The 63552-nt window shown below is 41.1% G+C and overlaps 1 protein-coding gene across 10 annotated transcripts; it reads right to left on the bottom strand.

The window, feature by feature from the left end:
- Positions 1 to 6330: 6330 nt before the first annotated feature.
- PHAF1 (phagophore assembly factor 1) lies at positions 6331 to 56003 on the bottom strand. 10 transcript variants are annotated; one of them, XR_012154459.1, is made up of 19 exons: positions 55714 to 55906; positions 55231 to 55339; positions 54192 to 54323; positions 48167 to 48249; positions 43157 to 43240; positions 36693 to 36736; positions 34221 to 34300; positions 29779 to 29873; positions 26308 to 26405; positions 24362 to 24474; positions 21536 to 21669; positions 20245 to 20328; positions 19384 to 19466; positions 18059 to 18102; positions 15481 to 15524; positions 13883 to 13941; positions 12080 to 12152; positions 11106 to 11550; positions 6331 to 9723 (listed from the first exon to the last, which is right to left on the bottom strand). XR_012154459.1 is itself a non-coding variant. In XM_073307500.1 (18 exons), the coding sequence occupies exons 3-18, from the start codon at positions 54253 to 54255 to the stop codon at positions 11461 to 11463; spliced, it is 1272 nt and encodes a 423-aa protein (XP_073163601.1). In that variant the 5' UTR covers positions 54256 to 54323; positions 55231 to 55339; positions 55714 to 55906; the 3' UTR covers positions 10667 to 11460. The 10 variants fall into 10 exon arrangements, 8 of the variants coding, with proteins under 8 accessions (XP_073163601.1, XP_073163602.1, XP_073163596.1 ...); XR_012154458.1 differs by lacking the exon at positions 6331 to 9723 and having other exon boundaries at positions 10667 to 11213; positions 11375 to 11550; XM_073307500.1 differs by lacking the exon at positions 6331 to 9723 and having other exon boundaries at positions 10667 to 11550.
- Positions 56004 to 63552: the final 7549 nt, after the last annotated feature.

Here is a 63552-nt window from a genome sequence, read left to right as displayed (position 1 = left end):
TAAGGTGAGTTCAGAGATGTTCAGCAACTTCCAAAAGAAAATGGCCTCCTTTAGGTGCCTAAATATAGATTTAAGGTGCTTAACTTCAGGCACACAATTTTGAACGTTTTGACCGTACGTTTCCAGTGAAGCCAGTTTCTTTCTGGTGTTCTCCTGAAGTGCTGGAGCCCTAACCGCCTCCCCCACAAGGTGCACAAGAATCAGAAACTGACCCTTCCACTTTCCCTCTCCAAGCAAAACAAACTGCAGAGTAAATTACACACACACAAACACACACACACACGATGAAAGACAACAAACTTTTTCAAAACACCATCCAAAATTAGACTTTCAACATGGCTTTGTTTTACTAAAAGCCACTTGGGCCTCTGAAAATGGACTGAATGCACCAGGGGGGCTTTGGCTAACAAAGCCTTTCCCCACGCGTTTGAAGACGGGCATGACTCCTGGCAAGGGATGAAGAATACGGTGAAAGGTGAGTTCTAACACTAGCAAGAGACGAAAGCTGACTTCCATGAGACCAAGGCAAACACCTGAAGTTAATATAGTACAAAGGGTTTTATTGAGTCTCAGGAACCCACACGCAGACCAACCCTTTTCACACTATACGTAAGTATCCAGGCTGGGCTTGTTTAGTGAGCGGACTGGGGTTGGACTCCACATTCAGCATCTCTAAGTCTGCCTGTCTCCAGGGCTGTAAACTGGGTGTGGAGGCGCATGCCAAGACCTAACTCTGGGCTGGGTTGATTGTTGCTTAGATGTCATACAAAAGAAAGCCAGAAAAGTTTCTGAAGCGAGCTGGTGTTATAATTCTCTGCCTTGTGTCTATTGCCTATTTTCTAACTGCTGGTCTGTCTCAAGCAGACAGAACAGAGCAGCCTCTGGAGAGTATGAAAAGGACAATCAGCTTTTAAAAAAATCATTTAAACATAAAACCCATGTGGCCCAATTCTCAGAGGAGCTGAGCACCTCAACTGGCATCTGCTTCAGGTTTTGAAAACCAGCCCAGCAAGCTTCCTTCGGTAGGTTACTAACACTACATCATTCAACAATAAAAACAGTAGGACTTGTAAAATCTAACCGTCTTTTCACTACTTCTGCTGTTTATGTCCATTGTGCAAGCTGAATGCAATGCAAATATAAGTCAGTCTCAGGCACTAGCGAAGTGCTGCTGGGTGTAGACAGCAAACAGTAAAGGGAACTGAGGAAATACAAACAAGAACTGTTTCAGAGTAGAAACCGTGTTAGTCTATATTCGCAAAAAGAAAAGGAGGACTTGTGGCACCTTAGAGACTAACCAATTTATTTGAGCATAAGCATCCGATGAAGTGAGCTGTAGCTCATGAAAGCTTATGCTCAAATAAATTGGTTAGTCTCTAAGGTGCCACAAGTACTCCTTTTCTTTCTGCAAACAAGAACTGCTTTCACTGGAGTCCTTTGAAGAACAACGCTCACTCATAGCTTCTCCTTCGGCTCTATACTGCCTAACCCGTCCCTTCAACTCACCCCCACTAGGCTTATGGATTGTGTCTAACAGCTCCTTCCTGTCCCCCTTTGGCAAGGTCAGCCACCAGGCCAATAGAAGAACCAAGTTGATGCACGTCCCAGGGGATGTCCAGACCCTAGGGAGCCTGCCAGTGTCCAGGTAAGCCACTCCCACGCCCCTCTTTAAGACAGGAGGGCAGCATGGACCTGGTGGCAGTAAGATCCCAAAGGACAGTAGGGTAGAAGTGGCTTAGAGTGGCCACAGCAAGAACTGCTTAGGAAACAAGGGAGTGACATAGGAAGGGACAGTGGAAGTGGGGCTGGAATGGAGACTACCAGTAGCCTCAGAGACTCTCACGTGAGAGAAGGGGGGAAAACCCTGCTGGGTATGGGGCATAAGTAACTTTGGGCCTAGCACAATGTGGCTCCAGTCCTGACACAGACAAAAGTGGGAGTGGGTTAAAGCAACCAAGGGTTGGCTTGGGGTGGGCTTGTTCCACCAGTCTAAATTGATTTTATTACACCCGTACAAACTCCCATTATAGAACCCTTAAACGGATTTAAAAAAAACCCACTTAAACCTGTTTAAATTTGGTAATTTATTGAATTAAGCTAACCTGGTATAGTGCCTCTACATTAGGAGTTCGCACTTGTGTAGTGAAAGCTGTTTAGTCACATCAGCACAGGTGTCAGATGTCTACACTGAGGAGGGGTGTGAGTCTCAGCTCCCGTAGACATACTTACGTTAGCTCTGATCCAGTTTGCATAGGAAAACCAGTGTAGCTGTGATGGGACGAGCAATAGCAGGGGCTAGCCACCCAGAGGACATACCACCCAAGATGCTAAGTATGCACTCAGAGCAGCGAGCCCCTTCTGCCACACCAGCTACGTTGTATTTTTAGCACACTAGCTCCATCCCAGCTAGTGCAGGCATGTCTCCTGTGCTGGGAATGACACCCTCAGCTTGAAACCCTGAGAAAGCCAAGTCCTGAGGTTAATTTAGAAGCAGGGAAACCATCCGTTCAGCAGTATCAAGCTCCACTTTGATAAGCTGGTGTCTCATCCCGAACATCCATAACTAAGGCTAAGTTTTTGCCAGGATATTTTTTAGTAAAAGTCATGGACAGGTCACGGGCAATAAACAAAAATTCACGGAAGCTGATGACCTGTCCTTGACTTTCACTAAAATTATCCCTGACAAAAGGGGTAGGTGGGTTCAGCATCCACTGCTGCTGGGGCTCACGGGTCCCCCACCACAGTGTCAGGGCAGCTGTGGGGTCCCCCCACCAAGGCGGGGGCTGGGAGCTCCAGCCTGGGGCAGAAAATGTCACGGAGGTCAAGGGATTCCATGACTTCTGTCACATAATCGTAGCCTTACCCAAAACATTTGGGATGCCTTTAAAAAAAAAAAAAAAAAAAGGAAAATTCTCTGTGAAGTGCGTTTACCGTGGAATAAGACTGACCATACTGATCCATTCGAAAAATTACAATCTAGATTGGAATTTTTAGAACCCTTACAGTAGATTCCAAGACTTTAATCATACATAGTGCTTTAAAATGGTTAAACTGAGTGTGCGTATATACATGTAAATAGAACTGGGGGGAAAAGATGAATTAAATTTAGGGCACACGTTTTGACCGAAAAGCAGAGGTTTAACGTTTTAACCCCACTTTCAAAAGGTTGTTCTGTAAGGGAAATGCCACCTTACCTTTAAAATAGTGCAGTCCATGAGCTGGGAGGAAATGGCTGTGACCCATCAAGAGAAATAGTTTGCTGCTAAATAAAGGATAGATTAGTGTCAACTGGGGATGTGGAACCAGGTTAACAGCTGGGAAGCAGCTTTACATTCCTTGTGGCTGAAATTCACTCAGGTACAGCAGAGAATGATGCACCACTTAAGTCACACCTGAGTCCTCAAAACAATACATAGGTTTCCTGCAGGCCACTTGCACAGGTGTACATTTCATCACGTGAATCAGTTATTGCTTGGGACTGATCAAAGTCCCTTTATCTCATCCGCTGTTTGTCCTGTTTCAACACTGAAGACAACTTTTCTACCTTCCTTTTCCCTTTCTTCCTTATTTTAGGTGATTATATTTAACTCTGAGGCATCTTGGAATGTAGTTTGCATGAAGGGAGTGACTTGGAATAGAGTTGTATTGTATTCTATTGCAATTACCTCACTATTTATGCTTCCACCATGTTGGATCATATTAAAGAAGTTCTGTATTACAATCACAAATGAGTTTGATTCCCCAGAGTTTAAATTCCAGGGTATTACTAATTAAGAGGTCTCTTGGTTTTTGGTACTGTTTCTCTCCCTCCATGTGTGAAACTTGCAAGCTGCTAATTGTGTTAGTACATTCTAAGACAGAGTCTGTTCTCAAAGCAATTCACAGAGAGAGAGAGACTCAAAGCAATACTCTAACAACAGAAACAGCACCCAGAGACTCCCCGCCCTTTTGTTGTATTAACAATTGTGATTAAAATAGAGATAGAGGATGTATGTGGATGGATGCTTGGTGTGGATAATAAGTGAATGATCAGGGAGGTGCCAGCCTAAGAATCCAGTGTCCATCGGCTGAAGAAGGCGTCAAGTAGAAATAACCAGAGGACCCCCCGGAGGGCAGACTGGAATCCACCCAACAGCCTCAAGAATGGGAGAACCAAAGAACAAGATAACATCTTGGAGCCGTCAGGAATGTGCTATCTGCTGATTGATTCAGCAACAGCATGATGAAGCAATTCCCATAGACTGGCATAGGAAGAAATTCCTATAAAAATAGACTCTAAAAAGTGAGAATTTTGGGGTCTGATTCTGCAAACCAACTTCCAGGAGCATCACATGAGCATCTGACAAGGCCCTGCTCCCTCCTCATGTCCAGGCCACCTGGCCAGTGGCTTGGCATGAGCAACTCTAAGGCTGGTAACTATGATAACAACCTTGCAGAACCTGTGTGTGTGTGTTTGTATGAATGAATGTGTGAATAAATATGAGATTGAATGGAATGTTATAACTATAACTAACTGCTTACTATGATTCTTTCTGTATTCACAATAAATGTGGTATTTTGCCTTTTTCCCTTTAATAAGATCCTGCTGGTTTTTATTTTATTGGTATAACAACCACACAGAACCATGATATTTTGCTCTGACTTGGCTGAAAAGCCCATGTGATCACACCACAATAAACAAGAAGAGTATTTGTCTCGGTGCATAAGATGCAATGCTGGTGCTTATGAAAAGTGATAACCCTCAATTTCAAGCACGAGACTAAATAGTGTTACGAAGAACAGCTTTTTCAATAAAAGATGAGCAAAAATTCCTCCACTAAAGAGCTGTAAAATGTCACCAATCTGTAAATGCTTTTGCTACATTAAATAGTGTCTTGGAGCTAGTCTTCATATTCTAGAGCAAAAAAACTTTAGATTAAAGTGCACTCTAGGTCAGGTCCAAAGGCAAGACTTCAGATATGCAAGCTTATGCTTGTGCACAGTTCGTGGACTGCTCAGGCAAGCATAAAACCTTGATAAGGAAGGCAGGCTTGGATTTGCAAGGAGCCTAAATGAGTTAGGTGCCCAAATTCCATTGAATTCCAACAGGAGCTGGGAGCTAACATGCATAGGCTCCCTTTGAAAATGCCAGCTGACATCTGTGTCTTTTGAACCAGGCTCTGATAATGATGAATCACCATCTGACCATGATGTTGAGCTGTAGGAAAGATTTATGCAGTTCTGAAATGGGAGCAATCATTAGTGCGTCTATCAGTTAGAACATATGGCCTGAATATTCCATTTCAGCATGAAATCTGTTTAGAACTAGAGGTAAAATGGACCTTGGCAACAGAAAGTTGGGTTTTCCTGATGGGAATCACATGGTTGGAAACAGTGCACAGAGTGCACACAGCTCTATGAACCCTGCTTGTCTGACTCATGTGAGTAGTCTAGTGAAGTCAATGGGTTGCTTGCAGAAGTAAGGAGAGTAGGATTTGGCCCCATATCTGATAAGGAGGACAGGAGGATCAGCTTTATAAAGAGAGGGGGAATTGGGAAAAGATCAGCACTGTGGGAGTTGCTACACACAAGTCAGGCAAAAGGGCTACTCATGAAACAAGGCAGCAACACATGCTGGAGAGGGCTGCACTTGGGAACTGGTTGGATTAGAGAAATAGGATTATATTTCACATTATTTTTCCAAAGAGAAAATATATACAACTAAATAAGATAAGGGGGTAATTTATACCTCTTAAGTGGCAGTGTGCTGTAGGGGCCAGAGAGTGCAAGGTCCGTGTAAAGGCATAAATGTCTCCAGAGACACCAGGGAGAGCACAGCCCGAGATAGACTTGGATACACATTTAAGACGTAGCTGTTTTCTGCAGCACAGCCATCTGGGTGCTGTCCGGCACTCACGGAACACAGACACCACCCCCCCTCGGTGATTCAGAACTGCCAGAAGCCACAAACCCCATATACCTTGCACATCAGAAGACAAATTATGACAAGATGCCACGCCATCTCCTCTAATGCACCTACATTAGGGACAAGCATCTTTTGGCCCAAGACAAACAGCAGCAAATAAAGAAACAGATATTCAAGAAAAAAGGGTTACAACCAGCTACTACAAAGAAAGCTGCTTCATTTTTGGCCTCCCCCACACCATTTTTAAGGCCCCTCTCCCCACATCCAGCCAAACATTCTTAACTCAGCTGATCAACGGCAGGCGCCTGATAAAGCCAAGGAAGACAATTTGCTGTCCCCATCCCCACTCATTTTAACTATTTGGTGTGAGCGTCTCTACAGCGGATCCCTCCGCCTCCAGATCAGGTCATTAAAAGCGCTCCTGATGAACCCATACTGGCCTCTTACTCTTCTTCCTATCTTTCCTTCCCTTCAGCATCGTTTGCAGTGGTGCCTTTAACATTGCCTCCTTGAGAAACTGCCAGCTCTCCTGAACGCCTATTTCCCTTAGATTTTCTTTCCGTGGAACCTTACCTACCAGTTCTCAGAGTCTGTTAAAGTCTGCTTTTTGGTAGTCCATTGTCCCTATTCTGCTAGTCTCACTCCTTCCTTTCCTTAGGATCATGCAATCTGTCATTTCAAGATCACTTTCACCCAAATTGCCTTCCACCTTCAGATTCGCTTCCAATTCCTCCCTGCTGGTCAGAATCAAGTCTAAAATGGCAGTCCACGTGGTTACTTTCTCTATCTTCTGAAACAAAAAGTTGTCCCAAATACATTCCAAGAACTTATTGGAAATTTTGTGTTTTGCCTTATTACTTTTCCAACAGATGCCTGGCAGTTAAAGTCCCCATTACTGCTATGTTGGTATTCTGGGCATTTTTGTTATTTTTTCTAGCAATATCTCATCATCCTCTTTATCCTGATTTGGTGGTCTATAATAGACCCCTGCCAATATTAAGCCCCCCTCCCTTTTTTTTTTTTAGCCCTTTTATCTTTATCAACGACTCTCAAACTGGTTTGCCTCCCACTTCCTTCTGGGCCTCAGACCAAGTGTATATATTCATGTATAATGTAATACCTTCTCCCTCTGCTTCCTAAACAAGCTATACACCCCTATACCAATATTCCAGTCACGAAATTTATCCATTCAAGTTTGTGTGAAGCCAATTAAGTAGCTTATGTACGAATATTTCTAGTTCTTTCTGTTTATTCCTCATACTCCTAAGCATTTGCGTATAGTCATATAAGACGTTAAGCAGTTTCTCCCACTGATTTCCCTGTTGTGGCTTATGACCATTGTGATGGGGATTGTCACCCCCAGGGTGCAGTCTGGGAGCTGTGGGAACCTCTATGCCCTTCTAACCACCCAGCTGGGCTGGCCCTGTTCACACTGCTTTGTCGGAGATAACAGGGCCTGGAAAAGCTGGCTATATCACCCGACAGGTGGTGCAACACGCCCAACTGAGTTACCTGAGTGCTTTACCTAAGCCACTCAAAGACAGGCAGCCAATTTCCCAGCTCCCTGAATATAATAACCCAGAATTATATTGTCTTACACCGCACAGAAATCTCTACAATGTAAGCTCATTAATAAAGTTCGCCTTTCCCTCAATGTGGGAAAGATACGTAACAGCCTTTGCTCACAGAGCTGAGATTTTCCCCAGACACTTCACTTAAAGGCACACCGGTTTAGATAAAGCATACAACAAGTTTATTAACTACAGAAAGACAGATTATAAATGATAGCAAACAGATCAAAGCAGATTACCTAGCAAATAAACAAAACCGCAAACTAAGCCTAAAATACTAGATAGGATTTGAATTAGCAATTTCTCACCCTAACTGATGATACAAGCAGTCCACCAAGTTTCCATACATAGGCTAGAAATCCCTTTAGCCTGGGTCCAGCACTTCCCCCAGTTTAGTCTTTGTTCCTCAGGTTCCAGGAGTTCTTGTGTGGAGAATGAGGCCAAGAGATAATGTCACACCCCACCTTATGTAGCTTTTCCATATGGTGGGAACCCTTTTTTCCAAACTCAGTTTTCAGTCCAGCTTGTGGAAAAATACAGGTACCAAAATGGAGTTCGGTGTCATGTGGTCTGGTCGCATGCCCTGCTGAGTCATAGTAGCCATTACTCACAGGCTGGCTGAAACATTTACAGGAAGGCTAACCAGGTGGGCAATATGCTTCTCCTAAGGCCTACTGTTTCCCCTAATGGCTCATTACCCTGAACAGGCTCTTCACAACCAACTGTCTAGACTGGAAGCACTTTGCCTAGTGGGTGTCACCCAGGTGTAACCACATTTGAAATACAGATACATAGTAAATATTCATAACTTTAGATACAAAAATAATACATGCACACAAATAGGACAATCGTTCAGCAAATCATAACTTTTCCAATGAAACCTCACAAGATGCATCTTGTATCAGATGCATCATACATTATAATCATATCATAACCATACAACTATGATGAATATGGGGTGCAGTGTCACAACCATAGTGTAGTTTTCTGTGCTCCCTTCCCCCTCCCCCAAACATCTAGCCTTCTGTTAAGGTCGGGATTTTTTATGCTTACCTATGGTCTGCTATCACCTTCCCCCTTTTAATCTAGTTTAAAATCCTCCTCACTAGGCTGGCAAGTTGGTGAGCAAAGATGCTTTCCCTCTTTTTAGTCAGGTGGATTCCATCTCTTCCCAGCAGACCTTCTCGGAACAGCATCCCAGGGTCAAGGAAGCAGACATCCTCCTGTTGACACCATCTGTGCAGCCATGCATTCATATCCAGGATGTATGTGTCCCTGCATGGGTCCTTACACTCAACCAGGAGGATGGATCAGAACACAGCCTGTGTCCTCCCCTCCCCCTTGCTCCCAGGGCACCGCAGTCACTGCGGATCTGCTTGGGGTCAAGCTAGGCAACATCTGCTCATGTGGATGAGCAGCATGGGGCAGTGGCTAGACCAACAGATGAGCCTCGGCGAACTTTCTGTAACATCTGGGATGTGGGCTCCAGGCAGGCAGCATGTCTCCTGAGACATGTCGGGCTGGCAGAATGATGCCTCCGTCCCTTTCAGAAGGATGAGCCATGGAAGAGCAAAAGTCTATATTTCTCTATAAGATGGTGAAAATTTTGCTAACCCTCACCCCCAGGACAGAACTCCTAATCTGGAGTCTCATGCAGGTCAATTTTCAAAAGAGATTTAAGAAAATTAACTAATAATTAGCAATCATATTTTTAGCATTATATTTAGGAACAAACATGAATTTATACCACACCTTTTATTCTAATATCTTGAAGTGCTCTATAAATACTTACATTTCAAAACTCTGTGAGGTAGCTACATTCTGAAATAAATGCATTTTCATAAGAGTAAACTAAAGCGCAGATAGTTTAAGTGACTTGTCCAAGTTTACAAAAGCCATTGCTAGAGATTGGAGCAGAACCCTGGGGTCTTTATTTCCAACTCCCCGGTAAAATTAATCTGCATATAATAAGTAAATGATATGAAATAAAGCAAAAGCATTCACCACTTTTTTACAAAAACACCCAGCAACTGTATGCAACACAAAACAGTAACTGAGAGTCGCATTTTATTTGTCTTTCAGTGTACATGCTCATTATGTATTCTGTTTAATTTACAGAAGGTCTATGTAAACCAAAATGAAAATGAGAGAGGAAACAAAGAAATAGATTGAGGTGTAGAATTTTCTCAGCAAGCAATGATCACAGGAAACAGCACAGATTGAGCAGGAATTCAACAGGAGTAACACCTAAGAATAACGAAGGTAAACAGTAACTTTTTCTTTAGATAGATTCTCAATAGGGCTTTTTTGTTTTAGTAAAACACTCTAGAATGTCACAGTATACAGGAAGACTAAATGGCAAAGAATATCATACGCACAAACTCTTACACTCACACACACCAAATCACATTTATCCCTGCTACTGGTCCAGGATCCAAAACACTAGTTAACATTCTATTTCCTACCTCCCATTCACTGATAAACTATACAGGATTACACTGTACATGGCGTTAATTACAAAAATGTCATATTTACAAAATCTGTACACACATTGTAAAACTCACAAAATCGTTGTCTATGTATCACAACTTGCTACACCAAAATATTAAAAATGGGACAAAATTATACATTTCTCTTTCCATTTTTAAAAAGGGTTAATATGTCAAAGAACACACACTACTTTCCCCAATAAGACTGTAAGAGAACTACAAACCCAAAGCATTCCACTTGAGATAAAATGCAGTGAGCAGCATTTCCTGACTAGAGAAAAGCCTATATCCGGTTTCCTGGGGGTGGGGTGTGCAGTTAGATTACATATACAGAGATGGTGAAACTAGACTGAGGATGTCTTTGGCTAAAACTTTGGCATTAAATAAAAGTCATAGTTCAGAAGACATGGGAAGAGGTTGCTTCGTGCTGGAGGAGTTGGGGAATTTTTCTTTCAATCATCTACGTACTCACTACAAATTCTCTTTCCTTTCTCCTTTTCTACAGGAAATAGGGAGCAGCTGGGGGGTTTGGAACAAACATGTTCCAGTACATCGAGAGATGAGGCACCTGCATTTTCTGTTACGGGACGTATTTTTAAAAATTTTTAAGTATGAAGAAAAATGGTATAAAAAAAACCACCCACTTCTTTCAATCATAGGAATAATCTCTTCCAGATTTTTGTTTTTTTTTGGGAAACGGCATAGGAAAAAAAGTTAGCAAACCAGGCATGGCAGAAAACCAATTGCTTCAGCACGTCAAGTAAATATTAGTGCAGGAAGGTGGACTATTCGTTAGTCCACCACATAAATAAGCTTACTGCACAGCGTACATTAAATAACCATCACACCCCGTACACAGATGCTCCTCAGTGAAGATAACGTTTATCAAGTAATTAAAGTGTATGTAGTGCAAATGGTACACAACCAAGTATTATGCACATGCTACTTGCTTGTTCTGAAGTTACACAAAGATGTGGTGCCTGAAATCCTGGACATATATACACCCTTGTCACACTTGGTACCATGTCCTAAGCCACAGAAATATCGACGTGTTTATATGTGTTTAAGAAACACACTTGGTTTCTTAAAATAGGACCACCACATCAATACAGTAACACAAACACAGGCTAATATCAATACCTGTTTCCAGATGCTCCAAGGCTCAGAAAGTTTGTGCTTCTAACTCTTGCAGTCATTAATGTTCCTTCTGCCAGCTCAGGAAGGATAGACAGTCTCTTCAGGTCTGTGCTGCGCAGGAGACGGCCAACCGAGAGGAGTAAAATGACAACACAGGCATCTAGCTGCTTTCCTCCATCACTAGTTCCATGCCTTATGATGAAGGGTTGAGAGAATTTCCCCTCCGCACCACGCATGGAAGGGAGGAATTTTATTTTGAAAAAAAATCATACCATGCTTTCCATATAAGTGGCAGTAAATCAAGGCACGCTGTACTAGTTTTGTAGCATTTAGATTAGCTGATTTTGAAGATGACGCTTCATTGAGGAAGGTCCGACGTTCTCAGCTGGCTGCTGGGCCTTGCTGGGCCATACAAAGTAACAGATGCTATGTGATTATTCTGCATCACCTGCAAGAGGATGGCAGAAAAAAAGAGAAATAAAAAAAAAAAAAAATCCCATATGCCAAAGGGAACTCAGAAAGTTGCAAGTGACTTAGTTACAGTATTTATATGCTTGAATGAAGAGAGATAAAAAAAAATTAAGCAACTGATAGGTGGAATTAAAACACTTAAAAGATCTTTGCCAATTCTGAAAAATTACTATTAAATTTCCAGGCTTCCTTTAGAGTCACACTTGTTGTTTAACACGGGCACTCACCACCGCCCACAAGTATTTTGTGAGAACTAAGCACGTCTCCCAATAGTATGAGACATGTATGACAAGACAGATGCACCAGCCTTAAACACAAGAGATGCATTAAACCTGGGGAGAGGGTTGGCAAATGTCCCACTTGTGCCATGTTCCCTGATATTACAGATGCTCTTGAATGCTGGCTCTCGTAGGTATATAGGAAAGACAAAAAGCTGCATTAAAATCCAGAAGCAAACGCCACACCATCTTCTCCCACCCAAATGAATTTGAAAGTTTTTTCCTAACCTCAAAGATCATTCGCTGCAGTCCAAAACAAAACGTTGATCCAAATGGGTTAGTATTGTTTGGAGAGGATGACCTTAAAAAAGAAAAAAAAAAAAATGGGTGCATAAGAGGTTGGAATTTCTTCATGTGAAATAGCAGCCACCCATTATTATGTGGCAAGTTGCTCACATTTCTCTTATGCCAAGATTATTTAAATTGGGAGGGATTACATTTATCTGTACTATGATGCTATGCTGCTTTTGGATTTCAAATGGGTCACACCTCAGAGTGGTGCTGAAATATGGGGGGACTTAGGAGGACCTAGTGGAACAAAATAAGCAGTTATTAGTGACTGCAGGTGACCGCTCTTATTCAACCAAGGCTGGAGAGGAAAAACGGAACATAAACCAAGTAACACAGAAGAAGGAGCTCAAGAAAACGAGGACTTTTTCAACGAGACCTTTCTGTGCATGCACACACGTGTGCATCTCTCCCCCACTCCTTTTTCAAGTGAAAATTACTAGGAACCCTATTTTTAAAGGTATCTTCTGCACCATGTATATTAATCTAGAGATTTTAATATATTGAATCTCTAGCAAAGTAGTTATTTATGTTTGAAGTGACATGCCTAATTAAATTTAGAGTTACCTTTAGAAAATTAATGCATTTCTTGACTTTCACATATGCTTCATAAACATTTAAGTTATACAAGAACTAAATGCTGTTTTGTTTTTAAGAGAATTGCAGCAGTCAGTGAATATGGGCCCAATCCAAAGCCCCTCTGAAGTCAAAGGAAAGACTCCCACTGACTGCAATGGACTTTAGGTCAGATCCTTAAAACACCTGGAAAATATAAATTTTAAAGACTTGTTTATACTGTAGTTTCAGCGTAGTTAGGACTGATTTCTGGGTATAGTTTTCTTCCAGATATATTCTATTCTTAAGTTCTGGCTTCTTCTACAATTGGAGAATTTCTTTAACTGAATGTGACATAGCAAATGTGCCTTATAAAGCAAGTTTAGTTGAACTATTCTGAACAATCCACATTAAAAATGGAAGAGCTTGATTCAACAGTGCATTACCATAGTTCTATCTTGATGCTGCTCTAGTGATTTTACAGGAGTAAACTGGAGTAATGCAGTGAGGAATCAGGCCCACAATCATTTAAAAACAAACTCAATAGTAATTAGCATAAGCCTGGTGAAAACAGAGCCACGGTTAAGCATTTCTGAAATTTATGAAAGATTTTGAAAAGATTTATGAAAGACCATGACTTTTAGCCTCACACTGCTCTCACTCTTGTACTCGACAAAATTACTCACATTTTGTAAGTGATTTCAGTGCTGGTGAAAGGTGCTAGAAATGACAGCCATGCAAACTTGTGGCCCGTGCTTTATCCACAGAACTGGCATAATACAGGTAGAAGTAGTGCAAATTTCACATACTGCTCCACCCATGTTCTTCAACCCTGCATGGAGGAGCTACCTCCAGAAAGGGTGAGGAAGGAAGTTTTGACTCCAGGCCCATTCAATCCTTTGAGACCAAGTGCTAATAAGGGTGCTAAGTATGTGGATAATTTGCATTGTGGATACCTGCCCATTGGAATTGGGCTGAGATCACCCATGCTTCATATTACAGATTCCTGATTTCCCCAAATGGTAGTGAGCTTTCCTAGCTAGAGGCAGCAGAACTGATGCTTCAGCAGCAAAGAGATGGCATAAATCCTGATGGTAATTACTACCAGACCTATCCTTGCGGTAATCATCTGTCATCAGCTCACTTCCTGCCAGCAATACAGGATAATAAGACAGACAGCATCTTTACCTATGAAGTACCACTGGCTTTTCCACAGGATGTCCGAGAAGATCCTGAATACTATCCCACTGTAATTACATTAAAAGGGTGTTAGAATAAGAGAGTGACAGGAAAGCTTTTCTTTATACAAAGGGGGAGGTTCATGCACATTTTGGTTGTAGCGTTGGTGCAAACCACAAGGCAGCACAGAGTGCCATGAAGCATGAAGGTTATGTTTACAGAGTGTTTTGTGACTGGAGCCAGCTTTACTCAGCAGAACCTGCAGCTAGGAGACTGCTCTGAGTTTAAAACTAGCTTCCATTTTAGATGGAAAGTGGACTTTAATTGAAAACAAACAAAAAAAAGAATGAAATATTATTATAACCTCTGTGGGATTGATGGCAGAAACACAAAGCACAGTGTCCATCATTTTAAGGAGATATTTCAAAGAAGGCAGCATCTGAAATTTCCCACAGGAAGGCACTCTCTTAGAACTTTGCTGAGATCAAGTTAGCATCACTGCCTTTTCTCAGTTACAAAAGCCTTTGGTTGGTTCACTATGCAAGACAGGCATAGTATTTATTTGACTGAGAATTCCCAGTACTATCCACTCCTGTGGCATGACAGCTTATGAAGCTAGCTTTATATTGAAGGGAAGTAACAATGCAGCGAAGGACTGAAGTATATCAAATAATTCAACCAGAAAGCAAAGGAGGATACAGGCCTCCTGCCTTCAGTAAAGCAGTCAATACTCTGCACCGGCATTTAGATATTCCAATTACCATAACACCTGGGTTCACCTCACAAGCCCAGTCTCATTCCCTAGGCTGGCAGGAACTAAAAGTGCTGCAGGGTAGAAGTGTGTGGTGTTTATGCCTACCTGGATGTCGAAGGCATCTCTGCATGTGTAGCGGAAGCTTTTCTACTTAATGCTTCCTTGCTTGGTAAAATACATGATGTATTTAACCAAAAAAATTGATTTACTGTTATCTGGTGGATTTTTTTTTTTACACTATTTTCAGAAGGTTTGAATGATGGGTCATTCATTAAGCAATAGAAACCACTGTCAAAAAGTTCTTTACGAAGTGCAGACAACCCCCAAAGCAAGTGCCAAAAAAAATTCACAGGTGTACTCTGAAAAAAGTACCTGGGTAAATGAAATTCCTAAGAATGCAGAGTTATCTTGTCACTACTCTATAGATATTTAATTAATCTGTAACAGTTACTGTCAATCCATCCATGCAAAATTATTTCTAGCTAAACTTCTGATTTTCACCATTAATATTACATTTCAAAGGTATCTCTAATCTTTCTAACTCTTACCTGCCTTAAAATGGGAAACATAACATAATTTACTGGAAGACAAAGCCCAAGGTTTGACTGCACTATATTTCTGACCGTGTTACGAGTAAAAAGTTTGAACTACAACAATTTCACTGAAGAAATCCAAATCCATAAAAAAATTAAAATTAAATTTTGGTGGGAGGAGAGTAATTTGAACTCCCTTATTTTAAAAACCATCTTTCTATACTGCTATTATTTCTGTGACACATGGTCAGAGTTCTGCACACTCAGCAGCCAAGGAATTTATATTGGCAACTGTTCTCGTTCGTTTTATGAAGACTCACCTTGCTGTACGTTGTGCATGTTTCAGTCTGTGAATCCGAACTATCTGTGGAAGGTAAACAAAAAAGGCTCGTCTGGAAATTAAATTTGAACTGGTACTTTCTTTGAAATGTATCCAATATGAGAGTTTGAAAAATGATTTCAGAGATCAGGGAACATGAAAACATAACACTGGAGCAGTAAAATTTACCGATAACCAAAGCGGTCAAAATAACACAAAACAAAAAAATCCCACTGATTAAACATAAATCCACTAGATTAAGTAATAACTCTGGAGACACAGATTTGCCCATTCACTATTTTAAAAAGTAAGCTTTAAAGCTTAAATGGCTTCTAAGAGAAAAAAGAAAATATAGGAGTGAAAGAAACAAGACATTATTTATCTCTCTGTGCACTGAATTGACTTGTCAAAACTGTACAGTGTCAGGTAATATGCATACCGTAGCAACAAATCAACTCTTGTGGATGAGCTACTTTGCAAAGACTGGTTTCAGAGTAGCAGCTGTGTTAGTCTGTATCCGCAAAAAGAAGAGGACGACTTGTGGCACCTTAGAGACTAACAAGTTTATTTGAGCATAAGCTTTCGTGAGCTACAGCTCACTTCATCAGAGCCGGACTAATAAATTTATTAGTCTCTAAGGTGCCACAAGTCCTCCTTTTCTTTTTGCGAAGACTAAGCACCGTATGCATTTGAGAAGCCAACAAATCCTCAGATTTGACCCAGTCACTCCCAAAGCAAAATGGTTTAAGTGCTCCCTACAAGATAAAAACCGCAAGGCACACCTTGATGGAACACTCCTCCCCACTCCCCCCAAAAACATTATGAATATATGGGCACAAGTTGTGCCAACCTCCTCTGCTTTCCAGACTGGCTCCATTTATATGAGCTGGTAGAACTGAAGTGTACAAGAACTTTGCTCTCTGAAGAGCAGAGAAAGCAAGAATCTTGAGAATCTGAATTTCTTGTTTCTCACAAGAATGAAAAAAGACAGAATGGAGGAACAGCATCACATATGGTTTGCACTTCCAACAAACCAGGCACTCCAAATTCCTTGCTGGCCATTTTTCCAGCCTATGAGTGTTTTCCTTCCATCTCTGGACTTTTTAAAATGGAAAACATCTTCTCTGGGGGCAACCATAAAGTGTTCTTTAATCCAACCGAAGGCTCATTTATATTGTCACTCACCACCAAGCAAGTGGTTTCTAATACAGCTGGGTTCAGTGTTTAAGTAATATGCCCACTGTACACCAATGAACTGTCAGCGATAAAATTGCACTGCACATTGCCAGCCCATGGAAGGGTATACAGACTTTTCAATGGACTTCATACTATCAGTGTTGTTAAGTTTCAGTCTGGTGGGTGCATGTTGGGGAAAGAAAAGGGTGAATAAAATAAATCAAATATATCCATAATAGAGGCACAAAACTACTTAGACTGAATACAAGTATTGAAATGTGAGTGTGAAAAACTGCATAAGAGCCTTAGGGAAACATATTTAAATAGGAAGTGAAGGGAAGTAAGTGCTGGTATTCTCAGGTACATCATAAATTTGATTTTCATTTAAACACACACAAGTGTACACCCCACCCCCGTTCCTTTCCCTTATTTTCATCCCAACTCAGATTCTCACTGATGTGACTTCCGTCAAAGCACTGTGCTTTATGCAGGTGAGTGCTTTCAAGGGAGACAATCAATGTTGTCAGTGGGTACGATGACAAAGGGATCTCTGGCAGCAGTTTAGCCAGCATTCTATATCTTGTCTAGGATATTAAAGCCCCAGTTCAACAAGGTACTTACACACATGCCTAGCTATGTTATGCAGGAGGTTAAACTAGACTACCATAAAGGACCCTTTTGGCCTTAAAATTTATGATTCTTTAAGCATGTGAGTATCCCCGCACTTTAAAGAGATTAATCGCATGCTTAAAGGTTAGGCACATTTTTGAGTACGTTGCTGAATCAGGGCCTGTGTGCAATAAGAGACTTAGGAGGCAAAGTCCTAAACTCTTTCCTGAGCCTGGAGATTCCCAGATGATAGTTACATAGAGGCATATGCCACATACTGTAGGGTCATAGTTATTCTTATGAATAACTCAAATTACATTAAATATAATAAACAGACCTTGTGAGTGGTGAAGGGAAAAGAGTTTCATAAGTGACTATCAAGATAACAGTTTAAAAATTCAACAAAGGTAGATTGGAAGGATCAGATCAGATTCACTTTGCCCTACAACTTTTGGGCCTTAATGAACAACATAATTCATGTTAACAATGCATGCAGCAGCACTCCTCCAGGAAACTAGCAATGCTATGTTATAGCCACACACACGTAGGCCTGCTCAGGGTAAGGAAGGTTAGCCTAAGAATGAAGCGGGAGTGGCCAGTGAACTAAAATCTTTAAACATTTTCCTTACTACACATACTAGAAAACGGTTCAAAAGATCTCTCTTTCCTACTATCGTCAGCACTTCTATTATCTTCTGTTGTTTGAGACTATATTTGAAGTGAAAATTGGTCCACTCTTTTCCCTTTTGTATTTTCTTTCACAAACCCCTGGAGCAGGAGGATGGATTACTGACCTCGCTTAACAGCTAGTGGAATCTTGAATTCACAACGATGGTATCTAGAACATTGAAATTGTAAAGCTGTTACAAAACACAGGAATCAACAGAAACTAGGTAGCACAAATGGACCTAGAAATGCTTTAGTGAGCAGTTCACTGTGACTAAGGGCACATCCACACTGCCCCACAGTTCAGACACGGTGTGCAAATAGTAGTGCACGCCACAGTGCTGCACTGTAACACTCCCATGTGGATGCTGCGGGCATGAACACGACTGTAGTCAAGATAGCTAGAGATTAGAAGTGTGGGGGAAAAAACCCCACACCACTAACTGAAATAGCTATATCAGCAAAAGCCCTAGCCACAGTTATAATTGCAAAAAAATCCTTTTGCTACTTCAGCTTATTTCATTCAGCGAGCTGGTATAAGCTATATTGGCAAAATAACTGTTGATATAAACTGCGTGTCGCCAAGAGGGTTTGCTGGTATTGCTATGCCAGAAACCCTTCCTAGGGTAGACAAAGACTATGAAATCACAGACTGATGTGGAAAATATGACGTCGAAGGCTTATATCATCAGTTGGGAAATAAACAGTGGGAAGTTTTAAGAAACAGTCTTTGCAAATCATTCTCTTTTGTCATCCAGAGAGAGGAAATGAAAAATTCTCCAAAAAAATTTCTGAACAACATTTGCCAGTAGGCATCACCAGCTCTTCAATGAAGGGGAAAAATACTGGGGAAATTTATGGGAGAATACCATGTTATTGGTTAGATTATGTGACCTCACTGTTCTCTGTCTTCTTGTGAACAGCCACTGAAATATCTACAGGCTCTCTACAGACTATTGCAACATCCACCACACTCCAGTGTATTCACTTTTATAGTTTTAACAGCTAAAACTTCCCAAATGCTGTTCTGTTTCTACTTGTCAAATATACAAAGTCCACCTTGTACAAGCACTGCTTATAATGAGTGAACTAATAACTAAACTATTCAGAATTAAGTTTAAAAGTTTGCTAATGCTCATGACTATCCTCTCTAAAAATGTATGTACTTCCTATCTATGCTGTGATGTTTTATTATTAAACATTACGTGGCATGTGACTTTGAAGTAGTGCTTGCTGTCCCCTCATAAGTCTCTTTCTAATGTATACTTATTAATGCACAAGAGTTAAAAACCAGAGCTAAGAAGTGTCCTAAAAATGGTGGCCTGAAATCCTTCCAAGTTCCCACTAGATGAATCAAAGCTGCTCAACAGAAACTACAGGAACTATAGAAGGTTGACGCAGGATTTACTAGTCGCAGAGTTTGCATTTTTCTAGACTACTTCTCTGTACTCACATGTTAAAGTTGTAATGACCAGGATAATTTGTATGCAAGACAAATTTCTTCACCTTGTGAGTATTTGCATCAAAAAGAATATCCTGTTGAAAACAAAGGAGATAGACATGAGCAAAACAGTTTGGTGAGGGAATGTAGTTTTTCCTCAATATGCAGTAAGAAGGGTCTAACGATATAGTAAAAGTAAAAACAAACAAAACAAAAAAAGCCTTTACAATATAAGAGGGACATTTTATGTATAAATTCAAATCTGTATTTCTTCCAGCAAGTGCATATGCAACTATAACTATATGGCTAGTTTGATGCTGAAATTGCTAATGTTAGCAGTTTCGCTGAGCAAGTCTATTTTATCTGCCTATTATAGTTCACTTTACATTGATGCAAGATGGAAAGCCAACATGCTTATGACACAAATTACCTGAGGTGCTAAAATGAAGATGAACATGGGAGGAAAATTTGTTACGAACTCCACAGAAATACAAAAAAATAAAAGTCAGGCATGGGAACGGCGAAATAGTATCTGGTGGGGTAGAAAAGGCTAGATTTTGGAAACAAGGGCCTCTGTTCCTACACATTAGGGGTGTGATAAGAGCGCTAAAGGGGATGCCAGACAAACACTCAAGAACCACTCCATGGATTGTGGGAAAATGGTAAAATACCATTGTTCAAGTCTGACTTAATTTGAGCATTTGCAATCCCATTTTTCATATTCAAAGATTCCTGAGGCAACCACTGAGAGTTTTGCACAATGTTAGTACTTGTATCAAACACCAACGTGAGATACTTAGTCATTCTCTAAAGGGTACATTGGATGGCTGATTCAAATTAAAAATGGCTTATTTATGGAAGTCTTCAACTTACCACTCCAAGCGTGAAGTAATTAAAAAAGTAGTCATTGCACTTTGATGGAACCTGCTTATGGGGGGAGGGTGAATGAATTTTCATCTGCAAAGAAACCCACATATAGATTTATCAGTGCTTACCATAGCTAAAGTATTATCAATACATTTACTTTAAAAACAATTTTCCAAGGTCTGGTTTCACACTAGTGTCCATACATTTTCTCTCAGATTCAAATTCTAAATTATCTTCGTGAAAAAGTATTTTATATTTTAATACTGTGAGGAGTCTATATAATCTGGGCTATGTACAACCCAGACTACTGAGGGGTTCCATTTCAATTAGGAGATAAGGGAATTTTATCAGAATATTTATGTAGTAGTCAGCTCCAAATGTCTTCAACAGGAGGAGCTGGGATTGCCTAGCACAGAAATAAGATTATACTACCGGCATTATATAAATAGCGAATAAAAAGATTACTCTAAATTAAAGGAATCCATCTTTAAATACTTTGTTCTTATTGTGTTAACACACCATATATCCCTGCACCCAGAAGTGAGAGATAGGAAAAGACTACTGAAAATGCCTCCTCCTGGCAGCAAAGCGAGAAGAGTAGATATCAAAGTCCTCCAGGTATCTGTGAAAAACTTATTCTATTGCCTAATACAGAAAAAGGTTTATATGCCTCTATGTACACCTTTCAGTGAAATAAAGATGAGGCAGGAGGAATTCAGAAGAGTTTAAAAGTGAAAACTGCTGTGGAGGTAGCTTTAAATAAATATAAATGATAATTAGGTTAAAAATGTAAAGCCTCATGCTTACTGCAGGATCACCAGCTGCTGGCAACAGTTTGATCTGACATGAGGGTGTGTGTGTGTGTGTGTTATATACATAAATAGTGAGTGTGTTTTTTCATATTATAAACATAAAGAACACACACAAATTTTACCTAAAATGTACCTTTAATTTTAATTAAAAAGAAAAAATAACCCAGAAACCAGCGTACAGTTTTTAGGACTTGTCCATATTCAAAGTTGAAGCAGTTTACATTGGTTTGGAAGCAGATTAAGTTAATCCAGTGCAAGACAGTGTAGGCACCTGTAGTTTGATTTAAATTAGGTTTATACATCAATTATTGATTCCTTACTAAATTAAACTAAACCCATATAAACCAGGTTTAAATCAGATTAAGAGAATGTCCAGCCTGTGTTTTGCACCTGTTTAAAATCAGTTAAAAAACCCCACACCATCTTTAAACTGCAGCAACTCTGAATATAGACATGGCCCTAGAATTAGGAGTGCCTTTTCCTACCTTGTCTTCTGACTTGTAAAAGACTTTGTGCGGAGACCCCAAAGTGCTCAGAACATCTTGGCATGAATCACCAAAGTACACACAGCGCTCAAATACCCGCATCTTGGCATCAGCTAATACACCTGGGCCACAGCCTGAAGAATGGGGAACAACAGCCTAATGTTCATAATTCCTCGATCACAACACTACACAAAGAATGAATAATCACAAATCCCAGCACCTAGCTGGTTAAGGGGATGGAATGCAAAGAAGTTCCTTTAAGACAATTTTGCTGTACTGAATTCAGTTCTTAACTCTGATGGCAGTTTATACACAAAAAGGTCTCATCTAGGTAATGTGGTTAACTGTCATAGACCCTTATTTTAATGGCTAAATTAATTGAGTATGATTCCCTGAGCAGTGGAATAAGAACAACTCTTCCCCTATCTCTTTTCATTTTTCAAAATGCAGTTTACTTATTTGCACTGTCAGTCTCAAATTTGATCAATTGGTATCAAGTATAAGTGTGAGCAGTTAGCTATGTCTGTAAGAGGTTTAACTGCAGTATTGGAAGCACTGTGGGAGTTGTACGGTTTTAAAGGTTATAAAACAGTGTGTAATCTGACCAGACAAAAAAATAAGGCTCGTGCAACAGAATTCTTAGTCAGTACTGTTTTAGGCCAAAGAAATATACATCACATTCTCACTGGAGAGTTTCTAGCTTTTATTAGCTACACAGTAAGTAAATTCATATATACACACAATGCTTATTTAAATAAGTGCACTGAATCACAGCTACATAGATGCATGGTTGAAACATTGTTTGAAATTATGAAAGGAATCACTGTATATATAATGTTCCATTTCTCTACTTTGCTGCGTAGGCATTACAACTCAAGGTATTTTTCAACCAAAGTAGCTTTAATCCAAAACAAATAAACAACCTCCCCCAAACAAAAATCAGATGAACAAATCAGGAAATTAATTTCTTTATATATTAGAGGGCACTGAAGTGCAATATACCAGAATTAAAGTTTTAGATGAGCTGGTTGCTGGATAGGCATAAACGGGCAATTCACAAGGCAAGATTAATTGTACTATGTCGCCAATGGCTCCAACATGAATCCCATGACCAGAAGTTCTCTACAGCTCTAGCCTTTCACTGCCAAAAATCACTTAAGTAAGGCAATCATGGTGTGAAAGGGTGCTGAATCACAACAGAGGCCATAAAAGTAGTATTTGCCTATCTGACTATGTCTTCACAAGCCTCATGGGGAGCCTAAGGTACAACATGGCCAGCTAACATGGCTTCCAAAGTACGAGGATGCAACCTAACAGGGCTTTTCAAATGTGTTACCACGATTCTCTCTCCCCAACACACACACACACTTTTTGCCCATTTTGACATACCCGCTATGTCTAGCTAGTGGTTGGGCAGCGATGTAAGTCAGGGATAAACATGCCTTGCCTCTAAGAGAAAATTTTAAATGTAATACTGAGAGCATAATTAGTATTTTTATTTATGATTTCCAGAAGTGGTTTTTCAATTCATGGAGAATTCAGTTTTTCTTACCCAAACAGCTCTCTCACTGTAATTGAGAGAGTTTTCTTGAGAGCCAAAAGGCGGCTAGCTAGTGCTGCCTCCTGGTCTGTGGTATCTCGTAAGTATTATAAAGAGAAGGAAGCCCAATCAAGCCAGCTTTGACTTCTTCAGCAAGAGTTACTGTAAGTTAACTCACTTACACAGAAACTAATTCTAGAAGGGGTGGAGAATGAATTAACTGGAGGAACTAAGTTCAGCTAGGAAAGAATGATACATGGCAAGTTTGTCCTTTAGCAAGTTCTAGAAGTCTGACAGCTAATATAACATTTTAATAAAGATTTTATTTATTGCTAACATCATTTCCTTTAAGTCTCAGGTATGTATGTTATCTAGACATGACACTCTACCTTAAAAGTATCCAATTTTTCAAAACCATTTATATTATCTGGATAATATAGCTAACTCCTTCCCTACTACACCAGGATATATGATCCCTGTCCTAGGCAGCTCTCCATTATCTTCCTCTGTAAAGACAGAAGCAAAGTAACTTTAACAAATCTGCTACATTTTTATTCATTGTTTCTTACGCCTCATTTTTTTTAAAGCTTTCCCTCCCTCCATTTTTTACCTTGTGTGTACTAAGAATATATGAGTTCTCTCAACATGACCATGTCTAAAAAAGTCATATCACTGAGAAAATAAGCCCTGCTACTCAAAAGAAGAATTTGAAATAAACTGAATATGTTTTTGACAATATTTTAAAGCCCTTTAAAGGAGCAGTCACCTAGTGGCATCTCTGAGCAGGCAATGAACCTTTCTTCTTAGTCTAGATGTCCAGCCATCAAGAGAACACAGAGTAAATACCAATCAACTCATGTCACTTGTAATGCCACCTCCACTGAATTTAGAATGACAGTGGCATTGTGTAGTGATGGTGTTTCAGTGTTCAGGGCACACACCTACCTGAGGTTTCATTGTTTCTGACAGGGTTTTCCTGTGACAGACAACATCTGTTTATTTTTCTGGGCATATGCACAGAATAAAACAAATTCCACTGCCAAAAAGAAACTCCATGAACTTGGAATTGAAAAAAGTTTCCACAGCCATCTGTGATTTCTCCGTGAGTGTGGATATGCAGCAACGGTAAGATACTGTTTCATAGGGGGCTTAAAAGAAGATGTGCAAAACATTTTGAAACCCACCTATGAAAAGACAATAAGATAGCTAACGCATATTTCATTCGAATTTGTCCCTCCTTTCCTGACTAAAAGTGAGGGCAACAAAACATCTGTTCTCAGTAATACCTGCAGTGAGTAAGCGGAGCCGTAAACCTGAGGGTCCAGTTCCATCTCTCAGAACATCAACGTTCTCTGCATACACGTTACCAAGGAAACAGCTGAGGGGCATGAGGGGAGCCCTGGAACAGTTAGATCAGATATAACAAAAACAAACACTGGAAATGCTTAAGATAAGAATTTTCTGCTAACTCTCCAAGGACAGAAGCTAGTACAATACATTAAAGCAAAGCATATTAGTGTTGACATGGGAGAGCCTAACTCACCTAGAATGAAGGGGCTGAAGTAATTTTTGAGACTGTCAACTCAAAAAAAGCTCACACTGTCTACAGCCTTGTTAAGCAGCACAATAAATAAAAATGCAACATGAAAGATTGGGTCCTGTACTAACTAAAAACCAATTCAAAAAGATCTAGAAATTACAGCAGCTGCATCCAGCACTTGGGACTTTATAATTATATATCTCACATTATACCAGAACATATTGTTTCAGACAGTTTTTGGTTTCAGATGTACTTCTTGTGAAAATAAGGGCCATATTGTGCTTATACATGTTTAACTCACAGCTGCCGCTAGAACTAAACAACATGTGTGTGCAATGTGGAGGCTTCTACACATGACACTGCCAGCACTTCTCTCTCTCCAGCTCAAATATTCCTGCTAGTCCAGTCTTGGACCATTCCTGAATACAGATGGCTCAGTGTACTGATTTCTGCTGTGGTTTGTTGATGTGAGTTAGCATCTAAAGTCTATTTTAAGATCATAAAACACGTGCCTCCTAGTCCCTAGATTTTAATTGATTCACATTGTCATTTGTCACCATTTCTAAATGTCAAAGTATCTGAATTATTTTAAAGGGGCATCATCAACATGAACTCTAGACAATTAATATTTTTTGAAGAAGTTTAAGCTGCACCATCTGTTCCTCAGTTTACTTGCCAATTTTCCTTTTTAAATCTCTTTCAGTTATAATCACCTAATTAATTGCAACAGTAGCAGGTAAGGAATTTACAGAAAGGTAATATACTTTTAAGACAATATGTGTACTTCCCTTAAAGTTATTTTTTCCCAATAATGTGCATTTTTCTGTGCCTGAGTGAATACATAACTTGCCTGTGAGCTGAGGCTTTTATGCATGCACACATATATTAAAACCCACCATTCCACCGATGGGTGGAGGAAAACTTTCCCAAAGCGCTTGATTCTAATTAGACTACAATGTCCACATAAACAAGGTCCATTATAATGTATCCCCTTCTCTTGCTCATTAATCCATCCGGGCATTAGTCTTCCCCAGGAAGAAAAATACTTTCAGAAATACTGAACCTTGAAGTAACGGTAACAGTACAGTATTGCTTAATATGGGACAATGAAATGCCATGTCAAATATGAATGTAACAGTTCATTCAGATGGGAAAAAAAGACATAAGGATTCATTCTCCTATTAATAAGGGATTTATACAAGTAATTCCCATTCATACTCACGGAAGTTAGACATACAAATCCCCTGAGCATCAATGGGATAGAAATAAGCTATATATGACATATTATTCATACGCTAAATAAGCACGGAGATTGCTATTTTATTATTTGCATTGCAGTAAAGCTTAAGGGCCCTAATCAGAAATTGAGGCCCCATTGTGATAGACACTGTACAAACAAATAGCAAAAATATTGTTCCTTGCTATAGTCAGCTTCACTTAGCTAAATAAAGGGCATTAGTGTACATGCAAACTGTGTAAGTACAGTGCCTTTTCCAAATACAGCTCGTATCCTCACTCTTGGAGCATGTAACCTCACTTTTGGGGAAGAGTTTTCTCTTGAGTCTCACTTGCTTCTTCCATACTACCCCACCTATCCTCCGAGTTCAATTTTGATCTTCGTTGATTTAGGGAAAGGAGAAAAAATCATTTTAGATATTGGTTAACCACCCTTGACAAATCAGCTATACATACTTGGTATCCTGCAGGCTGTTTCCATTGTAGATGTACATTCGTTTCACAGTTGCACCATGGGGAATTTGCAGAGAAGCTAGGCCATGAGCAAAGTTAGGCTGTGGATATATAAAAACATTTGAACTGACTATTATATACTGTATGACAAACATATACATTACTCTAAAAACACACATTTCCATTCAAAATATTGCACTAGACAACTGTATTTGTAAATACAGACCATACATCTCTAGGTATAGTTAACCTGAATATCTGTACACTACAACTGCAGGAAAAAAAGCCACTGGAAAATATTAGCTTGCACTACACTGTTCATTGATGCTCATGGTGGGGTGGAAAAGCTCAATTCTTTAACCTACCCTCTGCCAGATGGCTATAGTTTTTCAGCTCCCTAACATAAGCCACACATATACCCAAAAAGAAAAGGAGTACTTGTGGCACTTTAGAGACTAACAAATTTATTTGAGCATAAGCTTTCGTGAGCTACAGCTCACTTCATCGGATGCATTCATGCATCCGATGAAGTGAGTTGTAGCTCATGAAAGCTTATGCTCAAATAAATTGGTTAGTCTCTAAGGTGCCACAAGTACTCCTTTTCTTTTTGCGAATACAGACTAACACGGCTGTTACTCTGAAACATATACCCAAGACACTCTAGTTCAGGACTAGTGTTTGAAAAAGTTTATAGGCTTTGAAAGCATTTGTTCTGGTATACTACATTATTTATGGTCCTGGAAAATTATAGAAAATGGGGCCTTTAACATGTGGGTGACATTTTTTTTTTAAAATCTTATCAATCTTTTGTCGTATTATTCACGCTTGCTTTCTAAAACCCGTTAATAGCTCCCCAAAAATTTAAGAATTAATGTTTGTACCTCTGCTGGTTTGGAGAATGTCTCTGTCAGAGAAAATACCTTGACTTATCTGTTTCCTTTCAGTATTCTTTCCTTCTCCAATCCCTCCAACACAATTCAATGTTATTTATGTATGGATAATTTTTACAATGATTTTAAAATCTGTTGTTAAAGAAGAGTGGTGCTGAAGAAGGAAATCTGACACTGTCCTAGGTGAGTCTGTTTATAGGTATGCATATTGAACATAAACTTCACCTATAAAAGATTGTCTCCACAACATTATTCAAACACACACCACTAGCTTTGGAAAGGAAAATAATTTGTCGTGCTATGTTGTTCCCTGCCATAACACAAAGACACAGAAACAACACACAGAAAAAATAAATATGCAAAAGAGTCTCCTACTTTAACTGTTTTACTTCAATAGGACCTCACCTAAACTAAACGTGTCAACGTTTTTTACTATGAAAAAATATTTTGTAAGAAAGAACAGGAAGCGTAGCAGGAATAACTGACGTTTCACTATATCGCTATCATTTCACACACTGTCTCCTTTCTAACGTAATTAGTCCTAAATCCTAACAATCTGGAAGTCTAAGACAAGAGAAAACCAAATTAATAGTATTTAAGAAAAATGACTGTCAATGTCATTTTAATATGTTCAGTATTATTCTCTAGTCATTTCTAAATACAGATGAAATTCTTGTTTGCCTTTTGACTACACTGAGCCGAAGTTTTCATTGCGTTTTCCCACAAGGAGGCTTACAGGCGTTCTTTGAACTTTTGATACAATGAAGTGAGCTGTAACTCACGAAAGCTTATGCTCAAATAAATTGGTTAGTTTCTAAGGTGCCACAAGTACTCCTTTTCTTTTTGCGAATACAGACTAACACAGCTGTTACTCTGAAACCTGAAATTGGGTAGTGTTCTTTACAATATGTAGTACTTTGCAACAGACATGACATTCATTGCTTTGTGAGGTCTTTCTGGATTTCCACACAATCCTTCCTAATCCTCAAACAAACAACTGTCATCTGCAGATTTCACTACTTCACTGTTCAACCACTTTTCCAGGATGTTTTGATGGGGGAACTCCATTGCTGATCTCCTTCTGATGCTGATCATTTATTCCTAAGCTTTGTTTTCTACCTCTCCAACAATTTATAATCGATGGAAGAACTTTACCTCTCATCATAAGAAAACGTAGTAACCTTAATAGCCTCTTGTGAGTAACTTTGTGAAAGGCTTAGAAAGTGAAAATCAATTCTAGCTTCTATTTGGAGACTCTTGTTAAAGAACTCTAATAGTGTTGAGAGGCACAATTTACCCTGTCAAGACATGCTCTTATTAGGTGTTTTGTAACTACCCATAATTATTTTTCCAGTTAGTCCGTCAAAGTTGGTACTGAAATAAGATGCATAGGTCTACAATGGTTAAGTTCTTTCCTAGCAGCTCTTTTTAAAAAAAAAAAAATAGGCACAACATTGGCTATTCTCCAGTCTCCTAGTAGAATACCTGATAAAAATAAAATCTTTCATTAAGCAGTTCAGATAGCTCATTCTTACATGTCTTCAGAACTCTTGGGTGAATACCATCTGATCCTGGTGGTGTATTGCTATTTAGTTTATCAATTTGTTCCAATGCTTTTTTTGACACCTCATTTGCGGACACTATCAATTATCTGCAAAGGATACCTTTTGGGTAGGTATCTCCCTAGTCTCTTACTTGTTGAAGATGCATACAAAAGTCATTAAGCTTCTTTGCAATGCCCTTAACCTCTAAATGCTCTCTCTACACATAGCTAGCCTACTGATCTGGGAATTAGCTCATATAATGAGAACATATGCCACTATATTGGCTAACCTATTCCCCCCCTCCCCCCTTCCAGTTTTGGTCATGGAATCCAACACTGTACAATATGCATTGCCTTTAGGTGATGAGAATGGATCACACAATAGAGGGTATTTTCATTAACACAGAAGTGAGTTATACAGCATTACCATAGTAGGTCTGATCTTGCTTCCAGTGAAGTCAGTGTGATATATGTCACCAGCTTCAATGGATATAGGATTAGGCCCACTTACGCATTTAGTAACCTATCAAAACATTTAGTGAATAAGGAAACCTATATAGCATAACACATGTAATTCTGATTTCCAGACTTTCCTATCTAGCAAGCGTATTTTACGCCCTCTATTCTAGTTAGCTGCACAATCACTTTGGAGGAATTCGAACAGAATTTATAGATAATTTGAGATTAACTAAAGCAAAAGCAAGGCTTACTTTAACTGAAATATTTTAGATATTAGTTGGGTGTTCACATTTGAGAAGCAAATTTTAGAGATTCTGCTCAATAATGAAAATGCTACTCCCTATTAGTTTTGGAAGCAAACCCTCCATCCACACCCTTCTGCTAAAAGCCAGGCATGATCTTTGGCTTTGAAATGATTATGCTTAAGGTAAGAAAATGCGTCAGAGCACAATTTAAGACTTAAATTTCACCCAGATGAAGGGCCTGTTTTGCTTGCAGGCAAATATAGGTGATATTTTGCAATGGTTACCAAGACAAAAAACAAACAAGCAGAGTATCTATTAACTAAGAATGATTCCTGACCTCGTACTTCGGAGTTTCAGCCCATGAGTCCAATTGAAAAGAAAAAGACAGCCCTCTGAAATTGAGGTGAAAGAGTTGTTCAGCTGAGTTGTACACTGGAAAAAGAAAGAAAATGGAATTACAGAAAGAGACAGTAATTTCTCTAGTTCAGATCTAGCAGCTCTTTGTATCACTTCAGTCTGCTGTTTCTGCATGCTCCTGACTCAGCAAAATATCCGAGAAGAATAAAATACCATGACATAATATGGAATTGTAAGATCTCACATCACAGCAACGTTCCCCATAAACCGCGTGCACACAGAACAACCTTGAATATGCCGTGTATCACAAATATTGCTGCTCAGCCCCAAGTCAGGTGACAGGCACCCAGCCACACTGCCTACAACAAACATGATGGCAGGAGAGTTGACTCCGGACCATGTGAATGCCAAGGCCACAGCAAGAAGAGGCTCCATGTGAGATTTTGCTCCCTGTCACGAGAGGAGGAAGGTTTCTGTGGTTACAGGGAATGTGCCAGTGAAAGGCAGCATGTCACTTGCTTCTTCCCCTACCTTGCATGAAGGCAAGTTCCCCGTCACCCTCAGCACAGAACAACCTCATGTCCATCTGGGCCTGCTGCCCTCAGGAGCTCCACAGATCCCAGGAGCAGTTGTAACCCTGATCTTTCCCAGGGACCCTGCCCACCATCATATACATTCCAGGGAAGACAACACCCCAGGAATTGTCCTGATGGCTCCTCCTGCCACACTCCCCCTTGGTTGCCCCTCACACACACACCCAGCTCCCTGAGAATCCTCCCCAAACTACCCAAAGTGACTCTCCTTGAGTACCCCCAAAATCCTCCCTCCTCTCTCTCAAATGTTCCAAATACCGCCCGCTCCCAATCATATACACTGCCAGTCCTGGAGGTGGGGCTGATTCTGCCTCCAGGATCCCTCTCATTCCATGGGGCTGAGCAGAGAGAATGCGCCCTTCCTACTCTTGGCCCCGCAGGCTCTGCCCCTCCCTGTGCCCCCCCGCCACCCCAACTGGTACACAGGCTCATGTGCTCTCCTGATAGTCTGCACCATGCAAAGCCAGAAGGTCCTGATTTCTGAGGTGGGTGGGGACTGGATCTTCCTCATTTTTCTGGGGCTGCTCATGGCACTGGTGAACGGGGCCACTGTCAGCCAGGGGAACTGGCCCTGGGGTGTGCATGGTCAGGTATGGTTTCAGCTGGGGTGGGGGGGAAGAGGAGGGGCATGGACCTAGGTGCCAGCCAGGGGAGCAGGGCTTGAGGGAGGAGGTGGCGGCTGGCTATGGTGTCCCTCACTGTTGTTTTTTTTTTTGTTTTTTTTTAAGTCTTCTTACACTGAACTAACTTACTGCTGTGTTGCTACCACTGTGTACAGTACCTCCCTTGTTTCCAGTTGCCTATTCCTCTGGCTAACACCATACCAGCCACCTCACCCAGCCTCAAGACCTGTTCCCTGAGAAGCGTGCATTTGCCCAAAGACAAAACCGTTGTGTAGTGGCATTTGCAGCCTGCTCAGGCCAAAAACAGTTTAGTGGGAACTCTGCTGCATCACAGGAAACAAATAGGTGAAGTGTCTCGAAACAGGGAGTGGAGAAGAAGGTAATACTTTCACAGGGAAGTCAAGCTATCTTAAGAAGTAATATATAAAGAGAAATAACTAAAGAAATGGCTATTGAAGACTCTAAGCACCCTAACACAGTGTTAACAATATAATTAAATCTCAATAGCATTAAAATAGTTCATTCAACAGGAACTCAGCCAGTCAGTCACCAACCCCATTCCCCCCAAACCCTCCTTCCCACTCCTTCTTCATTATAGGAAGCATGACCGTAGCCCACTACAAAAACCCTATCAAACAGACATTTTGCACTGTGCCCAGATGGTCATTAAATTCATGATTTTGAACCAGGGGTGTGTGTCTATTTGTGTACACAAATTCTAGAGTCTCAGGGTCATCACAATGAAGGCTCTGCCAGTGCTTCCTTTCAAAGTGGTTCCAGCTCAAGCACCCCTTCCTTATCCGTAAAATGGGGATAATGAGCACTTTGTGAAGTGCTTTGAGATCTACTAATAAAAAGCACTATTGAAGAGCTAGCTATTATTACAGACCACAGCTGTGGTGGTCTGGCACATGGAAAGAGGTAATCCATCAACTATGATTGTCCCAGGCCATTTAGGACTTTATAGGGCATAACCATGGTCATTAAAAGCAGCATCAGCCAGAAACAGTTTACCAGTCAGTTTGCATAGGATGTTCCGAAATATGGAATACAGAAGAGTTCTGGCAGTCATGGGCCCTAATTTACTGCAAAGAATTACTTAATATTTGCTATAAATGGTGAAGACAACAACAGTGGCAAAAGCAAAGAGGGAAACCTCAAACAAAAGAGAAGTTGTAGTCTTTCATCACCTTCCCGTTTACTGTCACTGGATGATGATCTTATGAAAATTAGCATCGAACAAAGCTGGTGCACAATTTTTCTTAAGCATATGACATGCATACAAATATGTCAGAAAGGTCAAGATGTGTTGTTACGCTGCAATTTTAAAGTCCTGAATGCAGATTTACATGGCCATACAGCAAGTTAGATAAACAAGTCTTACAGCTGTATAAATATTGTTATGGTCCATGGTATCACTTCATAGGTTTGCGAGATCTCTTTTTCTCCTTTAAACATTTCCCAGTAACTGCATTCATATACTGTTACAGCTTGATTTATATATGGAAAATCAAGGACATTCACAGTGTAAAGGCTACAACTCTCCCAGCCTTCACTTACTCGTTTGGTATCCAATTACTGCAGGGTCTCTATCCAATTATATCCCTGGCACCATTACCGAGTTAAAGGAATATAATTCAATACAGACCCTGCAGAGCCTTCCGCACCGCTCAATCCCTGCAATATGTTGTCCAAGAAGCTGCCTGCAGAGTGGTAAGACTGCAAGAGATGGAGATGTACATCCCTACACACCATAGAGTGTCTTGATACTAGCCAATGGAGGACCAGCCTGGAGCACAGCAACTGGATTGAACACAGGGCCAAAAGAGAGACATGAGAAAGGATGCCATAAATGGTATTTTGCCTATTCTGACACAAGCCCCAGTCCCCAGTTATGGGAGGAATTATTTCACTTTTATGGCTGCACTCAACTTTGGTTGTCCAAGACTTCTCCCCAACAGGTCATTCAACTCTAGTTACCTTTTGCCCTAGGAGTTGCAGTAATCATTGTTTCTTTTCATCACCTATCAAAAACACTGAGTAATGTACTTCTGTTGGATTTCCCTTTTCTTCAGTGATTCTATATAATAGAAGGCTGAGTAAATGATCAAAGAAAGGAGCAAGTGCCTATATAGAACAAACTATCAAGAATACAAAGGGGCAACCTGATGAGATAGAACTCAGTTGAGCGGAAGTTTGAAGGGGGTATTGGGCCCATTTGGAGAATTTATCTGTTTATAGTCTGTACTTTATTTGTCTCATTTCTTCTGTACACTGATTGTACTTGTGTTAATAAATTAGAAGGCCACACCTTGAAGCCAGTGTGATTCATGCTGGGAGTGCTGCGGATCCTGCTGACCATATCACATGACAATGTGGTCTGTTTACATGGATCCAGTGACACCTCTGCAGGTGCTGAGAAGGTCTGCCAGCTGTTCCAATCTCCAGACTGAAGAGTGGCCATGAGGAGCTACTGAAGCAGTCCGGTGTTCTTACCTTGGGTCTGGGGGGCATCTCACTCCCCACCCACTTTTCTGCATTTAGCCAAACATAGTCCAGTTAACCAGACACTGTGACTTAGGACGTCTCTACGTAAACACTTACTGAGTGGCAAGCTGAGGTGTATATATCTACAGCACTCCAGCACACAGCCTGCGTGGATTTGCTGATGCATGATAAAAGTTCCCCAGGGCACACGGACATACTTTTGCTTGAAGCTTGTAGCACGTATCAGCAGGGTCCACACGGACAGTTAGTGCACGGCATGCTAGAGATTTATACCCCAACTTGCTGCACAGTAAGCGTTTGTGTAGACATGGCCTGAGAAAATTCTCTCTCCATCTAAACTAGACAAGAATAAAGGAAAGACCTCACAAGTTCCTTGTTATTGTGGGTTCGAGTGAGCACACTAATGCTACCTGAACATACTATTATTGGGCCACATATATTTCACATTATTTTAGTTAACTAAGTAGGCCACCATTCAAATTTAAATATACTGGGAATATCTTGTAAAGTATAAGAATGTGATAAAACTCTGAAAAACAATATAACTCATGTCAATTAGGATCAGAAGGCTTTATCGGCTTCTCATATGAAAATACAGCATATTCTTTAGAACAGTTTGTCATTCTTAATGTTAACTAAGAGATGAATTCATTTGGATGAAGCTAGTAAGTGATGATCTCAGAAATACCGTAGCCTACCTCCTGGATGTGTTGCTCCAAATGACTGATCAATCTGTTCTATGGTTGGAGCAATTGCCTGAGAGTTAAAATGGACACCACTGAAAAAGAAAATGAAAGCCACTGAATCATCACTAAGGAGCAGGCTATTAGTTGGGGTTCATTAGTTAAAATCATTTAGATACAAAAATAAGAATGCTCAGAAAACTCATTTTTCAAGGGAAAATTATTACATTTATCTCACATAGCAATCCAGTACCAGAGAAAACACCTCATGTTTTAATAAGGTACGGAGAATCAAATATACTTTGGGGTCACTCGCTTTGTTGCTTCTGTCAGCCAAGCTCATTGCACACACAAGGGGCTCCTTACATTGATCCTCGAGCCAGCCTCCCATTTCCTTCTATTTTAGGAGGCTCCTTGCAACCCCCTACCCTCTCCCTCATGCCAGGAGCTCTGTGTGTCCCCATTCTCCCCCAGCCAGTGTCTGCCACTCATATTCTCCTTTTCTGTCTTTTTCAGGGTGTCAGCATTTGCAAACCACATGGGAGGATGGGCAAATCTAAGATGAAGGGTTCTATTAAAGATTCGCTGTAATTTTGGAATTGATTGGATGCTATGTTCAAAAGTTAGTGTGACATCTAAACAGAAAAATGCCATCAAGTTGAGTTTTTGGCCTCACAAGCTCAGCCAAAAAACTGTACGACTTTTTTGTAACAGAAGGGAAATAATTCTTAAAGCCAAATTCTATTCTTTGTTACTCCTTCATAACTCTGAATGAATATCAGGAGTAAGAAAGCAGGGTTTGGCCCTTAGGCGTCTATAAAAAGATAATAAGGGATTTATAAAATCAGACTCTACCTTCATACACATAATATGAAAACTTCCCAAATCCATGAGTTGCAGCTTTTTTGAGTTTTGCTTTGATGAGAAGAATTTGACCCCTTGATTTCATCATTTGATACCACTGCTTGGGGGGTTAAACTAAAGGACCCCTGCGGTCCCTTCTAACCCTATAATTCTATGATTGCTACAAGAAATTTGGAAAGAAGGGCATTACAGCCATTTTATATAACAAAGAGGTTTGAAGGGACAGCCATGTGGGAAAGTGAGCACTGATCTCTTTTCCAAAACAAAAAACAACAAAAAAAGATCTTTTGGTTAAATTGAACTATTGCAAACATCTGTGGGTATTTCTACAATAATTCTATGTATGTGGCTTTCCAACCTTCAACTCCCATTACAAAAAAGTCTTGATACGTTCTGTTTCAGGGTCAGCTCTGGAGCTCAAGAAACTACTCAGAGGAAAAATATAGACAATGACATTTCCATACTCATAAGGTGGGCTTTTGAGAATAAGAAAATGATGTACCTTTGATTTTATCAAAGAAATCCTGCCTTTCGTTTGCATAAACCATTACAATAGTATGTCAATTAAAATATTTCACAAGGATCATTTATTATAACTAACCTTTGATAATTATGGGATACAGGCTTTCTAAAAAAACAAAATAAATAAATCTAGATATAATACCACATACTGTACGTGGCAGTGGGATGCTGTTCAGTTTATTTTACCTAATTAACATTCCCTACCAACACATTTACACTTGCAAAACAATCAGTGAATGGAACACACAAGATGAAAAATTGATGGCAACCAGAAAAAAGCCAGATTCCCAGTAAAATGGGAGTCTCTGCCAGTCACTAACACAAGCACTATATACCACCCAGGCTTCTACATCGACCTAGTAATCTCCAAATAACTCACATAATGCGTGTCTGGGTGAAACATGAAACCTCAATTGTATTGTGCAAGCCTTCTTCTCTCTCCCCTGCCCTGATGTAATATCTGCCCCTAGATTTTAAGGGTCCTTACAGGTGAGACTGAACCTTTATTCTATTTGTAAAAGTCCACACCCCCCTTTCGTGCTACATATAAATATTTAAATACCATAAGTTTAGAGCAGAAAGTCTACAAATTTTAGAAGAGACAGGGGATTGGTAATCTACACAGGGAATATGCTTAGGAAGGTGATCTGAATTTTGTTCTCACTGTTAGAGTAGCATATAAAGAATTGAAAGCTCTTCCCCAGCTAAACAGAATAATTATAATAAGCATAATCAACAAAATACAGTATAATTGACCCAAACAAATCCTACTGGCACCACAAAAATACTGATCCAACATGCATCATGCCTACCACCTTAAACACTTAAGTCTCCTATTCAAAATGTACCCAGAACTCATTTCTGTTGAGAACATGTTCTTTAATTTGATATATTATGAGAACACCACCTATAACTTTTACTTCTGAATAATTAAATTAACTTCTGATGAAAAAATACACAACTGTTTTTCCGAAGAGAAATTAATGAGACAAGAATTTAATGAGACAGCGCAGTCCAGTAATTATGACTAGAGTGAAAAAGAGAAGGTAACTAATAAATCATGTGTGACCCAATGACACAAGGTAATCTTAAATCACTTACCAATATTTTAACTTCACCTTAGTCAAGTCATAAACTTCAATCACCTGAAAGACAGAAAATAAAAAAAATTATTGCAGTTTCACACAAGTTTGAAATAGGATGTTTAGGGCAGATTACTGACCCCAAGTTAAAAGTTATTACTGCAAGTTCACCTTCTCAAGTGGAAATCTGTTTGGTTTTAACTGAATCAAGACAGATTAGACCAGTGGTGGGCAACCGGCAGCCCATCAGCATAATCCGCTGGCGGGCCACCAGTCAGTTTGTTTACACTGACTGTCCACAGGCATGGCCACCTGCAGCTCCCAGGGGCTGCAGTTCACCGTTCCCGGCCAATGGGAGCTGCAAGAAGCGGCGCGGGCAGCAGGGACATGCTGGCCGACGCTTCCCACAGCTCTCATTGGCCAGGAACAGCAAACTGCAGCCACTGGGAGCTGCGCGCGGCCATGCCTGCAGATGCCCGCCAGTGGATTACTCTGAAGGGCCGTGTGCAACGTGTGGACAGCAGGTTGCCCACCACTGGATTAGACACACAAGATAGGTGAGGTAATAGTTTTTTTTTGGACCAGCTTCTGTTGGTGAAAGAGGCAAGATTTTGAGCTACACAGAGCTCTCCTTCAGGTCCTGAAGTTAGTCCACAAAAAGATATTACCTCGCCCACCTCGTCTCTCTAATATTCTGGGACCAAGACAGATATAACAACACTGCAAACAAATCAAGATAAATTAGTGAAGAGTTTATCACAGTTCTAAAACAAGCACCAAAAAACCTGTAACTGATTGTGCAAGGGTGGATCCTTGCATCTGCATGAAACCTGCTGACTTCAATGGGGGTCTGTATGAATGGATCATTTTGGCAGATTGGGGGCTAAAGTAGTATCTACAGAGCAATTTATTTAAGCAATCTCTGAAGGGAGTGACAGTAAATGGTTACCAAAGAGAGATGGTCTCCTAATGGAAGTGCTACAGATGTGCCTTCAATACATTTGAAGATTCTTTGGGTTGGACTCTTCAGAATGCCTAAAAATGGTGGTTCCTTGTACAGCTTTCACTATATTCAAACTTCTCTCTCATTTTTTCACCGAGCAAGGTGATTTGTGGCAGATATAAACACACAAGACGCCTATCCAAAGGCTTTCGGTGCTGTAACAGACTCTTACAATAGCAATCCATAAAAAAGGGTAACAGCAGACCAGAGGCATAATAACTCTTAATATTTTTGTTTTATGTATATATCGTTTTTGTTTAAATTTAGAGATCTCTTCAGAACCTCCACTATGAGGGCCTGATCCTGCATACATTAGTGCAGACTCTTGCACCTAGATGGATTCCTGTTGATCTCAATGAGTCTCCTTGGGGAATAGGAATCTGCACTAATGGGTCCTGATGCTAGATTGGGCCTAAAGCAGATTTTCAGTGAATAAAAAGGGATTAATCTTGGCCCTCTCCATCCCCACAGGCTTTCTCTCAAATCTGGATACCTTTCTTCCTGTGCCAGCTGCTGCAGAAAGAAAGAGAGAGAATGGTATCTAACTGCTGTGGGGAAAACAGGGAGCCTTCTGCTGCTCTGGATAATCCTTAATGAAGCTTTAACAGAAGCACTCCCTCTGTGGCTGGAGGAAATGCTGCATATTAACTGAACATACATGGTTTTAAATTCATACGAATGCCACCAACCAAGAAGGAAGTCTTGTTTTAGTAATTTGTTTGGCGAATATCCCCATATAAAATACTATAATGTACATTTAAAACTACACACAACAGCCTGTATAATAAGTACTTCATGTTTAATGGTATACCATTGACTCTAAAGAAAATGAAAGTTTCCTCAAGCAAAATGGCAAGTATGTAGGGAAAAGCCCACGCACTTTAGACAACTAAGAAACTGAGCACGAAACACATTTTTATTTGGCAAACTCACCTTCAAAAAAACCAACCAACCCCCAATGAACAAATGTTTTTCTCCTATCCATTAAAGCAAGTTTATATATTAATATAGTTGTCCTAGTTCTGCTTCTTAAAATCCTGGCTACTTTGTATTATGAGAATTTGGTTCAACTCTTCTAGACTTCCTGCTATGATCTAATAGATGCCTCACTAAGAATGAAGATCATTTAAATGGGGTTATTGTGAGTCAGTACTGGTCCTATTTTTTTTTTTTCCAAATTCCATTTTCTCAAATCCCCCACACACTCTTATTTTGCACATGGACATCTCTGGAAGTGAGGGAAAAAATATCTAGCCTAACCCCAAGAATGGAGAAAACTCAAAAGCTTCTTATGAGTGCTGGAATCAATAAAGGATGGAATCCAGGAATACAATAAAGGATGAATCAAAGAACATAGAAAGAGAACAGTCAGCTAAGGGAACAGTGTGTTCAATAAATGAGCTCCAGGCATTGACAGCAGTCAAAAAAGTGCCAATTCATCATAAGTAGGCTTGACAGAATTCAATTTTTTTTTTTATTATTTCAGTGGATGACTGATGTTTATTTTAATCACTTTTGACTTTTATAAACTTAAATTTTCAAAGTTGGGCAAAATTATGGGTTTTAAGCTGTTTTTCTTTTTTATTGATTTAAGTTTTCACATTATGGGAGGAGTTAAACAATTACTGTATAACAGACACTGAGAATCAACAAGTTAAAGTATTATAACCATTAAAACACAAGTTGTCAACATCACATGTCAAAATATACTGAGTAAATATTCTTAAATATCAAATTCCAATAAGTTCTCAAGCAATATTTCTCTTACTATGCCTATCCATAAATTTCAATTATCATTTATAGAAATATGTTTTAATTGGTTTGTGTGTGTATTGTGAAATTCATATTGAAAGATAAAAATCCTATTCTTCCAAGCCTAACCAAATCATCTCCTCATTATTCAAACTCAAAATCTATTCATGTCCAGCACACACTTATTAACTGCAGGAACGAGAAGGAAACAGGCTCTATTCTGGAACATTTACAGATAATTATGCAGTCCAGCAATACCCAGTGAATTTACAAAAGCTCCTAGTCACTGCAGACACACCCACTGAAGAAACACTGCAATAAGCCATAAGGCTAAAGTAGGACTTTTTAAAAACTAGCTTAGCTACTATTGACAAATCATGGCATTTATTCCACTGCCCACAGAAGCAAATGTGTAATCAGCAGCATTCAAACCCAATTATTGATCAATTTCTGCATAATCAAGAAGCTTTTGGCTTACATTTGAGAAAGATCAGTAGTTTACACAATTTACTCTAATCTAATATTAAAAGAATTTTAGAGCATTTACAGGTCAAATATTTAATACTTTACAGGGCTTGTAGAATTTGCAAGGCAACAGAAAACGACAGCATAGTGGAAGTCTAGCTCCTTCCCTAGATGAATGGGAGCCGGGGGAGAGGGGAAAGGTACTTGGACTCATACTAGAGCGCGATCCCTAAAACTTGGTCCAGAGCACCATGCTTCATTTCAGCCTCTGGCTAATACATGCAGTAGACTTAAAGACCTCAGCATGCCTCTGGCTGCTGGAAGGTACAGAGGGGTCTCTTCTCACCCACACAGGCACAAAAAGCATTTCATGGGTATTGCCACTATTCCCTTAGCCTCCTAACTCTGCCATTCTACCTTCTAGAAGCCTTTATTTATGGTCATCTTCCTCATGACCAGCTCTAATAGCTGCATACTATTCAAGTAACAGCAGAGTGAAGTGACATGATTTTTGTCAGTTTCACAGCTGAACTTTGGGTTCTGAACCATAGAGAAACTAAAATGAATCATGCCATCTTTACAGCAGGCTTTAATAACCCCCACCTAAACCAAATTCTTCTTCAAACAAGTCTGATTACTCCACTAAGAAGTGATCTGCAATAAATGTGTGCGCACACAGACTATGTTTCAAAGCAGCTTTATAAATATCAGTTAAATTTCACAAAATACTTATTATATCCATTTACAACTGTACAGTTTGCACAATTTACAACAGAATTGTTGACCATCTAAGATTAGAGACCAAAATGCATTTTTGCTGCACCAGTAAACCAGATCAGTTTGTTTAACTCTTCTATTTTTAAACAAATGGGCTGTAGGAGGATAATTTAAACACATAAGAGTGAGGAAGAATAGAAGGGAAACTCCTGAATATGTGCAATTGATATCCAAATGACATTGATCCCACCCTCTCAAAAACTGAAGTGAGAGATTTTTTTTGGGGGGGGGGCAGGGGGGAACTGTTTTATTCATTAAGAAATGAGATTCAGAGGCTCATATAAATGGCAGGAAATGAGATGTATACTTGAAGTGATTATTCCAATCTTATCAAGCTCAGTTTCTTTAAAAAAATTATGCTACTGAAGAGAGTTTCTACAGTCAAGCAACAGCCCACTGTGGGAAAATGCAGCTCCTTCTGACAGAAAAACAGCTTTAAAAAATCCTGTTAAAAACCCTAACTTCACTTCCGCTGTTTGAATATCAATGAGACTTCTGTTTTAAAGACAGCAAGATCCCATTAGTACAGGAAGGATTTCATAAACAGAAATCTCCACAATTCAATTATAAACTATAGTCCGGCCCATTCTGAAGAAGGAAAAATATCTGACCACATCTCATTTCATTTCCATTGACTCTTAATGGAAAATTAGTCTGCAAAATGCCCATATTAACTTATTTGTAACATTTAAGGTATACATCTAACAATTATATAATATATGAATGAATACTGGTACTGAACTACAAAGAAATCTTAAATTTAGTTAAAATTTACAATCCAAATTAACTGCAATTCACAAATATTTAGTCTATTAGAATATCTTACATTTCAGTTGATTAACTTCCTCCCCTCAGCCCTGTAGTGGCTTTAAAGTGATTTTTGTGCTCCTGAGAAACCTAAATTGAAAGCTTGGAGAGTGCAGTTCTCTATAGACAGAACAGGTACAGCCAAGGGTAGAAAAAACAAGGTTCCATATATCAGTAGTTCTCAACCAGGGTCTGGGGCCCCCTAGGGGGCCTTAAGCAGGTTTCAGGGAGGCCTCCAAGCAGGGCCAACATTAGACTTGCTGGGGCCCAGGGCAGAAAGTCGAAGTCCCACTGCTTGGGGCTGAAGCCCAGGTCCCTGAGCCCCGCCACCTGGGGTTGAAGCTAAAGCCTGAGCAATGTAGCTTCCTGGGGGCCCCTGTGGCATGGGGCCCCAGGCTTGCTACCCCCTAACACCACCCTGGCTTTTATATGCAGAAAACCAGTTACTGCAGCACAGGGGGGCCATGGAGTTTTTATAGCATGTTGGGGTGGCCGGGGGGGCGGCTCAAAAAGAAAAAGGTTGAGAACCCGTGCCATATATCTCCCTTAATCGTGGTTTGGAAGGGTGATGTAAGGCACCCTCTCCTGGAGAAACCACTGTCAGGGTTGACAGTGTAGATTAACTAATCATGTTCACACAGTACTTCTCTTTTGTACAGGTGATGCCAAGTAGCATGTCAATTTGTGCCAGATGGGTAGGGGTTTTCTGTCACATCACACCTTGTCCACTAGAAACAGGATGTGGTAGGGTGTCACAAAGTTGTTTCAGAAAGACTACTGAATGGCCAACACTGACTGCTGGTCAAAATTTGGGCCAGAACTTGAACTGGTGACTCAGTGGAAGGCTCCGTATCCTACAACCAATACACAGCTAAGGTGTTTTAATTTTGTAATAACCTAATCAAATCTCTACAGAGTCGCACACCTTTACTTGTCTATTTGCTTGGCTGAACCATGTCACCTCAAGAGAAGCATTTTCTTTGTTTCTCCTAAATTCTATGAGTAGGCTAGTTGTAACCAGCCTATCTTCTTGTAAATGTGATGAAACTGCAAAGCATTCGTGGGAGATGCACAGCACTGAGACCAGCATCACTTAATGGATACTGCTGGGAGCATTGTTGGGCTGATGATCTCAGTCTTTGGTACAAATGCCAATTCAGTGTAAGCTGAACTCCATGGAGGAGTACCTGTTTATCTGAATTTGGTCTTCTGAGATGCCACACGACTACAGGTGTACTAGTGGCTACATGAGTATACCGTGAACTTAGTTCAGCTGAAAGCAATAATTAGGGGATAAATAAATGTTTATATGGATAAAATGGAAGCAAAAAATAAAAGGGTAAATGGAAAAACCCCAACACCACCATACATCCACACAGATTGCAATAATGCAGGATCTGATCTCAGCCATTTTTAGCATATGACCCAATTTGGAACAGAGTAGAGAAGAGAGGTCACATTTGGATCACTGGATCACTCTTGAAAATGCCCAATATATTTCAAAATATTAAAATATTCTCTATTTACAAACAGTTTGACCACTGAAACACAGCAATAGTCTTGTACTGCAAAAGTGTGTTAAAGTAGGCATATAAACATGATGTAAAAATAAAAGGATTTGTTAACTTAACTAATTGTAAGAATAGGTTAGAATCTATCCTAATGACTTTTTTTTTTACCTTAAGTCTCTGATTGAAAGCATCAAACAGCAGTTTGATTCCGTCCTGAGTCAGGTTAAGGATGAGGTCATGGCTAAGAGGAGACTGTAAAAACAAAAACAGTAGAATCATTTAGATAAAAAGCTGATTATTGCCACATATATAAAAACCAAAGAAAAATATTTTTTCCAAATGGTCAATTCAATTGGCATGGCAACCAATTGTTTTGTTCTATGTATACGCCTAAACCAAAGTACATGTGGCAAACCCCCTTCAGTTTTCCTACTGAATGAAACAGAAGTGGTGTTGATAAGTTCACACCTTGCATGAACTCACAACCAAGTAGGAATATAGCTTTCTTGCTGCTTTTACAAATGAAAAAAGGGCAACTGAAACTGACATTTCAGGCTTAGAGTGAAAAATTGGAACACATCATGTAGAAGAGTTTGTTGCACTCAGCACTGGTGGGCCCATCTTATGAAGAGAAAACTGAAGAGCCTCTCCTCAGCAACGATTACATATTGTACTTAAGAAAGTGGTATGCACTTCAAATATCAAAGAATATCATAACCAGTCTGGGTAAGGTTCTAAATGGAATATTTCAGACCCTTATGCTGCAAATTTAGGTTTCCCTAGTTATTGTGAGTCATAATAACTAGGGGCCTAAACAAAAGCCCACTGAAGTGAACAGATATTTGACTGGGTTCAACGAGTTTTGGATCAGACTCTAAGGCTGTCTCTATTTTCAGTGGCATACCTTGGTAGCAGTTCTCTACTGCCAACAGAGTCCAGGCATATTCAGTAATTTGCCTCTAGCACAGCCAGTCTGACCACATACCCCCCATTCCCACACACACACAATGAAACCCACCTTTCCAACTTTTCCCTGCAGGGGAGAAGGTTGGTAGATAGGCAAAGGCAGCCAACAACACTAGAATTCACAACCTAAGATAATGCACAGCACCATAAGTCTTGCTGTGAATCCTGCCCCTCTGGAGGAACTCAAATGTGGGGACAGTACTATGAGAAGTTGACCTAACATGAACAGATTGTAATGGCAGCAGAAGGGAGAGCTATATCCACAGTATATCTATGATTTTTAGTCAGATTCAATAATTAAAGTAAGCCAACTGTACAGGCCTCCAGATGAGAGAAATCAATACTATTTTTGTAAAATATAAGTAATGTTTTCTATACATCAGAATTTCATAGTTTTAAAGACAGATTTCTCATGAACAACTGAGAATAGATGCTTTATGCCACTGAAAAACTTCAGGAAAGCACTTTCATTGCTATCCCTGATTGATATCTTGTAACCTAACCTGAAAACTGCCATAGGTCCACAACTGAATAGACCGAATCCTGGACCTCAGAACAAGATGATTTTAAATCCCTTTGACTATTTAATCCAGGCTCCTATCTAATCCACTTTTTAAATAAAAGAAAGTCGAAGGTGCAAAATAAAAGCGGTTTATTCCATGATTGTTTTGTAGTTAGACCAAAGGTGGTTTGAAATATTGTATGTACTGTACATTTTCCCTGTGATTTGTTTTAACTGCTACTATAACAATACACAAAAGTACTCTCTCCAGATATGCCACAGAGGATTTGTTTTCCTTTATGGAAAGAACATTTGGGGGCCTTTAATCAACTGACAATGACCCTTTAACTATGAGAGGGGGAAATGGTAAATACTTTAGCATGAGAGGGGGAGAGACAGACTCGGGAATGCCATCAGAAACTCCAACAGCAAGCATTCTTGCTCTTCAGTCCTCAAATGATAATAAACATAGAAATGTCTTTATAGTATCATGTTTCCTGAGGGAAATTTTTTAACAGGTACAGTACCAAAGATAAAGATATTTTGAGCACTGGGAATGGTGCTAAACACATTTGTGTTTAGATTATAACCACTCCATACAAAGCATCTCATCCACCCTTAAAGAAAACCAGTTAAGTTCTACCCAAGCAATAAGGTAGCTAGCAGAAAGTAAACATGCAAATGTGCAATGTTGTCTAGAATTAGGAGGTACTTAAGCATGTCATACATCAAGAGAATGACTCTAATGCTGGCACCGATAGTCCTTTCTGATGCCTTAGAAAATTAATTCAGAGAGCTTACGCACAGAGTTAAGAACATCCACTGTGTAATGATGAAGACATACTAAATAACTTTCCTGAATATATGTGATGGGCTCTGCATTATACTGATTTTAGTAGCTCATATCCAGGAGATTAAGCAAATTGAGTTCTAAGGTTCTAGGCAGGATGTTTAAAAATTTAATTCAGGATTAGTGTGAAAGTTGAAAACATTATTAACGAAGGAAAACAAAGAGCTGAGAGAAGGCTTGGTAATTACCACAGCCTGCAGCTCATCTTCCCTTCTGGCAGATTTTATGGCCAGGAGAAAGAAACTTGGGAGACACAAGTTAAATTAATGTGACTTTCAGTACTCTAAGTTTCATTTTGAGTACTAAAAATCACACTAAGTATGACAGAAAATCCCAGAATTAAGCTTTGTCCTCAATTTACTGTTTCAGAGACAGGTTCATAAAGCTTTCCTGCTGCATTTCAGGCTTTCCACGTATGTTAAGATCAGACCCTTAATATGAACAGAGCTGGCTGAATTTGAGAAGTCTTTTTAGATAAGTTTTTAAAGAATTAACACATGCTCTTGGGAGTTTCAGGATAGTAGTCCAGATCAGGGGTGGCCAACCTGGGGCTCTGGAGCCACATGGGGCTCTTCAGAAGTTAATATGCGGCTCCTTGTATAGGCCCCAACTCTGGGGCTGGAGCTACAGACGCTAACTTTCCAATGTGCTGCGGGGTGCTCACTGCTCAACCCCTGGCTCTGCCACAGGCCCTGCCCCCACTCCACCCCTTCCTGCCCCCTCCACTGAGCCTGTCATGCCCTCACTCCTCCCCCCCGCAGCCTCCTGCATGCCACGAAACAGCTGGAGGAGGGTGATCCGTGGGGCTGCCAGTGAGTGGGAGGTGCTGGGGGGGGGGGGGAAGAGATGATGGAGGGTCTGCTGTCGTATTACTGTGGCTCTTTGGCAATGTACATTGGTAAATTCTGGCTCCCTCTCAGGCTCAGGTTGGCCACCCCTGGCCTAGATGCTCAAATATTTTAAGCTATTATGTTCTATTGTTTAAACATACGTTTTAAAAAAAGTCATGGGGAAGATGAGTTATTCTCAATGTTTAAATTGAACATAACTCTTTTTGACCAGACAACATAAAAGAGACACTTCATTAGGGCCCTGAAACCAAGTGACCGCACCAGCAGATCCCTGCACCCATGAGGCCCCACTGAAATCAAGGAGGATCTGCCTCAAGACAAGGTTGAGTCCACATGCAGTCAGTTGTAGGACTTAGTATGGAGTGGTTATAATCTAAACCCAGGTGTTTAGCACCACTCCCAATGCTCAAAATATCTTTATCTTTGGTACTGTACCTATCAAACATTTTCCTTCAGGCAACATTATACAATAAAGACATTTCTATATTTATGATCATTTGAGGAGTGAAGATGAACAAAGGTCTTTGAGGAAAGATCCCTGGTCAGTCTCAGGATAAGCTTTGTAAAAGCACAAAGCTCAAGCTTCTATTACACCACATCATAGAATGAAACAAGGATCACATTATTCTTCTAAATAAACCAGAAGATATTCTGCAGTGCACTGTACTGACTGGGGTTGAGAAACTGTGGGACACAAACTACTGCTGTTACTAACCACTCTCATACAGACGGTATAGTGTATTATTTGTAATGGGCTACATTTCTAATTTGCAAAGTAAATATGTTGCCATTATGAAAGCCATAAATCTATATTAGCTGGAAAGGAAAAAAAGGGATAAAAGTAATTTAATTAATGAGATATGTATCTGGCAGTAAACCAAACAGTCAGGATTCTTCCTTGATTATTTTTGTACCCATATATCAGAGGATCTCTTGCTCAATCTTTAGATTGTTGATACAAATTCAAATTGTAACAGATTTAGTTAAGGACAATGTGAAAAAGTCTTCTAATCTCCTGCTTCCTAAAAACAACAGGACGCATTACAAGCTTATTGTAGCTGAGAACTGGCAACTCATATGTATTTTCAGGGTATTTGGTATCCCCACCTCCCTTCCTCACACTCCCCCCAAAACTAGAGAAGTTCAAAAATGTATTTTATTGCACCTAGTTAATAGATTTTGCCTCCAGCACACTATAGCATACAAAGCGGGAGGCACATCAAAAGCATAGCAACTAATGTAACACTGGATAATGTTTAAATAGTGCAAAAGCATGATTAAGACATCTAGGTGTTTTAAATTACAGCATCTGCTTTTGCAAGCAGAACTGCTGATGCACAGAAGAGCAGGAGCAGCATTTCCAATGGGCTCATCATCATTGCATCAGACAGGAATGGAGAAAGTGAGAAGCATCTCACCATTACAAAATATTACAACACTTGACAGAAACAATGCAAAAAGACCGGACGATCACTGCCCAGCTATTTAAAGAGCAGAGCTGCAGAAGTCCTTTCCTATACTATAAAAACTAAACTTAGTTTCAAAACCGCCGTTACTTGTTTAAATCCTTTTATATCAAGAGAGCCAGAACTACTCAGTATAGCAACCTTAGCAATACACTCCCCTTTCTCAACACACTATTTTCCAGAGCTCCCCATCCGACTAAAACATGTCAACATAAAAAAGTAGCATTCACCAAAGAAAGCTTGATTGGTGCCTGAAAATGCCAAGCTATAGCAATATCATGCCATAACAACGAATCCTAGGAGCTGATAAAATATTTTGATTACCCTCCACAAAGAGTTATTCAAAAAAACACACAATATTTAACTAGCCACTTTTAAAAGCCACACACTTCAGGATGAGTGATATTAGACAACAGCCACAACACGTGGCTAAACAATACACAGCGTGTAGCATTACACAACATTGACACACCTTAGTATATTATTGCTTAGTTATCACAAAATTATTACTTTAACAACCTGGCCTGGTCATTCTCTACTCACCTGCTCACTGTAGAGAACCTGGACGTTTTTGATAATACGACAGTGTTTCTGAAGAATTGCTACAGCTTGAGCCAATGGCATTCCTGTAAATAAACACAAGTCATATTTCTCTAATTTGTCCACACAGATAATAAATTAGGCCAACAGGCAGGTTAAAGGTGAGGTAAAATTGGCTCATCACCTAAAAGTAGTAAGTTGCAACATAAGGATTTGCAAACAATAACAAAAGCCTACTTCACTTGTGACCTCAGCAGTGTTTCTGGAACAGAAAGGTCTGTGCTTATCCACCAAGCAACAAAGTTCTTTTACTCAAAAAATACAGACCGATTATCTCCAACAAAGGGAAAATAAAAAGCCAAAGTTTATGCAGTCCACGTTTTTCTTACATGTTTACAGTAGTTTTCTATTTGAATCACCTTTATTGGTGGATTTAATTCTCCAATAATGTGTCTAAGGGCCTGATCCAAAGCCCATTACACACCATTATTTCTAAAATAAACTCTTTTTGCAGAGTCAAGTAAGGTATGCAAGTTAAGCTAAGTATGTGGTTTAATGGTAAGAGCCTGCTGCAATTCAGTTTCTAACAAAGCTCATTACAGACTTTAAACTAAATAATCTCTTGTTTTCACAGTTGATGTTACACAGTCGATACTACATAGAGAATAGTGTAGCATCAGCTCCCCTTCAGCAATGTGGTCAAAACTTTTTTTGTATCTTTTAATGAAATGTGATCATGTGTAAACAAGTTGCACATATATTCCTGGTTCCAATATCACAATTTGGCAGCTAAAAAAAGCTTATAAACCCATACAGAAATGTAATTGATTGCTACATGTCATTTTAGCTTTTATAGTTCTGATTTGTTATTTATTTTAGCTCCTTGCCTTTCTAAATTATTTTCTTATTTCTAATTTTTAAATTTTAAATAAAGCAAAGTGTCCCTATTCAGAAAAATATACGATGATATGTGCTATTTTGGTCAGATTATCTCTTATATTATAATAGGGCCCCAGTAGCTCGTATAGTGGTTAGTACTCTGCGTTATGGCCACAGCAACCTCGGTTCAAATCCGAGTCATGGCATTACTTTGACAGTGATATCACGGCATGTGGGCACAGAGAGCTTTTAGGGGGAGGGATAGCTCAGTGGTTTGAGCATTGGCCTGCTAAACCCAGGAGTGTGAGTTCAATCTTTGAGGGGGCCATTTAGGGATCTGGGGCAAACATTGCGGACTGGTCCTGCTTTGAGCAGGGGATTGGACTAGATGATCTCCTAAGGTTCCTTCCAACGCTGATATTCTATGAAATGTAAATTTTTAATTGACGGATATAAGTTACATCTTAAATTTAAGTAAGGCTCTATTCTCTGTATAGAATCAGCTATGTAACATCAACCCCTAAAACAAGAGATGACAACTTGTCTATATTAGAAAAAAAGCTACATCTACAGTAGAACCTCAGAGTTATGAACCCCTCGGGAATGGAGGTTGTTCGTAACTCTGAAATGTTTGTAACTCTGAACAAAAGGTTATGGTTGTTCTTTCAAAAGCTATAGCTGAACACTGACTTAACACAACTTTGAAACTCCACTATGCAGAAGAAAAATTGTGCTTTTAATCATCTTAATTTAAATGAAACAAGCACAGAAACAGTTTCCTTACATTGTCAAACCTTTTTTCAAAAACTTTCCCTTTATTTTTTTAGTAGTTTACATTTAACACAGTACTTTAATGCATTTGCCTTTTTTTCCCCTCTGTCTCTGCTGCTCCTGATTGTGTACTTGCAGTTCCAAATGAGGTGTGCGGTTGACCGGTCAGTTTGTAACTCCAGTGTTCGTAACTCTGAAGTTCTACTGTAATTTGTTGCCAGGACAGTTCCACCATAGCAATAGTGGAAGCTGTAGCAGAGATGTGATGCAGACATTTTTACCACTGTGTTGTCAAACCCTTTCCTTCAGTCCTCTCCCCACTGCTGCTTTCACTGGTGGAGAATTATGGGTGCAAGATTCTCCAGAATAGGCAAATTTGAAGATGACTGATCAAATGTAAGTACTGGATATAAAGTTGTTCCCAGGAGTACATGTCAGTGAGAAGAACAAATTTCTTCATAAATGACAGATTTTACTCCCAGGAGATAGAGAAAGAAATACTTACTCATTTTTAAATTATTTTAAATAAGAACAGACAAGCTGACCCACAGTGGCAGTGCTCTCAGCTGCTGTGTGTGATACTCAGATTGATCTCCAAACTTCATGCTCTCTCCTATGATCATCAGAGGCTGGGTGTGCTGAAGAGGCTGCATAATCAGTCCTTGCATGGAACAAATAAGGTTTTCCAACACTTAATGCACTAAAAATTAGTAAGTTATATGGGGGGGTAGAGTGGGAAGAAGTTTCTAAGCCCCACCTCTGTGTGTGGGGAGGTGAGGTGCGGGGAGGGAAAGCAAAGATAACAAGCGGAAACAGCCACTGAGGTCAATGTAGGAAAAGATGCACCATGACTGATAGAAAATACATGAGTGAAACTAAGAAGGGAAAGGAAGTATAACAAAAGCAAGAGAAATGTAAGTAAATTTTTGTAAAGTATATCAAATAGAAAGTTGATGACAATATGGTACTATTATATGCAGTACACCCAGGAACAGAATCCAAGGTCTTGTGTACACCAGGAAAATTGTGTAGACATCTCACACTAATCATCTCCACTATGGTTTAACACGCAGAGCACAAGTCATCAGCATTTGAAGAACCACGTAATCTAATTTTGCCCAGAACGGGTATAGACAACATGGTGCTCAAAATATCAGGAGCAGCCAGCAATCCGTTTACAGTAGGGGTCCCAACATTGCTCCAACTGGTGGAACCGAAACAATTTTTAGCAACAGTGGGAAATTTGACAAGATATCCCCAAAGCAGACAGAGCTTAAGTGTCTTGACTGCCAATTAGTCCCCTATTCTAACCTACCTGGCCACACTAATTATATATTACACATTCATATGACAGAGCTATGTTTAAACTAGGAACTATAACTATGAATTTCCTGTTGTGTGTGCATGTATATGTAATCTTAACTTTAAGGTGGCATTAGCAGGTTTGTTTGCATTTTATTTCCTTGTGCTTGTTTATTTTTTATAAATGAAAGAAAAACAATGAGTGCCCACACACGGAAATAAACCTGTGCAGTGTTGATAACTATTTTCAAGTAGCTTTTATTGAACTTCAGATAATACAAACACAGAAAGATCAGTTAAGTTAGGCAAGGCTGAACCAGCAGTGAGCTCGCTATACCAACAGGTTATTAGTATAGCGAGAGCACTGATATCTAAGCTCCAACAAGGAGAGTCTTAGTCAGAATACATAGCACGTAACTAACCTGAAGATGACAGCCATGTATTTACTTCGTGATAAGATTCAAATTGTTGCACAATGAATTAAACGCAGGACAAGTTTATTTCTGTATTTTCAGGTATACAATACATCAGTGGTCACCAACCGGTCGATCCTAGATGATCTCCCAGTCGATCCTGATCTCCAGTGGTGCAGCAGGGCAGCCGCTAAGGCAGGCTCCCTGCCAGCCCCTGCCCCATGCCACTCCTGGAAGCAGCCAACATGGCCCCAGGCTGGGGACAGGGGTCTCCCTCCACGCGCTGCTCCTGCCTGCAAGCACTGCCCCTGTAGCTCCCACTTGCCGGGAACGGGGAGCTGTGGCCACTGGGAGCTGTGGGGGCGGTGCTTGCAGACAGGGGCAACGCGCAGAACCGTGTGTCCCCCCACGCACCCCCAGGGGCGCGCTGGCCCCTTCCGGGAGTGGCGTGGGGCCGGGGTAGGCAGGAAGCCTGCCTTAGCCTTGCTGCGCTGCCAACTGGGAGGCGCCCAAGGTAAGTGGCTGCCCGGAGGGAGGCTGCACCCCAAGCCCCAGCCCTGAGCACCGGCCCGGAGCCAGCACCCCATACCCCCTCCTGCACCTCAACACTCTGCCCCAGTCCAGAGCCCCCTCCTGCACCCGAACTCCCTCCCAGAGCTTGCACCCCCTCACCCCAAACCTCCTATACCCCAAACCCCCTGCCCCAGGCTCAGCCCAGAGCCCGCTCCCCCACTGCGAACCCCTCAGCCCCAGTCCAGAGCCCACACCCCATCCTGAACCCCAACCACTTACCCCAGCCCGGTGAAAGTGGGTGAAGGTGCAGGAGAGCAAGTGACAGAGAGTGGAGGGGATGGAGTGAGCGTGACTGGGCTTTGGGGAAGGGGCGGGGTAGATCCTGGGTTGCCCTTAAATTCAAAAAGTGATCTTGGGCATAAAAAAGTTGGAGACCACTGCAATACATGTAACCACCCCGAACTGTGTGTGTAAATGCATTTATTTCAGTGACTATTTGGATATACAAATATTCGGTTAATCAAATTAATTGTACAATTAAAATAGTAAACGGTGAAATACTGCACAAGCTGCTAGTTTTCAGATGTAGGAATTCAAGCCTTGCAAACTGAAAGCTAAGTATACGCCAAATCTTTGAGCTTTTCAAGGTTCACAAACCGCAAAAAATTACACACACTTTATGCAATGTAGGTCTATTCACAACTCATAAAATTAAACATACGCATAAGTCTTTGCCAGATTAGAGCCAAAATGAATTAGCTTTTGACTTAGTAGAGCAAAAAACAAATATTGTCTACATCTTTTCTTCCCCTCACCCTATATACTAGTGACTTCAAATGGTCAAGCAGAATTTTATGAAACTTTATAAAAAAGAACTTCACTCTTTGGATTAAGAATAAGCATGGAAAATGTCAGCTTTCAAGAACAGTTCAGAAAGACAGTGTATTGAGAGGCAATTGTGGCTTTGAACGGGCTTAACTGCACTGCTGCTACCATAACCATAATATACCCATTTGAGAGCTGCTTATCGAAAAGACAATTGCCTAATATAGACACGAAACCAAAACCTTTTCCGCTTATCAGTTCATGTCTGAAACAACAGCTTCTGCACTGTTTAGATTAAAAATGGTGCCGAAAACGCTGGCTCCCATCTGCAACTCTCTTTACCAGTACTCCCACCATTGTTATCCCAGTGGTTCAGAACCAGCAATATTGGGAAATTCCGGGCAAAGCAGTATGGTGCAGAAATTCCTAACCCCCCGTAGAATAACCTCATAACTGCTTTACAATTAGGACAAACTGTAGTAATGTTTAAATGCTGATTGCTTATTATTAAAATATAGGTCTGAAGAATCAATCATTTGTAGGAGGACCCATAACATATAAAAATCTACCGCTACACTTAAGTGCCTCGAATTGGTTCTGAACACCATCAACTAAATTTGGATTGGTTGTAAGAGTTCTCTCTGATACACTGCTGGGGGGAAGGGAAGAGGAATCTACCAAAGAAATGTGGTCTAAGGAAGACTGTATAGAACCCCTGGAAGGAGAAAGGCTTATTATGTGACCTTGGGCAAGTAATTTAAACTCTGTTTCCTCATTGGTAAAATGGAAATGCCACAATTCAGTTACCCCAATGAGGATGTCATGATGTTTAAATAGTATTTGTAAATTGCTTAGTGATCCTTGTACAAAAATCACTCTATAAATGCAAAGTATTAGTAAGTTTTTGAGCAGGCTGATGTCACTTGATTGACGTTACCCAGACTATGATCAGTACATCTAGGACACCTCCTCTGGGTGTTACGCAAAATGACTGGTCCAAAATAGCAACAAGAGGCTTTGGAGGAATTATGAATATAAGGAAACGCAGATGATAAATAAAACATCAGTCAGTCTAAGAGCACCCTTAAAAACAAACATGAAGTATTCTTACATATATACATTAACATTCTCAGTATTATATAAAAGTTAGCATTACTTTGCCTTTTTAAAATAACTGCCAAAAACAAAGGAGAAAAAAAAAGTCTTGAGGAATTCCGTCTTCAGTAATTCAGAATAATGCTAGAAGCATTAGGGAAACCTCTGGCCATCACTACTACAGCATGGAAAAATGTGATGACAAGGCAAGTGCCAAGCACAGGACTTACCCAAGGTGAATTCCCATTGTTCATTCCCAAGAGATCGCTCGGGAACCACTTCCAGATCTAGCATTGGCTCTGCCAGAGTATCGGCCCAGTAGTCACACAGCAGATCACAACGTTACTGCAGCTGGACCTGTGCTGGCACACGACAAAAAACACCTAATTTACAATCCTCATCTGACTCTCAGGGAACAACCCAAAACAACATGCAATTATCCCCCTCCAAACTCTGATGGAGAAATCACTGCTCATGGCTGGCTTTGTGTCTTCTTTGTGATCTTATTCCATTCCCTCCTTTGTCTGTTGTCACCAGACCCCATGCAAGTGTAGCTAAGGCCTGGTCTACACCTAAAACTTAGGTTGACTTAGCTACATCAATCAGGGATGTGAAAAACTGTGCCCCCAGCAATGCAGTTAGGTCAACCTAACCTCCCTTGTAGATGCAGCTAGGTTGATGGAATTATTCTGTCTATTTAGTTATTCCCTCTCAGGGCAAGTCTACACTACAAAATTAAGTTGACCTAAGTTACATCAACATACAGCCACTGCAGTAATTGAATTGGTTTTATACATCCACACTATGCTCATCAGCGGCCCATGTCCTCACCAGAAGCGCTTGCACCAATTTAGCTGCTAGCGTGGGGCATTGTGAGATGATTTCTGAAAGGCAGCAACACTCGATGTAAGCAACACAGTGTCTACACGGAAGCTGTATCGCTCTAACTACAGCGACTTAATCATTACGCCTCCCATGGAGGTGGAGTTATTAAGTCAGTGTAGCGGGCGAGTTATATCAGTGGGAGCTATGTTTTAGTGTAGACGCGCAGAGAGTTAGTTCAACCTAAACTGCCTTACGGTAGCCTAACTGTGTCGTATCGAACATGCCTCAGAGAGGTGGATTATCTATATCCACAGAAAACCCCCTTCCACTGACAGGAAGCATCTACCCTGAAGCACTGTAATGTGGACATACCCTTAGATTGAAAGCTGTTGGGGATAGGACTGTTTGGACAGTATTTTTATTTCCCTAGAGTGCCTTACATACCTATGACACTTTTTAGCTATTAAACAACAGATACTACAATGATGTTCATAAGAAATTCACAGATAAAAGCCGTGAGAAAAGCTGGGCTGTCTCATTCCTTCTGGTTTTGCTGGAAGGAGGAGAAGAAATCCACCGCTGAATCGTAGCCAAACCACAGGGCTCCCACAGAGTGCAAGCCCCCAGTTTTAAGGCCACCCTGCTGATCCTTCTGCCTGCCCCCTCCCCAGAGTCCTTCCTGGCACCCTCCACGCCCCTGGCGGGCCCTTGCCACGGGAGAAGAGCCTTCCCCCAATGCTTCATGGGGCGCCCCGAAAGCAGGGCCACGACCCACCCCCTCTTACACGGTCAGCGCTTTGGGGCTAGGACCGTCTGAACGGTGCCCAGCCGGCTTAGGGCTTCTGGGGCTACGGCCACAGAAACGTCGGCCCGACACACAGTCACCCCGCCCCCCCCGCTCCACGCCAGCCCCCTCCCGGGCCTCACCGCCCGCTATAGCAGCGCCCGGGAGAGCCTCACACCGGGGCCAAGACCCGGGGGACAGCGGCTCTGGGCCCGCCCCGCCGCGCTCATCCCGCTCCGGGAAAGGGGGACCGGCCCCCCCCGCCGCAGCTGTGTGCGCGAGGGTGGAGGGCGCCCCCGCCGGGGCAATAACACTTCCTCCCTCCCGCCCCGAAGGGCCACGACTCACCTCACTTGCGGCTGCTGAAAAAGTCCTTTGCAACGGCCGTCAGGCGAGACCGCCCCGGGTGGGCGGGGCCGGGGCGAGGGGGCGGGGGCCTGGCGCTCGCGGGCGTGTGCGCGCGCGCGCGCGCGGGCGAGAGGCGCGAGGCCGGGGGTTAGGGCCCGCCTCTGGAGCTGGGGAGCACTAGGTTCGAGTCCCGCCTGTGCCACAGATGCCCTGTGGAGCCTTGGCCAACTCACCTAGCCTAGGCACCCACTGGGGGCTGTGCCCCCAAACCAGGGGAACCACTAGGGGCAGGGGCAGGCAAGGCTGGGATAAGGTGGGGCAAAAGAGGCAGGGACAAGGGGAAACAAGGCGTTGTGGGGCTAACAGAGAAAGGGGGCCTGACCCCTCCAATACCAGCAGGTGAGAGGGGGAACCATGTCCCCTCTTAGGGGATGGTTGGACCAAGGAGGGTGTCATGGTAGTATGGTAGGGGATTGGGGACAGCACCTCATTTTAGCATCGTCAGCTCCCCAGCAGTTAAAAATCAGGGTTCTGCCCCCCCAAACTCCTGAGATTGCCTGATTTTTAAACCAATTTCTCAACCAATTTCTCTCTTTATTTGCCTTCTGGTTTCTGGGACTTTGGGGTGCACTTGGGTCACATTTTCAAGCTTTCCTCAGCAGCCGGAAAGGCTAGAAACCTACATCGTTTTAAAATGAAAGTTGAGAGGCTCCTGTGCTCTCTGCTGTGCAGCACTCAGGGCTTTAAGAAAAACAAAAACAAAAATATCAGGAGACTTGTGATTTTGGCACCCCTGTCATTCTTCCAAACAGAGCAGATTGCTGGAGCTGCCCTTTATTTTAACAGAAGAGGAGGATGGAGGCAGTGAGCCCCAGCAAGCAATGATCCAGCTTCAGGGAAGCAGAAGATTTCATAATTAGAGTGGCTTATGGGATCATCTTTAGCCAGGCTTGTTCTAATGTTACTGCTCCTTAGGGTATGGCTACACTGTGTCTAGGAGCCAGCCTCCCAGCCTGAGGTCACAGACTTAGGTTAGTGTGCTAAAGATAGCTGTGTAGATGATGTAGCGTGGGGGAGATCGGAGACCAAGCTCCAGTCCAAGTTGTGTTAGTTATCTTGTGTTAGCTAATAGGAGGTAAGAACACACCTTTTTTCCGAATGTGGATGAACACTAGATTGGTTTAAGATTATGCATTTAGTTAAACCTGAGCAACTATGACTGTGTTTAGGAAAAAGGTGGGGTTTATGATGAGAGCGCCAACCTGTGGTGGCTAAAATTGTAAAATCCTAGCATAGACAGGGAAAGATGTTGTACTTAGATGTAGCTGGTTGAGAAGAATCCTAGGCTCCCGACTTCCTCCTAAATTGGAGGAGGGATGTCTTCTGAGGACCCTTGTTATCAGCTCACTTTAACATGCATAAATAGACCAAGGCAAGGGACAAGGGTTGCAGGCTGTGTGCTGATAGAAGCCCTATGGAAAGGAGAGTATCATGATATTATTCCCTGTACTTTAGGGGTCACACCTCACCAGCAGATTGATCTCCAACCTTCACAAGCTCTTTCTGAAACAGCAAAATCTAGAAGGATCAAATAAACAAGGTTTCATTCTATCTTCTCAGAGTCAGTGCAAAGTGAAAACAAAACAGTTCTACAGCCTCGTCTACTTCTGTATCTGCGCTACAGAATGTGTTTATAAAAATCAAATGGACTTCAGGGACTAATCCTGCACTAACAGGGAGATGGACTAATTAACCTAATACTGTAGGTCTTTTCCATCTCTTAATTTGCATGATTTTGTGACATCATAAACCATTCCACAAAGTAACATGCATCTTTTCTTATCATTCCAAAAATATATATTTTTATACAGCTTCTCAGGAGAAAATACCCTGGATGTTGTGCTTGCTGACCTCATGTTGATCAGAATTTCAGATGCCCAGAGGCAGGACTTTTAAAATGCTCTTTGATGTGCATATAGGGTAGTAAAGACATGCTTTTGGAGAGAGGTTTTTATTTTAATTCTTCTGGCAGTAATTAAAGTGAGAGGAGCTGAGCTCTAGATTTTTTCCTAGCAAGTGGTACATAGCAGCAGTTAAAAAAACAAAAAACAAAACAAAAAAACCCCGAGCTCCTTTGAAATAAAGTGTAGATATTATATGATTTAAATCTCTGGGCTGTTCTGAGAATTTACCTTTCAGTGTTTTAGTCTAAAATCAAAACTTTGACAAAAGTGTTAAAAGCAGCTGACATTTCAACTGCGGTCAGGGGCAGAGCTCTTCTTGACCTGCTGCTCACAAACCGGGAAGAATTAGTAGGGGAAGCTAAAGTGGATGGGAACCTGGGAGGCAATGACCATGAGATGATTGAGTTCAGGATCCTGACACAGGGAAGAAAGGAGAGCAGCAGAATACGGACCCTGGACTTCAGAAAAGCAGACTTTGACTCCCTCAGGGAACTGATGGGCAGGATCCCCTGGGAGAATAACATGAGGGGGAAAGGAGTCCAGGAGAGCTGGCTGTATTTTAAAGAATCTTTATTGAGGTTACAGGGACAAACCATCCCAATGTGTAGAAAGAATAGTAAATAGGGCAGGTGACCAGCTTGGCTTAACAGTGAAATCTTTGCTGATCTTGAACACAAAAAAGCTTACAAGAAGTGGAAGATTGGACAAATGACCAGGGAGGAGTACAGAAATATTGCTCAGGGATACAGGACTGAAATCAGGAAGGCCAAATCACACCTGAAGTTGCAGCTAGCAAGAGATGTTAAGAGTAACAAGAAGGGTTTCTTCAGGTATGTTAGCAACAAGAAGAAAGTCAAGGAAAGTGTGGGCCCCTTACTGAATGATCGAGGCAACCTAGTGACAGAGGATGTGGAAAAAGCTAATGTACTCAATGCTTTTTTTGCCTCTGTCTTCACGAACAAGGTCAGCTCCCAGACTACTGCACTGGGCAGCACAGCATGGGGAGGAGGTGACCAGCCCTCTATGGAGAAAGAAGTGGTTCGGGACTATTTAGAAAAGCTGGACGAGCACAAGTCCATGGGGCCGGATGCACTGCATCCGAGAGTGCTAAAGGAGTTGGCGGATGTGATTGCAGAGCCATTGGCCATTATCTTTCAAAAATTCATGGCAATCTGGGGAAATCCCGGACGACTGGAAAAAGGCTGATGTAGTGCCCATCTTTAAAAAAGGGAAGAAGGAGGATCCGGGGAACTACAGGCCAGTCAGCCTCACCTCAGTCCCTGGAAAAATCATGGAGCATGTCCTCAAGAAATCAATTCTGAAGCACTTAGAGGAGAGGAAAGTGATCAGGAACAGTCAGCCTGGATTCACCAAGGGCAAGTCATGCCTGACTAATCTAATTGTCTTCTATGGCAAGATAACTGGCTCTGTGGGTGAGGGGAAAGCGGTGGACTTGTTGTTCCTTGACTTTAGCAAAGCTTTTGACACTGTCTCCCACAGTATTCTTGCCAGCAAGTTAAAGAAGTATGGGCTGGATGAATGGACTATAAGGTGGATAGAAAGTTGGCTAGATTGTCAGGCTCAACGGGTAGTGATCAATGGCTCCATGTCTGGTTGGCAGCTGGTATCAAGTGGAGTGCCCCAAGGGTCGGTCCTGGGGCCGGTTTTGTTCAATATCTTCATAAATGATCTGGAGGAGGGTGTGGATTGCACCCTCAACAAGTTTGCAGATGACACTAAACTGGGAGGAGAGGTAGATACGCTGGAGGGTAGGGATAGGATACAGAGGGCCCTAGACAAATTAGAGGATTGGGCCAAAAGAAATCTGATGAGGTTCAACAAGGACAAGTGTAGAGTCCTGCACTTAGGACGGAAGAGCCCAATGCACAGCTACAGACTAGGGACCGAATGGCTCGGCAGCAGTTCTGCAGAAAAGGACCTAGGGGTTACAGTGGACGAGAAGCTGGATATGAATCAACAGTGTGCCCTTGTTGCCAAGAAGGCCAATGGCATTTTGGGATGTATACGTAGGGGCATTGCCATCAGATCAAGCGACGTGATCGTTCCCCTCTATTCAACATTGGTGAGGCCTCATCTGGAGTACTGTGTCCAGTTTTGGGCCCCACACTACAAGAAGGATGTGGAAAAATTGGAAAGAGTCCAGCGGAGGGCAACAAAAATGATTAGGGGACTGGAACATATGACTTATGAGGAGAGGCTGAGGGAACTGGGATTGTTTAGTCTGCGGAAGAGAAGAATGGGGGGGGGGGGATTTGATAGCTGCTTTCAACTACCTGAAAGGGGGTTCCAAAGAGGATGGATCTAGATTGTTCTCAGTGGTAGCTGATGACAGAACAAGGAGTAATGGTCTCAAGTTGCAGCAGGGGAGGTTTAGGTTGGATATTAGGAAAAACTTTTTCACTAGGAGGGTGGTGAAACACTGGAATGTGTTACCTAGGGAGGTGATGGAATCTCCTTCCTTAAGATATTTTTAAGGTCAGGCTTGACAAAGCCTTGGCTGGGATGATTTAGTTGGGGATTGGTCCTGCTTTGAGCAGGGGGTTGGACTGCTCCTGAGGTCCCTTCCAACCCTGATATTCTATGGTTCTATGACTACCAATGGTTCAGGGAGCTTTTGAAGGCTGTCCACCTTGCTGGTAGGTCATACTGACTTTTCCTTGTTTCGAGCAATACTACACATATCAGGTTCATCACTGCACGAGAAAAGCAGTTGGAAGTGGGTGGATCTAGGGGCTATTAATACAGGAGGAAGAGGGGAAACAGGAGATTCCCTGGGGACAGAGTAATCCACAGGGGAGGAGCTGCTAGAATGTCAATGAGGAGAAGGAACCCAGGCCGCATGTCCAGGGTTAGCAGGAAAGAAGGGAACCAGGCAGCATGCATGGGGGAGGGAGGACAAGGTGGCAAGGGGCGAGAGGAACAAAACAGATTTAAACAGGGGCTAAATCGGCAATTCAGGTTCAGTAAGATTATGCATTATATTGCTTTGAGTACTATCCTCTTGTGAGAGGGAAATGGGTGGGGGAAGATCTATGTGCATTTCCTTGAAAATCTATCCCTCATAGATAGTGGTAATTACCATAATAGGGCTTACTGCATAGGGATGAGTGCTGTCCTTCAGATGAGACATGAAACCACACTCCCTTCTGGGGCTAGGTAGAAGTTAAAGGAATAAAGTGATAACCCCAGTGTCTTAGCTAGAGTTTCTTGATAAAACAGGTACTAATGCGCAAGGCTGGAAGTTATTAATATTGAACCCATAATAGCTGTTCCATTTGCTTCCACAATCCTACACTACCACCAAAACCTCATTAATTTGTAAAGCACTTTGAGAAGCTTTTGCATTAAAGGGTTTGTAGAACACAAATGCTCCATTCTTTTATTCCTTTAAGGAACAGTAGGCACGATGAAATTCCTCTTCTCTTCCGCCTACTGTTGTATCAAAAGTTACTCGTAAAACAGATTCTGCTGATGAAACCATAGTCTAGACAACAAATCACTAAATTAGGGTGTCATAAACTGTTAAATTTTTCACCAACAGCCACACTAGGATCAAAACATTTGAAAGGGACTCACTGAACCAACCAAATAAGGAACATATATTGCCCATAAAATAATAATGCTGTAATTCATAAGCAAAGATCTATTGAACAAAGATTAGATGGTGACCAATTGTGGAATGGAAAATTTTTCAAATAACTTTGCCTAAATGTTATACAAAAAGACATCCAGCAGAGAGTGCAGACTTGGCTACAGCAAACAAACCTTTTATATTCAAGAACTGGCATGAATTAAAAGGTCTCTCTTGGTCTTTTCTTCATGCTAGCATCTGCACTGCACCTGTCTCTTTAGCTCCAGCTAACCCACCTGGCTCTTTGGATACACACAAACACAATTCCCAGAACTTCATATCTTTAAATAAGAATCTCTGCAAGACAAATTGTGCATGAGTGTATATCCATACACACCTACACCTCTTGCTCTTTCCGATTCTTGACAGAGGCAAGATTTACATCTCACTGGATGGACCGTGCCAAAATAAACCACAGTTAAACTTTATTATTAGAAAAAGATGCACACTTTAATGTACAAGAGAAAGAGTGAGATAGAGAAATTAACCCATAGGTGTTCTATAAGGTTACTGGAGCTACACTAGGAAAGAATCTTGCCAATGATTTCAGTGGAAGCAAGAATAGGCCCATAGTTGACAAATATATAGACAAAGCTCAGGCAGTTAATTTTTATCCTGGTGGAATCTGCATCTTCTGCTGCTGCTCCTGGCAGGTCAGGTGAGACTGAGGCAACTTCCTCTGTCACTGCAAAGCTCTGTTGCTGTGGCTAAAATGGGCATATCCCTTTGCTTCTCTCAGTATAGAGCTTGAAGAACTCCTCCCTCCCACTGTGCCTTGTTAGCTATATACCCCTTCACATCCAACTTCCTGGCATGATAGGATGGGATTGGTTGCCCTCTCTGGTAAGACCATTTTCACTGGGCATTTCAAGATATATTTATTAGAGCTGGGCAAAATTTTCCAACTGAACATTTTTCTGTCACAAAACACTGATTCACTGAAATCAAAGTGTTTCACAGGAATGTATATCATCAAAATGGTCTATGAGAAGTTCTGAAAACATTTCATTTTGACTTTATCCTTTTGACTTATCATAGTGTCAACATGATATTGTCAAAAGAAAACATTTCAAAATATTTCTTTACCTGAAGAATTCTGTGATGTCGACTTTTCATTCCTGTTCCGGACAAAACCAAATTTTGAAATTTCCTGCAGGATGGAATATTTATGATGGCTTCAGTTCACATGGTAACAAATGTGGCAATTTTGGTAATCTTTTTTTTTTTAATTCCTGTGCATGCCTCAGTTTCCCTCTGTGCTTTGCATTGCTATGCACCGTGTAAAGGGTTAAAAAGTTCCTTGGGGCAAAGCAGGAAACAGGAGGTGTTTGTGTCACATAACTGCCTCGGGTGGTATGAATTGGTCTCTAAAGGTCTAGCTGAAACTGACCTATACCAATGGAGGATTCAGAGACACAATGGGAACCACCCCATCAGGTACAGTAGGACATGTGAAATCGGCATGGGTCTACAGGAGGAAGACAATGGCCCAAGGGGTGACAGGAGGGTAGGCTTAGAGCTGACCTTTGGAGGGTCACAGGGTATGTCTACACTGCAATAAAATACCCACTGCAGTGATTCTCAGAGCCCAGGTCAGCTGACTCAGGCTTCCCGGGTTCAGGGTGTGGGGCTATAAAATTGCAGTGTAGATGTTTGGGCTCGGGCTGGAGTCTGGACTCTGAGACTCTCCCGCATTGTGGGTCTCAGAGCCTGAGCCTACAATTTCATAGCCCCACAGCCCAAGCCGCACAAGAAGGAGACAGCTGACCCAGGCCAGCCGTGGCTGTGCCATGGGTCTTTTATTGCAGTGTGTAGACAAACCCAGAAAGCTCACGTGGGACTGCCAGACAAAGGGACAAAGACAGAGAGGAAACCAAGAGCTTTCCTTTAGCAGAAGGCTCAAGGGAGCTCTGGCTTGTCCACTACACATTACGTTGTCTCCTTTGCTTCTCTGTGCTAACGTAAGGAGTTCCTGGTGCTGTGTTCCATAACTATACACCCTAGGCTGCCTGGTACCA

Source organism: Lepidochelys kempii, chromosome 12, assembly GCF_965140265.1.
Source record: "Lepidochelys kempii isolate rLepKem1 chromosome 12, rLepKem1.hap2, whole genome shotgun sequence".
In the NCBI taxonomy this organism is placed as follows: domain Eukaryota; kingdom Metazoa; phylum Chordata; order Testudines; family Cheloniidae; genus Lepidochelys; species Lepidochelys kempii.
The sequence above is the reverse complement of the archived record's forward strand: the minus strand, read 5'-3'. Positions and strand labels throughout refer to the sequence as shown.

Excerpts from the sequence above, each read along its gene's own strand:
- PHAF1 (XM_073307497.1), bottom strand. The coding sequence starts at position 54,255 with ATGCTAGATCTGGAAGTGGTTCCCGAGCGATCTCTTGGGAATGAACAA. Across the intron at positions 36,737-43,156 it reads CTTTCAATCAGAGACTTAAG|GTGATTGAAGTTTATGACTT; the intron begins GTAAAAAAAAAA and ends TCTGTCTTTCAG. Across the intron at positions 26,406-29,778 it reads CTGAAACTCCGAAGTACGAG|CCTAACTTTGCTCATGGCCT; the intron begins GTCAGGAATCAT and ends ATATATCCACAG.